The 70,266-nt window shown below is 40.1% G+C and overlaps 5 protein-coding genes and 1 long non-coding RNA gene across 17 annotated transcripts in view; 4 read left to right on the top strand and 2 right to left on the bottom strand.

Moving 5' to 3' along the window:
- Positions 1-5,251, top strand: part of Rgk2 (Rad, Gem/Kir family member 2) — a 14,433-nt gene extending 9,182 nt beyond the window's left edge. For all 3 annotated transcript variants that reach the window (XM_064681902.1, XM_064681903.1, XM_064681904.1), the window contains 3 exons: positions 1-64; positions 713-813; positions 1,134-5,251. The exon at positions 1-64 is cut by the window's left edge. In XM_064681902.1, the coding sequence (XP_064537972.1) occupies positions 1-64; positions 713-813; positions 1,134-1,292 (324 nt within the window). In that variant the 3' untranslated portion in view covers positions 1,293-5,251. The remainder of the gene's footprint in view (positions 65-712; positions 814-1,133) is intronic.
- Positions 5,252-19,080: 13,829 nt separating this feature from the next.
- Cep89 (Centrosomal protein 89kDa) lies at positions 19,081-20,889 on the top strand. The gene is made up of 2 exons (XM_064681901.1): positions 19,081-19,458; positions 19,529-20,889. Exons 1-2 carry the CDS (start codon positions 19,186-19,188, stop codon positions 20,798-20,800), a joined length of 1,545 nt encoding a protein of 514 aa, XP_064537971.1. The 5' UTR covers positions 19,081-19,185; the 3' UTR covers positions 20,801-20,889.
- Impbeta11 (importin beta11) lies at positions 20,834-24,469 on the bottom strand. The gene is made up of 3 exons (XM_064681900.1): positions 22,172-24,469; positions 21,918-22,106; positions 20,834-21,861 (listed from the first exon to the last, which is right to left on the bottom strand). Exons 1-3 carry the CDS (start codon positions 24,269-24,271, stop codon positions 20,971-20,973), a joined length of 3,180 nt encoding a protein of 1,059 aa, XP_064537970.1. The 5' UTR covers positions 24,272-24,469; the 3' UTR covers positions 20,834-20,970.
- Positions 24,470-24,976: 507 nt separating this feature from the next.
- Gmppa (GDP-mannose pyrophosphorylase A) lies at positions 24,977-27,899 on the top strand. 2 transcript variants are annotated; one of them, XM_064681899.1, is made up of 5 exons: positions 24,977-25,346; positions 25,872-26,568; positions 27,119-27,383; positions 27,454-27,600; positions 27,686-27,899. In XM_064681899.1, the coding sequence occupies exons 1-4, from the start codon at positions 25,099-25,101 to the stop codon at positions 27,552-27,554; spliced, it is 1,311 nt and encodes a 436-aa protein (XP_064537969.1). In that variant the 5' UTR covers positions 24,977-25,098; the 3' UTR covers positions 27,555-27,600; positions 27,686-27,899. The 2 variants fall into 2 exon arrangements, with proteins under 2 accessions (XP_064537969.1, XP_064537968.1); XM_064681898.1 differs by having other exon boundaries at positions 27,454-27,899.
- A 539-nt stretch (positions 27,900-28,438) lies between these two features.
- On the top strand, positions 28,439-57,937 carry fus (fusilli). Of its 5 annotated transcripts, XM_064681896.1 has the most exons (12): positions 29,466-30,158; positions 34,486-34,796; positions 42,764-43,099; positions 46,006-46,282; positions 46,347-46,436; positions 46,501-46,555; positions 48,624-48,734; positions 49,341-49,611; positions 50,100-50,657; positions 50,723-51,011; positions 56,304-56,569; positions 56,938-57,937. In XM_064681896.1, exons 2-12 carry the CDS (start codon positions 34,668-34,670, stop codon positions 57,382-57,384), a joined length of 2,829 nt encoding a protein of 942 aa, XP_064537966.1. In that variant the 5' UTR covers positions 29,466-30,158; positions 34,486-34,667; the 3' UTR covers positions 57,385-57,937. The 5 variants fall into 5 exon arrangements, with proteins under 5 accessions (XP_064537964.1, XP_064537965.1, XP_064537963.1 ...); XM_064681895.1 differs by lacking the exons at positions 56,304-56,569; positions 56,938-57,937 and having other exon boundaries at positions 29,460-30,158; positions 50,100-50,420; positions 50,511-50,657; positions 50,723-54,632; XM_064681894.1 differs by lacking the exons at positions 29,466-30,158; positions 56,304-56,569; positions 56,938-57,937 and adding an exon at positions 28,439-28,598 and having other exon boundaries at positions 50,723-54,632.
- Positions 57,938-59,226: 1,289 nt separating this feature from the next.
- On the bottom strand, positions 59,227-61,798 carry LOC135428121 (uncharacterized). Of its 5 annotated transcripts, none has more exons than XR_010436200.1 (4): positions 61,404-61,721; positions 60,895-60,987; positions 60,802-60,825; positions 59,227-59,836 (listed from the first exon to the last, which is right to left on the bottom strand). It is a non-coding gene; the product is annotated as an uncharacterized LOC135428121 (long non-coding RNA). The 5 variants fall into 5 exon arrangements; XR_010436197.1 differs by having other exon boundaries at positions 60,639-60,825; positions 61,404-61,719; XR_010436198.1 differs by lacking the exon at positions 59,227-59,836 and having other exon boundaries at positions 60,312-60,825; positions 61,404-61,523; positions 61,603-61,722.
- Positions 61,799-70,266: the final 8,468 nt, after the last annotated feature.

The raw sequence follows: 70,266 nt of genomic DNA, 5'->3' as shown, positions 1-70,266 counted from the left end.
AAGGCGGTCATACTTGTGGGCAACAAGGCAGACTTGGCTCGTGCGCGGCTTATCACGACACAGGGTGAGTTATTGGGTTTGGGCGCATTGTAAATGGAGATGGCACACGATACGATAAAACACGACACTTTGAAATGAAATGCAAGGAAAATATAAAATATACCTATACAAGCAAGTAAACTGATGGGTATTAATGAGTACTGACAAGTTTCTTCAATACTCATGAGTATTGAGAATATGTAAAAAGTATAGCATATATTTTAGGGTAAATATAAATAATGATGAATATCGTAAGTATAAATAGAGATGGCATATATTTAGAGTATGGATGAGTATTGAAAACTGTTCCATGGTTTATTTTGAGTAATGATGAATATTTTATTTTTGAGTACTAATGAGTATTGAAGTCTAATTAAGGTACTTGTGAGTATTAAAGAGTATTGAAGAGTATACTCAAATATATTGAAAAATATTTATACTGAGTATAAAGAGTATAAGCAGATTAAACAGGAAATGCAAATGTAAATATTTGGTAATATTTCGCTTAAGTTCAATTCGAGCTAAATATTGTATAACTCGAACAACTCCCACCAACACGCACCCATCTCTAGCAAGTAGGGTAAGCCTAGGTAGGGCTGTAACGGAAATCCCACGACTTAATTATGATTTCTCATTTCTCATTTCATATTTCATGTTTCACTTTTGGCCACAGAGGGCAAAACATTGGCCGCCTCACGCGATGCCAAATTTATTGAGACGTCCAGCGGCATACAGCACAATGTCGATGAGCTGCTCGTCGGTATACTGAAGCAGGTAAGCGCAGAGGGGGTTGGATTGGAGCTCAGTTCAGGGTTGGATCGGCTTTGCGGTTATTCCGGTTTAGGTGCGAAATACACGCAACTCATTGATGCATGCGAAAATTGTGCAGGAAATAACTTAAATGGATTTGTGGTGAGCGGCAGAGCGAATGGCGTTCGGGTGTTGGTTTAGTGGTTTAGTGGTACAGCCTTTCGCATCGGTTCACTAATTAATGAAAACTGAGTCGAGCCGGCTAGACAGACACGTTAATGTTATTAAAACTGGGCCATCGAGCGAGGGGCTACAACTTTTCGATACTCATATTACATTTGCAGATGCGGCTAAAGGAGACGCGCGAGAAGAAAGCTACCTCATCGAAGATGAAAACCTCACGCACTCACATTTCGCTGCATCTGGCAAAGGAAATCCTACAAAAAATTTGCCTTAGCGACATTTCCAAATCCAAAAGCTGTGAAAATCTTCATGTGCTGTAAAAAACTTGGAAAATTTGAAAGAGAAAATTCCCCCAACAAGCAGGCGCAACAAATCAATAGCCGAAAAAAGAAAATAATAATCATAAACAGAGCTAAACAAAAAATTATTTTGCTAGCATTTAAAAATATAAAAGTATACATAAAAATAAATATATGTATACAAGCTCCCTATAAAGCCCATATATACCATATAAACCATATATATATTCGTATTATATAGCCATTGCTCAGCTTGCATGTTTTGATGTTCTCTTTTTAAAGGCGTTTTTACGAGTATTATAAACATATACAAATTATTATGAATGTTGAGACAAGAAAAACAAAATATGTTACAGCCAATTTGTGTACGATATAGACCTATAGTATATGTATGTATATGTGCGGGTTGTGTGTTAAAGTTGAGAACAGGTGTTGAGCAGAAAATGTTATAAAACACGTTGCAGACAATTGGTAGTATTTGCCATAATATTTGGGCTCGTTTCTCATGTGCTTGTCAAAGTTGACAATTACTTGGGCATATTCTCAAAATAGATTCCGTTTTCTCAGCTTGCCGTTAATTGATTTGTGGGTTGGGATTAACAACAAGCATTAACGTTGGCAGGCAAATGAGAAAATTAATTCAGGTTAAGCCTAATTGAAATTCTGGGATAACTGCTAGTCAACTTAAGCTTTGAAGTAAACTGGGCTTACGCTGCTTTTATTTTTAAACAGCTTACATTGAATTGACAGAAACATGTGCAAAATGATGTAAAGCTTAAAAAAAAAACAAAAAGCATGAGAAAATTTGGGTAAATTTGTGGTAAGCTTTTGGTCAACTGACCTGAACTTTGACAGGATAATATATTAACGTATGTCAACTAAGCTCATTTTAGAAAATGAAGGTAACTAACATGGACTTTGTCATACGTTAAATTGACTGTTAATGAGCTGGTCTAAAACTCGCCAAGCTTCTGGTCAACTGACAAGAACTTAGGGGAAATTGCTCTAGATAAGCTTGGTTAAGAAAATGGAATAACTACTGATTAACAAAGGTGAACTTGGCAGGAGTCAGATAGGTATTAGATGAGTTGGCTTTAGCTTGTAGGTCATTTAGATAAACTTTGACATAGGCATATTAGAAGGGCACTAAACGACCCACGCTCTGAATCTAGAGTATATTCTAGTTAACTTATATTGACTTTTATTACTGTAAAGAAGGCGTAAGTAGAGCTGAATTAAAGCAGCGTAATCTATGGTCAAGTCACATGAATTTTGACAGGGACATGGCCTAAAAGGAAACTAGATTAGCTGACCTAAGGTTAGGTTTAAACAGATTGCAGTATAATTTCGATATTTTATACCTTTAAAAACTTATCACAGACGCGTTGTTCGTACAAGGCCCCAGTCAGTGGCATTTGGCTGGTGCGGTCAGGCCCCCGATTTGGCGATTGTAGCGTTTTGTTTATAGCGGATGTTTTGATTGGTTTGCCAGTTAGACCCAGACAGCAGCAGGCAGCAGTTATCGCCAGTTCGAGCGTCTGGCCTTGGCATAGCCCCGAGCGCACCTACTTTTTGGTGCCAGAGCTGATAACAGCCAGAAGCAGACGCGACGCGTGGCATTAAGAATTTTGCAAGATGGGTTCTGGTGGGGAGTATTGTTAGATCTCGCACACATATACATACAATATAATTAAATATAATTGTATATTTCTATGTGTTCCGATGCAAGACAAAAATCTTTAATTCAATAATGTGCTGTCAATTTTTTTTCTTAAAAAAAAAAACAAAAAACAAAAATATGCTTCAACTATAATCCTGCAGAAATATTTAAGTACTTATATGAATGTGTTTTAAGAAAATTTACATTGTTAGATGTGTGTTTAACTAAACTGTATATTTATGATTAAGGCTCCTTTGAGTACTTAGACGACAAGCTTAAGGCATATAATTATATATGTATATTTTCAAAAAGAGCGCCAACTTTATCAAAATTTACTTGAAACTTGGTAAGCTACCAAAAGACACACACACACACAAACACACACAAAATAAAATCTCTTCCAAGCAAACAAAATACAAATGCAAATGAAACTCATATCGGAATGACTGTTAAATGTTGACTGTTGTTTATTAACTAAGCCTAAAATGTTACTGAATTTAGTATAAAAAAAAATAATCAAATGGAAAAACTCTATATATATATATCTATATATACATACATATATTTATGTACCTCTCTTTTAGAATATCTAATGCGAAATGTTTAAGAAAAATATTTACACTGCGGCTGCCTGCTGTCTTTCTATCCTCTTAACTCATGCGCTTAAATATAAATATATATATATATATATACGTAAGTCAGAGTTCTATTTGTAAGTACTTTAACTAACACACATATAGACACACACACATTTAACTATTTTCGTATTCGCACATTGTATATGGAGCTAACGAGCAGCTGCTTGCCACAGGACTAGCCAGGACTTTGGCTTTGTTTAACCTTCACTCACAGCTTTCTCAAGTGCACTTTATCATTTGGCAGACAATCACACAAACACACACACAAATGCACTGGCTCAACTTTAATGTTGATTCGACTGCAGCTGAAAATGAAAATATGAAAATAAAAAGTTTCGCTTGGCCCAACTTTTAATTTGCAGCAGTTGGCAAAGTGCGCAACAAAAAGCAACGACAACAACCACAACACAAACACACACAAAAGCAGCGCTAAAACCTAAAAACTCAACGAAATAAAAAAAGAGCAAAAAAAAATACCATATAAATATATGAACAAACAAGGCGTATACGCAATCTGCATCGCGCATACGCTGCGTGTGACGTCCCAAGCGGCGGCTTTAAATTTGATTTACGCAAAAAGAAAAACTCTCTCGCTAAGCATAAATTCAAATCAAAGCTAACTAAATGCCCACCGAATTTATTGTGTACTCTTACAATATATGTACATATACATATATGTATTTGTGTAAAACTGAAAACAACCTTTGAACATTTATCTAAGCATTCAATTAATTAATCTAGTATATATCGCGCTATCGAAAGAGCCTCAAGGCTGAGGTCAGAGTGGAAGCGAGAAGCGTAGCGCTAAATGAAGAAGTAAAGAGAAGCAAAAGAGGGTGTCGAAGCGCAGTGAAAGGAACACTGAAGAAAGAAGAGAATAACCTAAGAAAAGGCGTTTGAAAAAGTTTTGCAAGGCACATGGAAAAAAAGTAACAGAAGGGAGAAGCGCGATAAGAAGTAAACTCTACTGTTCTGATTGAAGAACCATTAAACTTGCTGTGCTCAGCACATTTTAAAGACATTCAAATAAACAAGAAAAAGTTATATGCTACTTTAATTGCTTCCTTCAGTTCTAATCCTTTAATCAGCTTAGCGCAGGAGAACAAAGGCAGAAGCGTAGCAACAAGTACAATTTTTATCGCAATTGAAATTGATTTTAAGAGTACTTTTCCACCCAACGAAATCTTATGGCCCACATCTCAAATCACGCTGCGCAAATCTATTCGCTTCTCGCTGTCCATCCGAACTCAGCCAAAGGCATAACTGTATATACATATATATTTTTCCACTGCACACTATGCAACAAGTAAAACTTTTGACAACTTGCATAACTTAATCAAAATTATGCAATTACCAAAAACTCTGAAATACAATTTTTTTCGTAGCGCAGTTTACTGTCAATTTCCAAAGCGCTTAAGCTACATAACTTTCAACGAATTTGTTGCATAGTGTTTAATGAAATCAAAAATGAAATATGGCAGAACTAAAATAAATTGAAGGAAATGTGCTGATGTCACAAAGCTGAGTCTGCAGAAAGTTACAAAAATAAACTTTTCGAAGCGAACTTAACATGGAGATCAAATGCAATTTTTTACTGTTGTGATCTGTCTCTGTCTCTGTCTCTATATCTGTCTCTGTCAAACACAAACTATATAAGCATTATAAAGGACAAAGCCACAAAATTTTGTAACCCGGTGTTTTACTTTGGGTGGGGAGTTTAATGGATAATTTAATGAAATATATCGAAGTTATATAACACTTCGGTTTAAAAATAAAGAATCCCAGTTTCAATATAAAATCTTGGCACTAATAGCCACATAAAAGAAAGTTTCAAGCAACAACAGCTTAAATCATTAACAAACTTTGAATAATAAACTTGTCGACCTTTTAGCAAACTAAAACTGGTTGCGAATTGCAACGCGTCAAGCAATACAAATTAGCTCAGCTGGCTCACTTTCGCAACAGTTGGCAACACTGGTAGATACGATTTCACATTCACTGCCAACTCATGCGGCTGCTGCTCAGCTGTTGCGCACTTGCGGCTCATTAGCAGCGGCCGCAGGGCGCCCACACAACAAGTAGGCAGCGAAATGTGCTGATGGGGGCGTGTTAGCTGGAGCTGGTGTCTACTTTTGGGGGCGCAGAAAAATGCGTTAAGTGCCTGATGTCAATCACAGTCAGCCGTGGGGCAGCAACATGACCGGATTACACGCTCCAGTGCATAAGCAAGTGAATCTTTTTTCTGATTTCTTAGTGTCCTCTCCAATCTCTCTCTCATTCGTCGTCCCTCTCTCTCTGTCTCTCTCTCTCTCTCTCCGATTCGTTGGCAATGAGTGCGAGAATCAATCAAGCGAAAAACTTTCATAATTAACTTAAAGTTGACACTGCGCCAGCCTCAGGACTCAGTCCTTGGTCCAGGGCTGATTGATGAAGCAAATAGCCAGCCAAATGCCATGGCAACCTTTAACAGCAGGCAATCACAGCTAGAGATGGACGCGAGATTGAGCACGAGCCAAATTTTTGGATTTCGTAGGTTACGCTCAAAGGAGCAGAGGATGGAATTAAGAAAAAAGTAACTGAATACAGCAAAGAAGCTTCAACAATTAATAGGATGTGAGGAGTGAAAGAAAGTAGAAATTGTAGAAAAAAGTAGAGATATGAGATTGATCTTTATGATCAGAATCCGTAGACAGAGAAATTACTTAAGTGGATTAAGTATAATTTTTAATTGAAAATCTAGGAAATTGGTTAACCTCTTAGCCGAAAGCCAAGTATCAAATGTCATTTTCAAATTGAGTTTAAAACCTTCAAATGCAAAAGAGGCATCAGACGAAAATATATAAACTTTTAAGCCAAGAAAAATTGTACCTTCATAAGCAAAATTAAGACTCGGAGCAGGGTGGTTATTAAAAGCGTTCTCTTTTAAGGCAAGCTTAACAGAACAATAAAATGGTTATCATAAATCGCAATATACTTGGCAATAGGTCGTCTTGAGCAATTTTAAGTCGTGCTAAGCCAAAGTAAGTCGTTTTCATTTTTGTTTTTTCGCTTTTTGCATTTACGCACATCTCTAAATCGCAGCCTACGAGCTCGTGTATACCCTGTGATCTCTGCGCACCGCCACCTGCTCAGGGCTCATCATTTTAATGAGCTTATTTCATTATATTTAACGCGCTGGTTGCTATCATTTTGCAGGACTCATCGTTGGGGGCACAGGACTTATTATACAAATTGCAACGCCATTTTGTATCTTTTATTATTTTTCGTTGTGTGTGTTTTATATTTTGTGTGTTCTGTTTTTGTTTGCCTCTCATCTTATTTCGCTGTCATTTACAATTAAGTTTGTTGTTTGTTTTTGAGGGAAAGCGGGCGATGGCCAAATAAAACTAATTTAAAGTTCAATAAAGAAGCCCCAAATGTGTATATCCTGTTGCTGTAGCTGTACCCGTAGCTGTAGCTGTGGCTGTCCTTGCTATTCGTCCTTTCATCAACGGCCTCGCCATCATCATTGGCATCAACAACAACCGAAACAAATATTGACATACTTTAAATAATTTATGAAAATATCGCAACGTCATTGGGAATCGAGCGAGAAATTCAAGGTGCCCGTTCCCCTGACTCCGGCCCGCAGCCACCAACTGCTCTTTGCCCTTAGCGTTGCGGTGTCGTAAGCGTAATTGAGTCAAGTCCACTGGGGTGAAGGGGAGCAGTATGAGCGAGTTATAGCGTACTCAAGGCGCACCCTGTGTGCTCACAGCAGACACAAATCGATTAAGAACTTAACAAGGATTATGCCAGGATAACACGGCCCAGCTTAATATGCCTCCACACAAAAGGGAAGCGTCCAATTAAATCCGCAAATTTCTTTCGAATCACTACGAGACGAGACAATGACACGACGGTGTGAAGTTAAGCAGATGGCGCTGACTCGAGCTAGACATAAGTATAATAATGTCTCGACATGTCATCATTAAAAAAACCAACTATATGAACTACCGAATTAAAGGATTTTAAAGGGTGTTAATCAAAAGATCTTAGTTTATACTTTAGACTCACATGTAAATAGGGATAAAAATATGTATATTTTGGGTGGTCCAAACCCAAAAGACTTTATTATCTATCGAATATATCTTTTTAAAACCATTTTATCCCAAAGCGTAAGGAAAACTAAATAAAAACTTTTAGAAAAACATATTTCTTAATCTTTGTATGCTTAAAGCGCTCTAAACGCTTGTAAAATAATAAAATCAATTTAAAAATCCTCAGTTTTCCGTAATATGAGTTTCCCTTTTTCTTTACACACTTTACTTTATTTGAATTTTCAAATCTAAAATCATATTTCTGTATTTACTGTTAGATTAAACAGCTTTGAAGCTTTGTAACAAGGCAGATAACGGTATCAGCTGATATCCTGAACCCTTCTAACGGATTAGTTGCTCCTCAACGGCAGCCCTTGTCGGAAGGGGATTTGCAGGGCAGCGGAGAGGATCAAAAAGGATGCCAAAGCATACAACAATTTTATAGAACCCCAACTGCGCTTGTGTGTGTAGCTCTATGAGTGTGTGTGTGTGTGTGTATTAGTGTAGTCAAGAATATATATAGTACACAGGCAGGAATTCCAGCTGGCCAGCCAATCCGAGGCATAGATGCCGCTACACCTGCAGCCATACACACACACACATAGGCATACAAAGTATTATGAAGAAATATTCGCGCTTAAAGCCAGCACACGCGGGACTCATAACCAAATAAGCTGAAATTTGTTTTAAAGCATACTTTATATTACTCTGTGCAAATTGCCAAAGAAACCGCCAAACAACAATAACAATAACAAGAATAAAACTGGCAACTGGTATTTACAGAATGAAACTTTAAGCAATGTTAAAATATAAAAAAATTTAAATTTAAATAACGATTTATAGCCTTTGAAGTATGATTATTTGTACAGACGACGAGCCGCTACGCAGGCGGCAAATAAAACAACTGACGTCACAAAAGCGAAAGTTAAAACAAAAAAAATGGCGACTTGTGAATGCACTGAAGCATTTGCTTAGAAACGTAAAAATTAACAGTAAGCAAATACACAGTCCAAATTGACTTACCATTTTATAATTAGTTATAAGTTCATGCTGTATTGCTAAATTAGTCTCTTGCACTTTATGATCTTTACAATTGGTGCAACTGTCTAATGACTATTCCCAATCGGCAACAATGTCATTGCGCGACTACATATATCGATAAGGCATTCGCGTAACATTGTAATATCGTTTAATATGTGGTCAGTACACGGAACGATCTGCATATTCTGCAATAAACATATTGTAGCACAAAAAATACCGATAGCGCTATCGATTACTATTACCACGCGCACCTCACATAGGCAAGAGAACTGTCATTTTCAGCAAATTATGCGAACCTATTAATAAAAACCTTGTCAATTGATTACCAGCTGCTAAAACTTCTTACTTGGATATAATTAGTTTAACATTGCGCTACTTCAAAATAGATTTATGTCTTTTTTATTAAACGGACACAAGTAGCTTCGCTGCACGCACGCTTTACTAATTACAGATTGTGCTAATCGTTTTGTTTTACCGTTTATCCTTTACTCCTGCTTTCTACTAATAAGAGGAAGTCTTGCCACAATTGAGAGTGAGAACACGTTTTGCGAATACAAGCTTGACCACAGCTCAGTGTGAGAACAGCAAATAAAATTACGAGCTTAACCTTAGCTGAGAGTAAGAATGTAAGCAACAGAAATGAGTACGTACGCATTAATAGTATTAATAGCTGCAAGCTGCGTATGTATAATTTGTTTTTGTTTTATCACACTGAGTGGCTTGCATTAAATTGAAAATGAGGTTATGTAAGCAATGTGGCAAGCCGTTTTGCCTAGTTGATGTGCCCTAATGGCAAGTCTTTTTTCTTGATTATGGCTAGCACGGGCCAAATAAAGGCCAAATTTGTAATGCGTTCAAACAGACAAACAGGCGGCAGCGAAAGCTGTAGAAAGAGCTTGTGCAGCTGTGTGCTTGTGTGCGTGTGTGTGTCTGTAGTCAAAATCAAATACGGTTAGGAGAGGGACAGTGAATAGGCGGCCAATCAGAGCTGGGGCCAGCCTTGTTGCTGTCACTGTCGCTGTCGATGCGGCCTCCTGCTTAAAAGCAATGCCATGAAATTGCTTTTTGCAAAAGGTAACGTCTACAGCAACAAGTGAGCGCGTGCGTGTTTGTGTGTATGTGTGTGCGCGGCGCTCAAAGGAAATGAGAAAAGGTTGTTGCTGGCTTCCTTTTGCTGCTTTTGTTAAATTTGCGTACCGACGGCGCCGCATTGAGGAAACAGGAAGTTGCCAGAACATTGTTTCTACTTTGTTGTTGGTTGGCAGACCAAATACCAGCCGCAAAAGGAATACATAAGTCAAAAGCAACAAGCGTGCACCCTGGAACACCAGCCCCATAAATTACTAGTGGAATTTAGATTGGGTTACCTAGCACACTGGACGTCGCTCAAATGTCTGTTGCTCTTCCTTGTACCCCGACAAAATAAAAAAAAACAAAACTGTTTAAGAACGTTGACAAAATAATCTGTTAAATGTGAGCAAATATGCGAGGGTACGGGCGCGGGTGCGGGCGCCACGTGCGGGCGGAACAATAAGCAGACGCTAAATGGACGCCATATTTGTTGTTGCTTTTATTGTTTACCATGCAGCCATTGAAAATGGGTAAGAAAAAGGAAGTGTTGGTTTTGTGCAGACGTAGGTAACAGTTAAAAGGCGGCATCTTCGATTTGATTATATTAATGTATAAATTCTTTATGAACATGACGAGCAAAGTCAAGTCAGCCAGGTCCGTTCGATCTCAAATGTGCCGCAACGTGTATTTGTGTGTGTAATTTGTGTTTGTACATATGGAAGTTGCTGAGGGATTAAAGCTGGGTACACGGTATCTTCTAGTCGGGCACTCGCGACGAGAGCAGTCTTTCTAGTTGTTGTTTTACAGCTAAATGCCAAAATGCCATTTGCCCAAAGTTTTCGACGAAAGTAAACAGAAGAGGAAGAGGGCGAGGGCAAAGAAGGCGAAACCGAAGAATACGAAGACGAAGAAGGTGAAGCCGAAGAAGAAGCAGGCGCAAGCGAAGCCGACGATGGCATTGGCCACAGCAGAAAAGTTGAAGACAACGGAAGCAGCAAAAAGTCGGTTTTTGCTTTCAAGCGTTGCCAAAACTTATGTTTTATTGTTGTTGCTGTTATTGTTGTTGTTGTTGTTTGTGGTGCAGCTTTATCAACGCCCCTCGCCAGCGAACACACTTGTTGAGCATTAAGCAGATGATGGAGTAGCAAAAGAAAAGAAATAAGAGATGAGTAAGAATAGCAATAACAGTTACAGCAACAGCAACAACATGATGAAGAAGAAGAGGAGCGCAACAAAAGTGACAAAGAAATTGAAATTCTGTCAGTATGCGGGAGGGGAGGGATGGCGGGGGTTTGTGGGCAGGAGTAAGTGTGTATCTGAGTGTATACCCTGTAAAACTAAAAAATAATGATATGGTCGCTCACTTTGATTTCAGAGGTCATTTACATAATTTACTAAGTAAAAATAAAATTAAAACAAATTTATTTACTAACATATGTATGTATAATACATATTTACGCTTTTATTTCTTCTTTATTTCAAAAGTTTTTAATAATAACAAAATTTAATGAACAGTAAATAAGAATTTGCGACATGTTGAATGCAGTTGAAATTTCCTAAAAATTTTACTAGACCAAAGGGAAAAGCTCTTGTCAATTAAATATTATACAAGATACTAGAGAAATTGTTATTGTAGCGCAATTTTAAGCGTAGAAATATTTCGATTGCAAGGTATATCTACCAGTCATATACACCCCCAAGGTGATTTTGTTTATGCATGTGGCTCAGTGTGTGTCTGTGTGACCTTTATGGCAGTTGATTGTGTTAGAGGGCGGAGCGAATGACAAAACTTCGTTATCAAACGCAGACAAACACACACACACACACACACCTCCAGACACACACATACACTCTGGCACATCCATAATGCAGTCAGCGCACGGTCTGGCAAAATTTTCAGCTCGACCAAAAAGCAAAGCAAACACAAACGAGACTCCCGGCGATTACTTTCAGCAGGCGCCTGCAACCTTTTGGCCTTCAACAGACACCAAAATGCTGACAGCTGGGTGCACATCCGCCCGGGGTGCAAGCTATCAACTTGTCCATCCAATTGGAGGCAGCTTATCTGCAACTGCAACAAGCTGTTCACGGACAGCTTTGCAAAAAACTTTGGCCTACGTTAAATGTCTCCTTCAATGGGTTCTAAAAACTCACACATTTGCATCTATGACACACACGCACACATATACGACACACATGCAACATTGTTGCAAGCTTCAACCATGACGCGTGTCCCACTACCAATTTGTGCGCTTTTCATACCCTGCATGAATTGCAGATTCGTTAAAGAGGGTATATTGTTTTTAAGCAAATGTATATTGCAGTCTATGGAAATCATGTCGATCTTGATCGATCTTCTGTCTGAATAAAACGCGTCTATCTCAGCGAATACAAGGACAAAATTCGAATGTGGCAAAAGAATTCCTGTTTTTCATTTGCAGATCAAGCTTATTTCAAATAAGTTAGCATCCGGTTTTTCAGAAATCGATAAGTATCTATTTTTCCCACACAAAATTCGAAGGTATATAAAATTTTCTCTCTCGATAACTCATCCCGTTTCCCTAAACCCATATCTTGGAGTTTATGTCAAAGATTTATGTAAGAAGAAATTAAGAATATTATGCAGGGTATCTTTTATTCAATCACTTTAAATCGATTGTTCTGGCTCTGTTAGTTTTTCGGTTTCTGTTGATGTTTGCTTTTTGCTACGACAGGTGGCGCTTGGTTGGGTGTTAATAACTGTAAACGGTTTGCCTTGTCTGTGTGTGGGCATGTGGGTGTGGTTATGGGTGCGTGTGTGTGTGGTTGTGTGTGTTTGTGCAACCTGGCGCTGGTCATTTGCTCTTCAATTATGCAAATTTTACGTGAATTTTTCAATATGCGCCGCGTGCTCGGACATTGTTTTATGAATGCGTTGAATGACATAATGTATACATATACGCAAGTCTATCTGTGTGTGTGTGTGTGTGATTTCGGATTTAATTTTCCAGCATATTGCATTCTGAGCTGATTTAAATACCCTGTAAAACCATAAAACTGTTTAAAAGTCTCATTGAGTTAAAGTTGTGTGAATAGAAGATCTGAATTTAAGTGCTTACAATAGTTAGACTACTTTGATTCTTGAAAATTTAAAAATTTTAAATTCCCAACAAATTTTTGTTTTTCAACTATTCTTAAATTGTAATTAAGATTAGATCTTAATAATTTTTTTTGATAATCATAATAACTTTGTTTACTAAGTTTTAATTTTCAAAGATTTCTTATACTGAAAAAGAAAATACATATGTATATTATTTTGATAATACTTAGATATGATGTGATATGATATGATATGAATAATCCATTTTGAGCAGCATTTGTAAGAGTTCTTAAGTTAACTTCGGGTTTGATTTATTGCTAATCTTAAGTCAATTGTGTGTTTTCGGATTACTACTCCCATTATCGGAGGGTATTTCTTCTCGAATTATATGGAAATATGCAACTTTTTATTCATTACTTGAGCTTAGTTTACAGAGCATCTGCTAGTCTTGCACTCCCGTTCATGCGGACTTGTTTCTATGAATTCTCTTTAATGACTGCAACTCGAGAGGACATTTTCATTTGCATAATGAGCCAGTTTTTATTTTCAGTTTATTTTTTTTATTTTGCTTCACGTAAAATGATTTCTGACATCGAGTTGCTTGCAGAAATGAATGCGCAATTATGGAGTGCCAATGGGATTGGGTAGCAACTCCTTTAACAGCAAACGGAATTTAAAATTCATGCGGATCGATGGAAAATTGAATATTTACAAAATGAATTATTTATGACAGCTTCAAGTTCCTCGTCAACAGTTGTCAGTTGTGAAAATCAAGTCGAGTTCAAGTATTAAACGGATTTTCCTTTCATTACACAATGGTTTTTGGGGCATGCAACAAGTATAAATATATATTATAAGAGAGCCAACTTCGACTATATAGTGTTAATCTGTAAGATCTGTTAAGAGCAGCCGAAAAATCGATTGAATGATGAGGGCATGGGATTCTGGATTAGATTCCAGATGGAATAGGCTATATATCGTGCAGCTTATGGAAAATGTTATCAGGCTTGTTATGCAATTCGATTTTGCTTCCATTCTATAGCTCTCAGATATTGTTTATTTTTAAATGTTGGCCTCCTCTAAGTATGCTACTAAAAACTGGCATGGACACTTCATCGAAATGCGGAAGAAACTTGTTTCTGTTATTATGAAACCTGCATAGCTCCTGCCTGGCGTTATGGAATCCAAGTGTACGGGATTTGGATAGAGGCCTGCCCAGAGTCGGGGATATTATAAAAATGCAGGATGCAAGCGACTTTTCAAGCGTCTTCTAAAGAAACATAGAATTGTAGGAGTCCGAATGCGGAGCGTATAGAGGAGGTATCATCCAATCGAGCTCTCAGTTTGGTTCAAAAACACATGTTAAAGAATAAAAATATTATTATGCTATGTTCACAAAATCAAGAAGAGTATATTGGTTTCGTGCCAATTATTTTTTTTTTGTATTATTAAGATTAACTATAATACATTCATATTATAAATAATACTTTAATAATTTACAAAAAAAGAGCGCTAGCGTCCAGACCTTCAGCTCTGTCCCAATTATTATTATTAAGGCCAATTAGACTACTTTTTTTCTTAGCGTCTTGTTAATTTAATTAAGTTTTAATTTTTTCGTTTAATTTAATCTAGCTTAAAGGCATATACATATGTAGTATATAAGAGTATAATTGGAATTTAATTTAATCTTTTAATTTAATTAAAGCTAGCTTAAAGGCATATTTTTAATATATAGGAAAATATATAATTGCTTTAAATTGTGTTTCGTTAATTTAGTCATATAAGTAAAATATCAAATATCTTGCAGTTTAAACTCTTTAAATTGATAGGGATAATAGCGCGTTATATGATAGGTTGCTTTTAAAATCGAACTTCTCTATTATATATTTGCCATATCATCGTCAAACAGATATGAAAAGTACCACATATCTCTTTAATCCTTAATAAAATCGTTATAGTACAATTAGTGAGTGTTGAAAAATAAGTGAAATTTGGTTTCACAGCACTGAGTTGTAAATAATAATTTGACAACACTGAAATACACACAAACACTAATTCATACGAAAGTTACAGTTTTTGTTATTTGAATACTTTAGTCTTAATACTAAAATGCTTTAAGCGTTTAGTCTCATTCGTTGTGCAGCATCTGATTAAACAAGTTGACGCGCTTAATACTCCAACTAATAAATATCAAAACGAACATAAAAATAAAAGTAATTGTTATTATTTAATTGTGCTACAGTTCAAGTTTTCCAACAACCTTTTGGCCTTTTTGAAAACGTTTATATGTTTACAGTGACCCTGAAGAGGACAAATCTTCGCCGTGCATAAATAATTGAAAACAGCACACAAGAATTCTACGGGACAACGTTTTAAGATAATAAAAGAAGAAGAACAATGCAAAGGGATAGCAAATTCAAAAATATTTCCCCTTTTAATGGAAAGAAATATTCTAAATTCCGCATAATGGATCTTTTTGCTCAGAGAGATATTTTATATGTTATTGAAAAAGAGAAACCAGAAGAAATAGACGATAAATGGGCTAAGGCAGAGAGTAAAGCAAAAACGATCATAATTGGCTTTCTTAGCGATTCATTTCCGTCATTTGCCGATAATGATAATTCTGTAAAGCAAATTTTAGAAAACTTAGACTCAGTGTACGAGCGTAAAAGTTTAGCTTCGCAACTTTCCATACGGAAGCAGTTATCAACATTTAAATTATATGGCGACACTTCACTTATGAGTCATTTTTATAGATTTGACGAATTGATGAATGAGTTAATAGCATCAGGAGCCAAAATTGAGGAGGTGGATAAAGTGTCTCACTTCCTTTTAACTTTACCTTCCACTTATGATGGAGTGGTAACTGCCATTGAAACTTTGTCATTTGAAAACTTGAACCTGGCATTTGTCAAAAATCGCTTACTTTATCACGAGATCAAACTTAAAAATGATAGTAAGGATACGAGCAGTAAAATTGGTTTCTGGAGCCGAAAAGCGGACAAGGCGTTAAGGAAAGTATCAGTGTAACTAGTGTTGCATTAAAAACATTTGCAACTGTATCTAAAATAAGGTAAAAGCTTGTGGCATGAGAGATTGGGATACCTTAGCAAAGGGAAGCTTTAAGAAATTGTGCGAAATAATATGTTTAAAAATATAGAAATCTAAATGTGGTATATGAGGCTTGTTGTAAAGGCTGTAAATCTCTTCATTAATAATGAAAGAGATTATTTGTCTAATGACATGGTGAAAAAGCATGGGCTACAATTTAACAGTTCCCCATACACCACAACTAAATGGAGTATCCGAAGGCAATCCGAACTAGTTCGGCAAAATTGTGTAAATGTTTTTGGAGTGAAACTTTTTTAACAGCAACATATTTAATTAATAGAACTCCAAATAGTTCCTTCCGGGATAAGAAAACTCCATTTGAAAGGTATACTTGTTGGCTATGAACCAAATGGCTTTAAATTGTGGAATATGGATACTAAAGTTTTTGGTAGCAGGAGATGTGATGTTGTTGTTGATGGTTAATATGTTAAAATCTATGACTGTTGGACTCGAAGTTCCAGAATGAGAGTATGGAATGGGTAAGAAATATCAAGAATGATATTCTGGATAGTCTACAATGGATTTCGAACATAGATGCGAATGAAAGAGTCATATTTCCGGAATGAGAGTACGGAAGAGAAATCTGATAGTAAAATATCAGATAAACAGCCTAGTGATACATTTATTGAAATTGAAAATAAATTGCCTGGAATGAGATTAAATAAAGTGGAAACGGAAGTGAGTCTGATAGAAAAAGTACAACTGGATATAAGTATATTAAAAATGTTTGAGACATGTCTGATATGTTGGCTTAAATCGTTGATATCCAGTATAAAATTTGAATTAAGTGGGCCAATAAAGAAGATAATAAAGATTGCATTAGTATAGCCAATAATCCCACAAGCCACAAGAGATCAATACACATTGATATAAAGTACCATTTCTCAAGAAAATAAACTAATCACTCTTGAGAATATTTCCACAGAGCACCAAGTGGCCGATATCTTGCCTGCTGCCAGATTTGTTACCCTCAGAAACGAATTGGGTCTCACAAACTAATTTTTTTGCAATAGAATAATTTTGTTTTAACTTCGTATAATTATTCCAATATTGAGCATTATTATAGATTAAATTTGCACCAATTTTATACTATAATGTCTGAAATCCTAGAATCCTTAAATTCGCACCTGAAATTGCAATTTCCATTTTGTTCTTAAAGTCCGTGGCTAAAATTGAAATGCTCGTGTACATTTTTGAGTTGGATTAGGATATGCGTTCATGTTGCTTGATTGATTGTTGCCATTCCGAACTCGAGTACTTGTTGCCCGTGGCATTTGGCCAAGTCGAATTAGGCCACATGGCTCGTAACGATTCCCCCCCTCCCTCTCCATGCAGATGCAAAAATGCGCCACTTGCCAACAGCAATCAGCCAAATGCATAAAATGCACATGAAAATTATAAAAGGAAAGTGGAAAGTGGAAAAAAAGAAAACAAATACCAACTGCTGCACACGGCACTTCAGCTGGCGAGAAAGGACAACCCTTAAGCGTTGGCTAGGGCTGCCACCTGGCCGTTCAACTGGCGCACATTTATTGAGAAATGTGCCCCGAGGAGCATCGTCGAAGTTTGTAGTTTTCCGCCTGGACATTAGTCTTATGTGTGCTGCTCAAGGACCACGACACTGAAACCCAATCCAAGTGTGGGGGCAGCGTAACACCAAACCAAACCCCCCACCCCCACCCACACCCCCCAATCAGAGTGCTAAGCCTGCCCAAGAGCGCGCGAGAGCTTTTCGCGCTCTTCGCTTCTGCTTGGCTCTCTTCAGCTGCCATGGGAAAGCGCGCCCAGTGGCGGTTCGGCTCAAAGGGGTTGCTACCCCTAAGCAGCGGCTCACTTCATCTCACTATGGGTCCCAATTGGACTGTTTGTAATTACTTTGAATTTCGATTTGGAACCTTACCGGTGCGAACCAGAAATTCTTATTAAATATTTTCCACGTACCGAATCCTTGTACCGGATTAATTGGTTAAAGAACAGCTGAAAACAAATTTTAACTAAAAAATTATATTTTCCATACTTTAAATATAAAACAAAAAATTACAAATTTTAATAAATATAAATATCTACATAAAAGTGGAAAAAAGTCCAATGGTATACATAGACCAAGACTTTCTTGAAAATTGATTAAATAGGCTCAACTTAGTTAATAATATTGAAAGGATTTTGTAATTATTTTTTTCAAATGTGAAACTTGTTTGTTCAGAGTGAAGCTTATGATAACTTTCTTAGACTAAGATATTTTCGAAAATTATTCCATGTCAAACTCGTTCTTCGAACGATTTTTATTGAGCCAGCTAAAGGATAAAGTAATCCGTAGATTGAAAACTGAAAGATTAGTTTTCAAAAATCAGGACAAAACAGACATCTGCCAAAACTAAAATGTCTGAGAAATGGAATTCAAAGAAGCTTTAATTTCCGATTGTTCCTATTAAACCCATATATCTTTGTAGTGCGATTTGATACAGTTTTGCGGATATGTAAGGGGAATCGTAAAACTCCTAATTGCTGAAACGGGTAAAGATATCATGAGAAACAGACAGATTTTCCATAGAAAATCTTAGTAACCGACCGATGTTTTCTATATACGATATAGTTATAGATATAGTTATCCGAAGTAGATACGAATTTGTTAGCTGATGTTGATCAAATTAAAACCTTATGTAAAGAACATAGTGTGACTAAAATTTGCTACGTTTGGCCAAGATAACTTGAAGTACTTAAAACTTAAAAGAGTTTTTCATACCAGAACTTAGTTTTGGAACGTTCCAATGGCAGTTAAATGACATAGTGGTTCGACTCGCCCGACGCTGACTTTTGAAGATATATTTAATTCGTAAAAATAGTTAATAGTTAATATTCACATTTGATTATTTTTATAAGAGAACCCGACAGATGGATTCGGTTGTTGATTTTGATCAAGAATATATATCAAATATGATTTATCATTCATTTTCAGGCTGGAAATGTCTCTTTTAGTGTGTAACAAATTTCGTGAACGAATTATAATACCCTTGCCTAAGAAGGCCACATAGAGTAGCCCAATAAGCACCTCTTATTTCAATCTTTTTTATTTATGTCAAGGAAGTGGCTAACTTGCCCCACAGTGCAGCGTAACAGGGTCAAACATAGTCGCCGCTACCATGACAACAAGGAGTCCGAATTGGTCTGTTTTTGTTTACCCCAACAGCGCAGTCAGAGCAAAAACTGTCAAGTGAAACGACTGAAACGGACAGCCATGAGCACGCCTCGACGAGGAGTTATGATCACGGATCTGGATCAGAGCGAGCCGGAGCACGACAAGGAGAAGGAGCAGGTGAAGCAGCCGGCACGGCCAAGCAACGCCTCAGCCACGCAGCCAAAGCGGCAGCGCAAGGTGCTGCAGACGTTGACGGGCAATTTTAGTCGCAGATCGCGCAGCGTTGAGGTGGAGCAGCGCCTGGCGGATGGAGTCACGGGCAGTGGCAAGAAGAAGCAGCAGCAGCAGCAGGAGCGCACGCTCAACGGACTGGTAAGTGGCCAAGCCAATGTATGCCCGGAAAAAAAAACAATTAAAAGGACTTTTGAAAATCCCAAATCAGCTGCAAGCCAAGGAACAGCAGCTGGATCAGCTTCTCCAGCGCCTGACCACGCTGCACAAATACAACGAGCAGTTCGCGCGGGAGAACGAGCAGCTGCGCACGCAGAGCGAACAGCTGGAGCAGCGTCTGGGCCAGGCGGAGCAGCGACTGGCCAATTGCGAGCGCTGCCAGCAGCTGGAGCAGCAGCAGAACGCGCTGCTGCAGCAGAATCAGGAGCTGGCCAACGATGTGGATATGCTAAAGACTCTGGTCTTTCGGCTGAATGTGCAAATCGAAAGCTATCAGGATCAGCGACGCACGGCGGAGGACACAACAACAGCAGCAGCAGCAGCAGCGGCGGCGGCGCCGGCGCAGACTGCGTCCAGCTGCCACACGGTGCCCGCGTGGAGCAGCCAGCTGCCGACGCACACGCTGACGCCGCTGCTGCAGGCCTACGACGAGTCGATGCGGGACAAGGATGCACTGCTCGCCCAATACGCCGCCGACTTTGAGCTGTTCGCCAATGAGCTGAAGCGTGCACTGGAGGAGAATACGCGACTGCTGCAAGCGCAGGAGCAGCTGCGTCGCGATGTCGGCGGCTGGACGGAAGAGCGTGTGCGTCTGCAGGCGCAGCTGGGCGTCTGCCGCACCAAGGCCGAAACACAGACGCGCAAAACGGATCTGGTCAAGGAGAAGCTGGTGGAGGTCATGCATTTCTATGAGCAGCGTAATCAGTCCCTGCTGCTGGACATGAATCATCTGCAGGATGCCTATGCGCGCTGCAAGGCGGAGCTGGTTTCGCTAAAGAGCACAGCGATGCCCACAACGCCGCCAGCTGCTCCTCCTCCTGCTGCTCCGGCAGAGGTCACGCCCAGCGCCGTGGAAGCGGCGGCCGTGCAGCAATGCAAAACGCTGCTGGAGCAGCTAAAGCAGGAGCATGCCAGGGAGCGATCTGCGCTGGAGGAGCAGCTGCAGACGTGCAACACACGCGCCGGCTCACTGCAGCGCAGCTGCGAGAAGGCCAAGCACGCCCGAGATCGGCTGAAGGCGCGTCTGCGCATGACTTTGCAGTGGGCGCAAAAACTGGAGGCCGGCCAGGCTGAGCTGCGCGAGACATACGATGCTGTGCAGCAGCTATCGACGCTTCTCAAGCACAAGGAGTCACAGCTGCGCGGTATGCATGTGCGCAACACCGAGGAGCTGGACAAGCTGCGGCACAAGCTCCAGCAAAAAGACGAGACCATACGCAATCTGCTGCGCAGCAAAATGGAGCGACGTCCGGCCGTGGATTAGGAAGAGGAGGAGAAAGAGGTTCCACAATTTGGATTAACAATTAAAAATATATAATTTCAATACAAAATAAAATACATTAATAACTTAAAGACTGTTTTGAAAGCTTTTGAAGCACAGCTATGAACGGCGCCGGCCTGGTTGGTGGTGCGGCTGCTGCTGCAGTTGCTCCATCAGTCGAGCGCGGTGCGGGCGCTGGCACCACCATCGGGCAACGGTGGTTCGCTATCATCGCCGCTGCCCGCACAAACGCCGCACGCCTTGGGCACCGTCTGCTCTATGTACATGTTTATCTTTTCGAGCACCTCGGGGCAAACGGCGCGCATCAGCTGATCGTAGCGTGCGGCGCCCAGTTGGGTCTGGAGATGCTGCAGCTGCCATTTGAGGTATTCGGTTAGTGGTATCTTATAAACGGGATCCTTCAGCACCAGCTGGCGATGCCTGTCGTCGTGGTAGGTCTTTGAATGGAAGTCATCGTATAGCTGCGGCTGGAACTCCTCCAGCTCGTGCTCGTCGTGTATGACCAGCGAGTCGTAATAGCGTGGCGTCGCCTTGTCAGCGCCCTCATCTGATGCCGCATATTGTTTGTCCATGACCTCGCCGAGCGTCTCCTCCACCAGCTGCAGTATGTGCGGCAGGCGCGCCAGCAGCAGCTCATTATTACCAAATATGGAGGCAAAGGCGAGGCAAAAGAGTTTCCGTTTCTCGGCATGCGTGTCGGCGACCAATGGAAACATCTCAATCCATACATCCAATATGCGAGCCAGTGCATCCGTTTGTGGTAGCTCCTGCACCACAGACATGAACACCGACTGATCGATGAGCAAGGTGCGCGCCAACAGTGTCAGATACCAGCTCATGGTCATGGGATATTCCTGCTTGAGGCACACCTGCTGGAAGACGAACGGCAGAGCGGGTCGTACCAGGCGCAAGCCCATTGTAGCATCCGTCTTGAGGCATGTCTCGAAGATGCGCAGCATGGCTATGATACCTTCTGTGCGTATATCCTCAAAGGAGCGCACACAATACGCCACAAAGCCCTCGCCATAACGACTAAGATAGGCCTAAAATTATAATGCAAATTAGTTATAGCTAAAACAAATACATCTGATTGTTTTACATGGGCATCGAGGAGTATGTAGGCGTGTATCAGCTGCAGCACTGTGCGCAGATTCTCCGACGACATCTCAATTATGGGCAACAGGTGATCACAAAGCTGCAGCAGCTCCGGTGTCAACGCCGTCGAGTTGCCAATTACTGCCAGCCACAGCATGATTCCATCCTCGATGAGGTAAACGTGTGAGCGTTGCTGAAAGAGAGGGGAAGTGTAGGAGGTTCATTAATGGCGCCCATCTCGAACTATTGGATGCATACCTGCAGATCGGTGCTCAGCTCGATGACGCTATAGAGGAAGGGCTTCATGCTCTCGGGCACATCGCGAATGGTGCGCACAAGCTGCTCCAAGGTGCCAATGATGGCACAGCGCAGCATATTATACTCATGCTCTTCGCTCTCGCGCCACAGCAGAGGCAGATAGGCGATGAACTGCAAGGCCTGCGGCTCAATGAACTCGCTCATCTTCTCCACCAGCAGCGTCATGGTGCCCAGGACAACGATTTTGGTGTCGCAGGCGCCTGCCTCGCGGAGCAACAGGAACAGTGCCTCGAACAGGGCAGCAAAATAGGGATGAAACGCCTCCGGCATGAACTCAAAATCGTCGATAAGCAGATTCAGGGTGCGCGCTGCAGCCAGACGTATGGGCATATCCTCCTCGGGACGCAGCAGATGCAGGCACGCCTCATAGGCCAGCGGACGAAGCTCGCGTGGCAGCTGCACGCCGACCCAATGCCCGACCAGCCAAATGATGCGACGCCGGAGAATGCGAAAATTGGACGCCTCCATGCGCAGCTCGGCGAGCAGCTGTGAGGTCAGCCAGGAGCCAAAGTCCAGTTTGTTGAAGAAGTGAAAAGAGGCCTGGCCCACAGCATTATAGATGGCATCCTTCAGCAGTATGGCCTTCAGTTCGGAACTCTCCGTCAGCTGCAGCTGCTGGGCACGCCGCACGAACTTGAGCACCTCGTTGATCATGACATTCGAGTGTTGGGTAAAGCAGGTGAAATAGAGCGTCTCGACGCAGGGACGCAGCTCATATTTCCAGGCATCGCCGCCGCCATCATCCTGGCCATAGCTCTCCGGATCCTGTTGCCATTCCGCTAGCTCCTCGGCCGTCAACAGGAAGTAATGTGTTACAATTTTCTCGCACAAATACGTGACACGCTCAACGCTAAAGAATTTGCTCTGCGTTTGCGCCGCCGTCGCGAGCAGCTCATCCTCCAGCGTATTGGCCGACTGATCCTGTGCAATGCTATCGTTGCCGCTCATCATAATGCCCTTGAGCAGATTGATCGCCTGGATGACGAAGGTTCTGAAATTGATGCGCTCGCCGGCATCAAAGATCAGGGCGGTGCCCTCGTGGAACACATAGTGAAAACTAAACTCCAAGGCCATCGGCACGAAGCGTGCAAAGGACAACGAATGCCGCTCCATAAACTCATTCAGGGTCTTCATCATTTTCAGTATAAAACGCTCCAGATCGTCAATCAGCTGCTGTTGATTGCCACCCGCCTCCTGTGTGCGCATTCTCAGTTCGTAGCGCAGCTCAAGGCACTGGCGCAGCCGCTCGAATAGCTGCTCGATGAAATTCATGTGATCGCTCGACTTGTACGGCTTGCTACCACATCCGTAGACGAGCAGCTTGCGCAGCGAACGCATGGCTATATGGGCGCGCTGAAGGCAACTGTGCGCCGCCGGTTCAGTCTTCTGCAGCTGCAGAAAGCGTGCGGTGAGCGGCGCCCAAATGTTCCAGGCCATGTAGCTGAAGATTTGTGCGGCCAGCTCCTCGAAGGCACGCTTCTCGGCGAGCAGGCGGCGCGAGGCCAGCGCCTTGATGACATAGTGCAGCACGAGCAGCGTACGCTGCTGCTGTGCGGGCGCCTCACTGCCGGCAGCGCTGCACGACTGCAGCTGCTTCATCAATGTGGGCAACAGTTCCGGCCAGCAGTCGATGCGTGCGATTTTGCTCAGCAGCACCGCCACCTGCAGCGCCACTTGGGGCACATCCTCGGCACTGTAGTGCTGCAGCAGGATGTCGCGTATTTGCTGTTTTTGCTCCGGCGCCAGCTCCTGGCGGGAATTGTGGCGCCAATAGCGTTCGATGCCATTCTTCAGATAAACAGCCGCCATCCAGCGTATCTTGACGGCATCGCTAAGCGTGGCAGCAGCAGCTGCTGCGGCTGCGGCGGCGGCCGCATCGCCGTCGCCCTGCAGCTTCATGCAGAGACGTGCCAATATGGAAAAGAAGCCCGGCTGCTGCTCCCATTCGCTTAGCTGTGCTTCGGCTTTTTGCACAATTTCGTGATTGGGATTGGCGGCACCCTGTAAGGCGGCTGCAACGAGCTGTTCGGCTGAGGCCATCGCACACACACGCACGCAGGCTCAAGCACACGCACACACACGCACCGATCTCCAAGCAGTGGACAGACGAGTTGGAAGCCACCAAATTGGTGCACAAACTGTCTGATGCTGTTTGCAGCAAACTTGTGAAAATTATTGACGAAAAATTACATCGCCATTCCGGCTGAGGCGCTATTGAATTAGTGATGTTAAGTAAAATATATCGATATCAAAAAATGTATCGATAATCAGTCTGTCATAAATTGCCATGCTTGCTACGTACCAGTCCTAGCCGTAATAAGTAAATTTAAAGAGAGCATCTCATTTGCTTCTAATGATGAGTTTATTATAAATTCGTTTTGGCTTTCATTTACCGAACTAGAAGTGGAGAAAAATGGGTTCAGTATTTTGCCAACTCGTAATATATATGAACTATATCATGCTGATTGATGTTTGCGTCTGATGCGAAAGGAACTTATATTGTGCCAAAATGTAGTACTTAAATCTATTTATTTATTATATACATATTTATATATATATATATATACTAATACAATTTTATTTGACGTATGCATGTTATGTGTCTGCATGCATGCTCGTTAGCTGCGTACCATTTTGACCAATTTATCGCAATTAATTGATATGACAGCATGAAATGCAACTATCGCCAGCCATGCACAGAAGGTTGGCAACGCACGAGCACAACAGCTGATAGACTATCTTGGCAACGCGATATCGATACTTATTGTTGGCAACGTAAACAGAATTTGATATCAGTAAAATTAATAGATAACAGAAATATATGAAAAAAGTTTAGTCACAAGCTGCACAATTGCTTAACCTGAAATATGTTGAAGGCGGTTATTTTAATTGGCGGCCCGCAAAAGGGCACCCGCTTTCGGCCGCTGTCGCTGGATACGCCCAAGCCGCTGTTCCCAGTCGCCGGACGCCCGCTGATAGCTCATCACATCGAAGCCTGCGTCCAGCTGAAGGAGCTGCGGGAGATTCTCATCATTGGCTTTTATCCGCAGACTCAAATGGAGGGTTTTGTGGGCGACATGCAGGCGCTCTACAGCAGTAGCAATATAAACATCAGGTGAGGTTTCTTTGTATACCCTGTAGCCATTGAAAATGTATAATAAATGGGTATATTAGCTGCGGGTCTTTGCTTGTAACAGGCGACAGTTGGCTTTTTCAAGCCCACAAAGCATGCATATATATATTCCTGATTAGCATCAATAGTCGAGGTGATGGAGTCATGTTCGTCCGCCTGTCTATATTAATATGTATAAAAATAAATATATAAAATTATCGATAGCTTCCTTTGTTTTCTAAAACTGACAAAATTTAATTTCAAACTATAGAAAACTTCACGATTTCGATTAATATCGATTATTATTTGTATTTATTTTGTTTCCAGGATATTTATAGCTAAAGATGAGAAATGTTAAGCTACCGTTATTTGCTTAATTTCGATAAATATCGATTTTCAGTCAATTTATTTTCATTTATCTCGTAAATACGAATACTATAAATTTGGCAATCAGATTTTTGTAGAGCATATCCTGTTCCAAAGTATATTCATATTGAATTTTTATAGCTGACGTGTTCTTTTTTTAAGGTATCTGCAGGAGTTCACATCCCTGGGCACCGCCGGCGGCATGTACCACTTTCGCGATCAGATACGCGCCGGCAATCCGCGCGCCTTTTTTGTGCTCAACGGCGATGTTTGCGCCGATTTTCCGCTGGAGGAGCTCCACAAATTTCACATGGAGCGGCCGGCGAGCGCCTTGGTGACGATCATGAGCACGGAGGCGACACGGCAGCAATCGCTGCACTATGGCTGCCTCGTATTCGATCGCGCCAGTGGTGCTGTGTCGCATTATGTGGAGAAGCCGAGCTCCTATGTCTCCACCTACATCAATTGCGGCGTCTATGTGTGCTCCATGGATATATTCACGAAGCTGGCCCAAATATTCCATGCCAAGTGCGAGGAATACAGTTGCATCAGCTACAGCAATGGCAATGGCAACGGCAAGGAGCAGGGTCACATCAAGTGGGAGCAGGAGGTGCTCACACCTCTGGCGGGCACCGACAAGCTCTTTGCCATGCCGGTGCCCAATTGGTGGTCACAGCTGAAGACCGCCGGCTCGGCCATCTATGCCAATCGGCATTATCTGGCGCTCTACAAACGCACCCATCCCGAGCGTCTGGCCAATGTGGGCAACAAACGTGGCGAAGGCGATGGCAATCTGATATGCACCGTGTATCCGGATGTCTATGTGCATCCCAGTGCCACGGTGCATCACTCGGCGGTGGTGAGTATTTGAACAGCGGCTGTTTTTACCCTGTACGCAAAGCAAGTGGATAGAAAAGGGTGTATCCTTAAGAAGGAGGGCGCTCCAAGTAGGTATTTATTTGATTAACATCGACAGTCGGGTCGATCTGGCCATGCCAAGCTGTTTGTTTGAGCGTGTGGCCCATTGAGAATATACGCACATCAAGCCTAATTTAAATTATCGATCAATTTCCAAATTTTCTTGTGATCGATACATATCATATAAAAACCAGACTTAGGGTTTTTATTTTATTTTGAGGTTTTAAGACCTACAACAAGTTCGTAACATAAGCTCTCGCGTGCTTTACGTATATGAAGCTTATACTAAATTAATATCGATTTTCAGTTAAACTTCATTTTTGGCATATTTCGTTACTGATAAAAGCTAGATACACCAAATTAGGTATATGGGTCTTCCATAGTTTACAAAATTCTAGATTGTGCTTTCCTCTTATTATTTATATATAGATATCTATCATTTGAAGATATGGAGCTAGCATTAATCTCAAGTCCTTTCTTATTCCAAACAGCTCGGCCCCAACGTGGCCATTGGTCCTGGCGTTACGATTGGTCCTGGCGTTCGCATACGCGAGTCCATTGTCCTAGAGCAGGCACAGATCAAGGATCACACGCTTATACTGCACTCGATTGTGGGGCGTGGCTGCAGCATAGGGGCCTGGACGCGCGTCGAGGGCACGCCCAGTGATCCCGATCCAAATAAGCCCTTTGCCAAAATGGAAAATCCGCCGCTGTTCAACAACGAGGGCAAACTGAATCCATCCATAACCATATTGGGTTTGTTTGTTCAATTCAAATAACGAAATATTTATAATTAACATTATTTCCCTCTTTACTCATCCCAAAGGCTGTTTTGTGCAAATACCCGCGGAGAAGATTCTGCTCAACAGTATTGTCCTGCCGCACAAGGAGCTGAGTCGCAGTTTCAAGAATGAAATTATTTTGTGAAAAGCCGAACACAACGCCTTCGCGTGCCTATTTATATATTTAATCCGTATGCTAAAGATCCTTGTACTGTGCAATAATCCTTAAAATTGTCGCTAATGCCATTTAAATAATTATTTTTATTCGTTTTACAGCACTTTTACAAGATTTGCGCTTGTTTGCAGCGTGCATGTAACGAACTGCATGACATGCTGCATTGAAAATATTTGTATAGCCTGCTCACAAAGTGCAAGGGGAAGAGTTCAAGTTATAGGGACAGACAGCGCCCATTTTTTACAAATTTTTTAAAGAACAACAAATTTGTTTTTTTTTTTATTTAAGTCAAAAAAAAGTTCTGAAAAAAGTTAATGTTTCCTTTTTAATAATGAGCAATTTACAGAAATAAATAAAAATTGGAAATGATGATTTTGGAATTAGTTCCATATACTTTTTAAAAGGAGATTTTCTATAGCCGGCTTTCCATTCAACAGAGCTTTTATTGTTATCGACATCCTGCAATTAACAGTTCTTTCTAGATTTTTATTAATTTTGCAACACTTAAAATTGCAAGCCGTATTAAAGCCAGGCTGTATGACATGCTGCATGTGAATTGAAGATGATATTCGAGCTGTTGTTTAATTTATACACGTTCAGAGCTGCATGTCATGCAGCACAGTCGGGCTCCAATGCTGCATGTCATGCGCTGGCGCCCAAGTAGGCAGCTCACTCCAATACACACGTACACAGGTATTCTACGCTCTTTTGCGCTCGCTCTCCTTCTACTTGACACTCTCTCATATTGCCTTTCGACCAAAACGTGTCTACGTTCCGCGGTTTTGTCAGTCGGTTGCCGTCGCTTGTTGCTGTTAGAAGGAGAGAGAGAGAGCGAGAGAGCGAATTTCATCTCCATAAACGTTAAAATTCGATAAGCAAATACATTCGATAATTGTTTTCAGATTGTTAATATCAAATGTCAATTTGTGCCTTAATTTTATCGCGTTGCAAATACAAATATTGAAAAATGGCTGGCCTGGAATTGGAATTTTACCGCTTGAAAAATACAAACAGGTACGTGGGCAGTTCTGTTGGTAATTGAGCAAGCCGAAGAAGAAGAAGAAGCAGCAACAGCAACACACACGCACACACACAAAGAGAAATACACTCACGCAACGCTGCTGTACAGGTGTGTTGGCGCGGGGGCTGCGCGAGCGGCTTGGCGCAGGTAACTTCCAGAGCGCAACCAGTGAGAGAGTGAGCGCGAGAGCGTGTCATGGCTGAGCGAGCGTAACTGCTTTGTGTGTCATTGTGTGCGCAGCGTGGGAAACTGCAATAAGCCTAGTGGGGGCGACCCCTGCGCAAGCGGGCGCTGACTACGCCGCTGCTCGCTGAGAGTATGCATGTGCCTGTGTGAGCGGACTAACTGTTGTTGCTGCTCAAATTTATTTATTTATTTTTTTCTTTGATTGGAGCTGCATTTGTGGGCATGCAAACGCATTCATTCATTAATTGTCAGGTTAGAGTTTACTTTTTGCCTTTGCCTTTGCATACCACAAGGGTTCCGCCGCGTTGCCAACCACCTGTGCACCAGCCTATTGGCAAGCAGACAAATCTAGCCAACTTTGTATATAAATGCTTGTTATTACTCTCATTGTTGTTGCTGCTGTTGTTGTTGTTGTTGTGCGTTTGCGTGCTGGAATCTTGTTTGGCATCAGCCACCAGCTAAGTGGCCCATACACCTGAGCTATGCCAGCGAGCGCGCGTTCTCTCGTTGTCGCGCACTCTTTCTCACCAACACAACTCTCACAGCAAAGGTTTGCTTGCACATATACATATACACAGACACACACATGCACACCTGCAGGCAAGCGCAGCTCACTTACCTTCGTGGCTGCCTGTGGCCCACGAAGTCGATCAGTTGCTGTTTTAACCTGGAGACAGACGCACGCGGCCGTCGCAGAAGCAGCAAGAGAAATACATAAAAAACAAAATACACATACTCTCACACATGCACACAAACACACGCACACCTTTTAGTCCAAAACTAGAAAGAAAACAAAAACAACAGTTAAAAAAAAAAAAAATAAAATAAAGACACACACAAAGTGGTAGAAGAAGCAGCCGTAGCAAAGAAGGCGAAAAAAAGTGACTTGTTTTTTGTTTGCATGTATTGCGCCGACGTTGACGTCGGCGTCGCCGTCCGTTTTATACGTGTTGGTATTAAGATCGGCGGCGTCGTGTGGAAAGACACACATACACAAACAAAAACTAACTGCTAGTCAGTGTGACTAGCGAAAGAAGCAGCTGAAGTACACAGAAGCCCAGCAGGGCTTTACATATGTATGTACATATTGACAACAACAAAAACAGCAACTGCGTTTGTTTCTGTGTGCGCACGTACATAACTGTATGTACATATGTATTTTGTATGTATGTGTGAAAAAGAAAGTGCAATAAAAAAAAAATTGTGAAAAGCAGCCAACAGCAAAAACAACAACAAAGTGCAATGTGTTAAAAACAAAATAACAAAAACAAAAGAAACAGTTAAGCTTTGCGCGCCAAGGCAAGTCGAAGGATCAACCTGTTGCTGTAAAAAAAAGCTTTAAGCGCTGGCATTTCTCATTTGTTGCTGTAAGTTGTACAACTATTTGACAAATTTGTGACACACATGCATATGCCTATAAGTGAGTGTGTGTGTGTGTGCAGTGTGAATGAACGAGTGAATGAGCAACAACAAACACAACAACAACATCAAAAAAATGAGCAGCTCAAAGAAGGTACACGTTAAAGGCAGATGCGCAAACATAACAAAGTGAAAACATATTTACAGTTACACAGACAAGAAATAATAAAAGAGCGCGTACCAACAGCGCAGCAACGTCTCTGTCGACGCCAACACCAAACGTTACAAAGCTCCCAAAGTTAACTGCTGCTGCGCTTTGAGAGACTTGTTTTGTTGTTGTTATTGTTGTTTAGTTTTTGCTTCTGCTTCTGCCTTGAGCTCTTGTGATTTTTATGTTAGCTTTTGACAGGCGCATTTGCACAAAGAATCACAACAACGGCAACCACAACAATTGCTGCACTTGTTGCTGGCGCAACAGAGAGAGACAGAAAGAGATAGTGCGAGCGGGGGAGAAGGAGAGAAAGAGGAAAAGAAAAAGAGCGAGCGAGAGGGAGAGCGACAACGCAGCATAACTTTGGCAATTGGCATTTCACTTGTATGCAATTTTGTGCGCAATCATAAATTTCCTGTTGGCAAAAAAATGTAACGGCACACGCCAATTTCAATTCCGTTTCAAATTCCAATCTCCATTCCAGCCATTTTGACTCTTACAATGCGAACGCTTGCGTAATGCCTGCAATTAATAAAGAACAAGAAGAACAACAACAAAATCAGCAGCTTAAAAGAGACGAGTCAGAGTGCTCTAGGCGAAATAGCCCGACTAGGAGATACCCAATAACCATCTTCGGGCTGCCGTTAAATACACACAAGCCCACACAATAACTGTGATTCTTCTTTCCGCATCGCCATATTGTAGAAAATTCAATCTTGAGTAACTTCGGCGTTTATGGTGCGATCCTTATGCAATTTTTTCGATGTTGTTCTTTAGTGTTTTCATATCAATTCTTTGTAGTATTATTAATATTGGAACAGGTAGCCAAGAAAGTTAATTACAGCCAAAGTTCTCTTGTTTTTGTTCTGTTTTCCGCTTCAACGATTTATCTAAATGTCTGCTTTTAAAGATCTTCTATATTGGCTAAATAAATCGCGAATTGTTGATTTTTTTTAATTCATTTTAATATTAATTGCAATTACCATATTTTTAACGTATAAAAGTAGCTTTTCCAATCAATAGCATTTTTTTAAATGTTATAGTTTTATCTTTTGCATCCTATCAAAAGGATTAAAAGATAAGTCGGCCAACAAACTATTTCCTTTAGCTTTCTTTCTCATCCTTCTGTCTAATGTTTAACATATTTCAATAAGTACAGGGTATAAAAAAGATGAGACACTTCTTACTTATTTACCAACTTATTAATTGCATTTGTTGTTGTTTTCGCTGTTGTTGTTTTGCTGAATATATTTCTAATTTATACCAGAGGTATAATTTGGAACTCATTGAGTTTTGGAATAACCGTAACATTGCCGTTCAATTCTGTTGTTTCTTTTTAATGAAGATTTGCATGTTGTTGTTGTTCTGCTTGTTGTTGTTGTAGCTACTTTCTTCCCGTTCTAATTAGCTCGAAAAGAGGCCACAACAACGTGACGACCCGTTATTCATTAATGAGCAACTCGTCGGAAAATAAGATTTATTGTGTGTGTGTGTGTTTGTCTGGTTGTCACGCCGCGACGCGTCGTCACCTCGAAAACGCTTTTCCATACGTTAATATTTCAGTGAAAACTTCGCAACGCTCTTTACCACTGGACCTAGGCCTTGGCTTCGGTCAGGCCTCAGTGAGTTTTGAAGTGTGAAACGAAAGGGAAATTCATTTGGGCAACAGCAACAAGTTTATGAAGTGTTACGGCTAGCGGTTAGTTTCGGTTCCAAGCCCGATCTGTACCATAAAACCGACTAAATTAATTGGCTTACTCTAGCTTAATGTTGGCTTCCATGCTGTCATTATTTTTACATCAAAATCAAATCAAGTCATCATGTCTAAAATGATCATAAATATTTACTCGTGTTTTTCCAATAAGCCTGCAATTTATGAGCCATAAATTAAGTGAGAATCAACAATAGAGCATTTTTTTACAAGTGCGTCGAGTAGCTTTAAAAGAAATTTGCTTTAGATAATAGAGTTGTTGAAGTCTACTAGGTAATTTTTTTTTCAAAAATAAATGTAAAAGAACATCTTTACATGATCTGCAACTGTTACCGGCAGTAACCTCGTGCCATAGATTTCCTTCATATCATTCATAGGTATATTTCATGCAAATATAACTCAATGGAAAATATGTATTTTTTAATAAATATTTAAATTTCATGATAGCATATTCAAAATATATCCGATTGGCTTTACCCCAAAACTGGCTTAAAGCCGGGAAATATTTACTAGTTATGTGCATAATAAACAGTATGTGTACAAACCCATAATAAATATAATTTAGATTGTTCTATAATAAACATTTTAAAAGGAATATATTAAAATTTCCTGCAACTGATAGCAACAGTAACAGTAACAGCCTGCAACAGCTGTTAAGCTTAACATTCACATGTTATTTTTTAACATTTTAACTACTTTACAACTTTCTCTGCAGTCACAAACACATTTATCTGACTAAAGAATATATAAAATCATTATCAGAACTGCCAATACTTAACCTTTAATAACCATTTCTTAATAGAGCCCATTACATAAGCGCATTTCTAACATATTTCCGTGTTCGTTAGACCAAACATCAATCCAGCCTTGTTTTATTTCCCAGTTCAAGACATTAAAAACTGTTATTTTGATAGAACATTTTATTATAGAGTTCTTGAAGCGCCTGGGAATATAAAAATTCACACACTTTATGCACCTGCCACATAACGGTAAAAAGCTAAGAGATAAAGATAGGGATATATCGATAAAAAGAGAGAGCGAAAGCATAAAAAGCGCTCAACATAAATTGCACAAGTCTTCAAAGAGCACGAACACATACACTCATTAACATTACAGCACGTTGAGATGCTTAAAAAAATGGGGGGAAACAAAAAGATTGACCATTTCCCCAGCACACGAAGCGAAATCTGCAGCAAAATGAAGAGTGTTTTTATGTTTTGCTTAAACAATATGAGTTATTAGCGAAGTGCGGACCACTGCAAAGATTCAGAAACATGTAAAAAACACAAATTCAAAAAACAAAAAAATTAAAAAAAGAAAGAAACATTTCAGAGCTGAGAAACTGTCGCAAACTGTTTAAAATCGCTTTTGCTTGTCTTAATTACAAAAGCTTGGATGTTTTTTTTTTCTTTTTCTTTCGTTTGTGTTTTTTGTATTTTGTATTATTTAAAATTTTAATTACAACAAAAAGTCATCATAAATGCGATTGCAAAAGCCTGCGATGACACTCTGTTCGCCTGTGCGCCCCGATTAACCCATGCGCGCCGGCGACCTTTGCCTCTGCAGTTGGTTTAATGTCTGTCAGTCAGTCTGTCAGTCAGTCAGTCGAGCACTGCTTGATGCTGGTCTGTGTTTGGTTTTGCTGTTTTCATTAAAAGTAAAACTTTTCACATTAAAAATGCTCATAAAATTGCACTTTAATTTTTTCGTTGTCGCCAACGTTTCCACATTCGCCTTTTGCTTGACTTTGTCCATTTGTGCGGCTCTGGGCCCTGGTGACTGGCAATCGAGTTAGCTAGCGAGCGAGCAAAATTAAATTTCAAATCGTCGTGCAGGTTAATAATTTCAATTTGACCTCTTTGGACATGCTTTTGAGGCAATTTAAGAGTCTTTGTTCGTTAAATGTCGCTCAAGTCGTCTGATTAGCACATAAAATGGCGAACTGAAAATTGGCAACATCGCTTGACTCAGTTAAATGGCGCTCAAGTCGTCTGATTAGCACATAAAACTGAAGAATGGCAACGCTGCGTTTGTAGGAATCGAAAAGTGGCAACGCTGTTTTCGTAGTAACCAACAGCTTGCCACGTCTTTTAGCTTATATAAAAGCACTTAAATGCATATTTACTGAAAATTGACAACGTCGCACAGCAAAGTTGTCTCATTAGAAAATTGACAGCGCTCTATTTGCATACAACTGAAAATTGGCAACGTCGGTCCAACAAATTTCCAATTGGCAACGTCAAATGTTTGCGTTTGCTGCCAATTCGCAGTGCCTGACATTTTCTTTGAATGCATTCGTAATTAGATTTAAATTTTATTGAGCAAAGTTTCCAATATTGTATAAGTTCCGATCACCTTTAACCCCTTCTCTCGCTCTTCTCACCTCTCTTACTCTTCCATTTTTTTTTTGCAGGTATAACCAATGTGTGTCTAACCAGAGAATGCAGTGCCATCAGCTCCGCAACGACAACAACTGGAATTGATAGCAAATAGAAAGCAACTCGCCCGCTTTAAAGTTATTTAAGCAACGGTCTCTCGATCGATAGAGAAAATTGTTACTTTTTTTGAGAGATCAAAGACAAGAACCTCATCAACATGCAGGTGCCCGAGCACGTCGTCTCCCTATATATAGCCACCTGCGGCCAGAACGGGCCCGGTCTCGGCTCCGATGAGAAGGAAATCATTCTGCTGGTCTATGTTCTGCTGGAAGTGGCCACGGGACAGGTAAGCTATGGGCTCTTCTTCCGTAAATATAAAGCTGCTTAGCTGCCACCAAAGGTGACCACACACGCTTCACATAGAGGAGGGGAGGAGGGGGGCAGTGACAACTTAAGCGCCGCCTACTGAGCGACGCCATTTTGTGGAGAGCGCGCGCTGTCTGCGCTTAATTAATGAATTTACACACATAAATACGGCAGCACACACACAAACACACACACATACACTCGCACACAAATTGTTATTGTATAAGCTGCACTTTCAACTGTGCGCGTTGATTATGTTACAACAACAACAATGACAGCAGCTCGACTTTGATTCGTTTAAAAATAACAAGTACTTAGTGAGCTCAAGTGTGAAGCAATAGACTCAGAAATACCCTGTACTTATGCTTGCTGAAAAAAATCATCAAACAATTGACGCCTTCTACGGGGTGGCAGTGATAATCAAATTACAATATCATATATAATATATCCTCACATATTATTATATATATATATTGGTCGATATTTGATTTAAGATACTATATCATATACATATATTATATTATACTACAATATTATATATCATATATTATCTTATGTTACTTGCCAAAAGACTTCAAAGCTAAGCGTTCGTTTCTTCTTATTACTCTGTAAAAACCTTTGCAACGTTTACTTTAATAACATTCATGATTATTATGAAATTACTATGAAATTAGCTGCATGCCAAGATAAGATAGTTGAGTGCATGTGTACTAAGTCTCCCAACTATTAGGTATTTCCAATCAGATTTTTGTTTAGAATGTTGCTAAATTGAGCATAAAAAATTGAAAATAAAAATTCATATAAATTAGAAAATAAGTGAGGCCTTTAAAACATTGATAAAGTCGTAAGCCTCTGGATTAGCATTGAGCTAGAGGAAAAGGTGTTTCTTTATAAATCTGGCATTCGTATGATAAAAGATAAGCTACAATCTCTGAGATCAATAGGGTTACACAGATCCATGTATCGGAGGATAGGGAAATAAATTAGTTTTTAACTAACCTTCGCTACTCATCAAAAACTGTCTTACGCAAGGCTCTAGCTGCCCAGCTAACCCATTTAATAGCTAAAGGGTATCGAAATGATATACAATTTGAGCCTTTTGATTGCGGCCATTTGCCTGGGCTAGGGAGCATTCCATTGGTCTTTCAATATAATCAACTTTAGGCATATGTGTGAGGGGTGAGAGGTAAGGGGAGGGCGACGTTCACCCTATCCGGCGACTATATAAATAAAAGTATTGGCCAGACTCGTATTTGCATATTTTGAGTTTGCCAAGCGATTGACACTAATTGTTTGAAAATGGCTAAAACGTCGCCAAACTTATGTATATGTTAGTGCGAAATCCCTACAAATAACGTCGCATATATACTATATAGACTTGCATTATGACTCTAGCATTCCACGCGTTTATTTACTTTCCTAAAAGCACAAATTTTCCAAGTAATACTCAATTTTAAGCTCAGTTCTATGTGTGTTAACGGGTAGATTTTTTTTTGCGAAAATACTCGAAAGCTGAGATTTGTTGGGTCAATATAACTATATATAGAATATATATGTATATACTATAGGGTATTATTCCCATCCAGGCACTGTAATTTAAAATGTCATTAAAAGATAAAGATAGATAAGTCTATATATAGAAGCATGTGTGTATTACATTACAACGGATTTTTATGGGAAATTATTTTATTTCATTATATCCCTCTTAAGGATTGAGAAATCTTCTGTAAACAGAAGGAAATACAAAGATATTTTTCCAGCAGTATGTAGTTCGGGAATCGGAAAACGGCTTTGAATCGATTTATTCCATTTGGCATTTTATTTATTTTATATTTACACCTTTAAAGGTTGTATAGGTAAACCTTTTGCATTATTATAAAGAAAAAACTCTAAGAAAAGCTTTTATAATAATTATTTTTCAAGATGCATCCTTTTCATAATAATTTTCCATTATTTTTTTCGAGAGCATAAAAAAGTTGTCATAAATTCATGGAGTTTTTTATTCAAACCCCTCTCATTTTATTTTCCTTACCTACGCCAAGCTGTGCTGTTTAAAAAAAAGAAAATATTTTCGAAAATCAATTTGTTTTTTTTTATTTTTTGGTAGTTTAAACTTTGGCATTTCCATTATACTATTTGATTTTGATTTTCCATTTCAGAGTTTCCATAGCTTTTTTTTCTTCTCAAATATATTTTTTATTTGCTTGCAAAACAAAAACAAACCCCGAGTCTTGGGCAGCGTCTGGTCAATAATTTCAATATACGCAATATTATTTGCAAAATGCTTGACAACGGGCGCATACAAAGTTGTTGCCCGAACGTTACGTAGATACCCTCACCCACCCAACCCCTGGCCCCCTAGTTAGGGAGTGTATTAAAGTGAGCTGCGTGTTTGGCTCATCGTGACGTTCATCCCGCGTGCCATGTCTTATATGCCTCATATGACTTTTCGACTCTATATATGCAACCGAAAACGTTTTTTTTCCAGACAAAGAAAATTACTTGACGTTATATATATATCTATGTATATATATACTTGTAGTGTGTATATATGAATACAGAGAAGCGTGTTTCTATAGCTTTAGCTGTATTTACAAGCATTTAGCTGATGTTTGCCTGCCTCGCAATAGGCTTTACTTCCAGATTAGCCAGTCAAAAAATTTTGTTTTTGCTTGAAACACGCAAGATTTTTGTGTGAGTGCATCTCCATTTCGATGTAGATGACATTAAGTGCTTTTTAATGGCATTGCCTCTCAGATTTTTAAACATCGCCGATTATCTATAGCCGAGCACAGACAGGGTCTAGAGCCAGGGTCTTTTGGGTTTACATTATTGGCCACGCTTTTGGCCAAATTATGATTAATTTTCTAAATGGTCGCTGGCAAAGCGAATTCAAATTGAAATTTATTTCGACTATATTTTTAGACTTTCGCAAATCACATGGTTTTCGATTTGGTCTCTGGCCGTTATTATGGTAATCTCTGCGGTGAGTCCCCGGCCAAAAGTTGGGAAAGCAGCCAGCAAAGTTCATTAGATTTCATTAAAATGTGTGTGTGTGTGTGTGTTTTTTGTCGACCATAGTTCGCTAGGTCAAACACGTTTGTAGTCGTCTTTGGCTGGCTTTCGAAATTTATCATCTTTAAGCCTTGCAGGTGTTTCGCATCCCATCGCAAACGGAACAACTCAACCCCATTGTATAAGACTTGCGAAATTATTAAACATATATTTTATTTGTTATATATTATTGTTTTTTATTTATTTATCTATTTTGCAAAAATATCGAAAAATTTATGCGAACTTTTATCGATTTGTGTAGCACAAGTTTCGGGTCAATTGAAATTTATTGTTGATAAGCAGATGAAAGTTGGCTGCTCCTCAATGCCGCCAGAAACCGTTCGAAATTAAGGCAAAAAAATAAAAAAAAACTTTCCATAGGCATCATAAAAAATCGTTCCAGACTTCTTTAATGATTATTTGTCTGGGTTAATGTACGAAAATTGAATAATAGGTATATATATTGTATATAGATATATGTATATATATATTTATGGGCTGGACGCATTTGTCGACTGAACGCCCAGATGTCATCCGTTTGATTTGTAGGCTTTTAACAGCAAACGAAAACTGTTAAAATCTCTGAGCAAAACACACTTAAAACGAGTTAAAATTTGTCGGTAAGTGCGCTCGACTAGCAGATACTCGGGACTGCCAAATGGGTTTATAGCGTTCCCAAATTTTTCGAATAATTCGAATATTTGGTATGCAAATGCTTTGATAGTTACAAAATTAATAGACTATAAACGCGAGATGTGCGTATAACAAATTTTTGGAAAAAATATCTTTCAAATTGGGCTGGTTTTTAGGCTCTATAGAAGTTTTGAGTTTCACTCAAGAAATAAGAAGATTATTAACATAATTATAGGTATGCATGCTATATTGCTAAGTGACTAGCCGTATACAAAATTTGGCACATCTGCTGCTAATAGTTGCTGAGCTGCATGAGCGCATCTGGCCTATATACATATAGAAAAACACAAAAACTTCCTTTGCATATTATATGCTGCATAATACCCCTTTCAAATCATTTAATAAGCACAGGGTATTCTTATACTAAACTAAACGCACTCGGCCGCAACGGCATCGCCATCAAACAGCTCTTAACTGCCCACAGAGGGTTTTAGCTTTAGTCTTAATGGCTTATGAAATAGCTATAAAGAGTATAGAACTGCCGACCATAACCAAAAAATAATAACAATTCAAATTGCTGCAACATACGCTTGTTTATCGGCTGGAAAAAGAGCTGTCAGTGTTGGGCAGCTGACGCATAGTCAATGCCCAAATAGTATGAAAATATAATAATTGGCGGCCCGCTCTGTCTGTGTGTCTGGCATTGACATGACTATTTTTTAATATTATTTCTTGATTTCGATATGCAATTAACCTGCCAAATAGAGCGCAGGTTCCACAATTTTGGCTGGGCATATTGTGTTGATTAGAATTCAAATTCGATGAAAGTCATGTTTGCACTCGTTATAAATCAGCTGGTAACTTCCTTATCGCTGGGCTTACAATGTGACAATCGAGTGATATGATGAGTTTGCGTGAGATTGCAGAAACCAAAGTTTCTTAATTGCCGTAAAATTGGCTGCATTGCTGACATGTGAGCTTAAGAGTCTTCTAATTTAATTGTAGTTGACTTATGATCATTTTAATTTAATTTTTGATTTCCTATTAACTGCCCTTTCAGTTTTTTCATGTTTTGTGGTCCATTTAGATTATTTCTTTAAGCCTAAAAGTCCTCTCCAAAGCTCTGTGAATATTATAAAATATCTAATATCTTGTAGCAAATAGATATAAAATCTGTAAAGTTTAGCAAATGCTTATGGTTTATATATCTTAATGCCTAGTCGGTATATTTTGTTCTGTCGATCTGTCTATTTCTAACAAATTAGCTTTTGAGTCCGTCCTTTTGCAGGCATCACAAATATTAGGTTGGATTTGACTCACCTTTTTAATAGATTTTTAACTTTGCTAGCTGATCAATTTTTCCCTTTATTAGCTTTATTCAACATCTCAGCTAGCTTTCATAAATATTGAAACACTGCATTTGCAAATATAAAAAATCTGTCATACAAAGTTTGCTGACGTCATATCTATTGCATGCCCGAAAAATATTTTTGTACCCTGAACCCATTAAAAGCAGAGAAAAAGTGCATACAAGTTTTGTGTTAATGTGTGTAACAGGCAGAAGGAAGCATTTCCGACCCCATAAAGTATCTATAATCTTGATCAGCATCAATAGTTGAGCGGATCTAGCCATGTCCTTTTGTCTGTCCGTATGTATAAACGCGTCGATCTTCAAACTACATCTCCAATTAGAGCTAGCGAATTGAAACGAGGTTCCACCTAGTTCCCACGCAGTATGAACTTTTGATGATCGATGACTTTCCCCGATTCCATAAACGATAAAAATCGATATCGAAACACTGTTCTCTGCTCATCTATCTTAGGTTTTAAAAGCTAGAATCACCGAAGGCTACTTGTAACCTCTAGTAAGTTATATATATATTATATAAATGTTTTTTCGTGATACCCCCATCCCCCTTCTTAAGCTTGAGTAGAAGAATGTTCTGGTAATCCCATAGTAGGGCGCTCTTAGTTGTTTTTCTTAACTTTTAGTTTTACCCGAGTGTGAACTCCTTCTCAATTCGTCAAGCTTTTCAGTTGACCTATTCGAGTCTACTAATCTTCTCTGCTCCTCCAAATATTTCGTTATACTTCCAAGCGTTTTTTTTCCATAACGATATTTTACCTCAGATGAGATCAGCGCCTGTTAGCTCATCTTGAGCTTAAGCTGCCATTAGTTAAATTTGCTTAAATTGTTGTTGAGTTTATTGAACCCGTTCGGACAGCCAATTGACAGCGCCAAATTGTTGGCTTTCTAAAAAAGAAAAATCTGTCAAGAGTTTCCTTCCGCGCGAAAACTTCCTCTCGTGCAAATGCAGTGAACTCTCTCTCTCTCCCTCTCCCCCTCTCTATCTTTCTCTCTCTCTTTTTAGCCAGTTTATATGCCAAGTGTTATAGATTTCTTGCAACAGCAAAATTGCGTTGAATTGACAGATACACAACATACACGCACACACACCAAACACACACTGCAATAGTAATTGGCATGTTAATTACAGGCTAGTTATGACTCGAATGGCAACAATTAAAGTTAATTAACATTTGTATGTATCTCTGTTAGAGGGGAAAACACAAAGAGTGCAACTCGCATTGGCTTTGATTTTTCCCCCCTTTTTTTTGTGCCTTTAGCCAAAGCCTGGTCTAAATCGTCAGCCTGATGCCTTATCCAAGTTTCAGCTATAAGAAAATAAAAACAACTTCAAGGCCGGGCCAAGACTTCTTTCTACATTGACATTCTGTTAATTTCATTGAGTTTTCACTCGGAGCGCGGCACGGGGCACGCGACACAGAACTGGCTCAGTTGGCACGTTTTCATTGATCTAGAAACCGCGGCTCTGTTTATAAGACGTTTAGTCTATTAGCCGCAGATATTCCGGTTTTTATTATCATACATATATATATATCTATTTTTTTTTCAATGGGTCAATACGTTGTGTTCTAAATTTTCCACAATTGTAAATGTTTAATATATGACAAAATGATCCACCTTTCTCTCTTTTCTCGCTCTCTCTCTGTCTCTGTCTCTCTGCCCCTCTCTCTGGCTCGTTGCGCATAATTAGCATCGGGCCTAACCCCAGTTGTAACCCCCTTGGTGACGAGAGTGTGAGGAAATCTTTTTCCTCGCTTTCATTCCATGTGTTGTTGTTTTTTCTTGTTGAATTTAACATCAGGCAAACTCATAAATATTTCATACAGCATTTGCGTGCGGAATCCTACGTAGTGTTTCAAAAATAAAGTGTATATACATACATATATATGCCCAGCGGTCTGTATGTAGCCCCCATGCATCGTTATATATTCAAAAGCTATGCAAATCGATGGCATCAGAAGTCAGAAATCAGTAATCCGAAAAAATTCCAAAAACAGTTTACTACATGTTTAGTTTTCGCTGTTTATTTTGCATACTCGACCAGCTACCTGCAGTCACAGTCACAGGCACAGTCACAGTCGATTCTCCATTTCTAATTTCCAATGCCCGATTTCCAATTCCCAATTCCCAATTCCGATTCCGATTCCGATCATACATATCCGCTGACACAAGCGCCGGACTGTAGGCCCTCTGTCAATGTGGTGCGTCCTTCTCTTTCTTCGTTTTTCTTTTGTAATATGTTAAACAGTTTTTTCTGGCTCTGCTCTTGCACCTTGATTATAATGCCAGGCAACGACTGGGTGAATCACTGAGGGACGCAATGCCCCAAGGTGCTCGAATACCAAGTCGGATAGTGCCAGGTGCACTATCTAGCGATAACGTTTAATACTGATATTCATGTTACAGATTGTTGGCACGGTTCGGAGGGGGCTAATCAAATTATAGTTAGTTTTTATATTTGAATACGCCAGCTTATCAGGTGTAAGTTGGTAGCAAAGTGCTGATTTTTAACACTGTTGCGTTGGGTATTGTATTTTTGTCGCGGATTGTGTAATACATTGAATTAGATATGTCTGGCTCCAGATAATATCATATTGTTTAGAAAAATTAAATGGGTCGATTGTTTCTAAATTTTAATAGGTTTGTTTATTTGCTATTTGAAAGCTGTTATTGGAAAAATCGTTGTAGTAGTAAGTTCTAGAATGAAAAACTTTATTGCTCTTGATTTAAACTTGATTAAACTTACCCGAGCAGGAGTTGGGTTTTTTTTTTCATTTCTTTACTTATAAAGAACTTCGTTCTTTTTAAAGATTATCCCCATTGTAATTGTCTATTATTGCTATTTTTTTATCTGTATTTTCTAACTCTTTCCTTTTCTTCATCTTTCTCAGATCATTGGCACCAAACAAATACTCGTACGCCCTGATGGCTACTTCATTAAGGATCGCACCATATCTAGCTCATCGGACAACTCGAATGCTACAAACAACACAGCCTGCTCGCCGCCTCTAGCCATTGGCTATACCGGCGATAATAGCTCAAATATTAACAACAATAATAATAATAACAACAACATTACAACGAATAACATCACAAATGCTAGCGGAAGTAGCGGGAACAGCACAAACGGCATCTGTCTCAGCACCTTGGAGAACAGCAGCGAACTCATATTGCCCATCGCCGAGGCTCAAGCTGCTGGCAAGCCGCTCACCGAGGCCATCGAAGAGGTAGGTGGAAGATGAAGGCGAAAAAGGAGAGAGGGAAAGGAGTGAAGAAAGAAGAAGAAAGGGTGGAAAGAGTCAGAAAAGAGACAAAAAGTGGGTGAAAGAGGGCGAAAATTGCAAAAAAGGAAGAGGAAAGAAGTGAAAGAGGGGAGATAAGGGTAAGGCATGCAGAACGGTTACGAAGAGGGAGAGAAGAGTGAGATAAAGAAGAGAGAAAATTAGGAGGATGATGTAGCGAATGTGTAAAGGGGGAAAGAATGAATAAGCAAGCGGAGAAAAGAAAGAGAGATGAGCGCTTGGAGCAGACAAGTAGGAGATAAGGAGAAGAGAAACAGGACAAAATGCTTGATAAGCTAGAAGAAAAAGTGCAAAGAAATAGGAGAAAAGTAGAAGATAAGGTGCAGGGAATTAAGATAATTAAAAAGGGATAATGGGAAGAATGTAAGAAGATTGATAGAGGAAAAGATATAAAGAGAAGGCAAGAAAAGAAGAGTGAAACTCATAGCGGTGGAAAGTTTAAGAATTGAGCGAAGATACTGAAAAGTAAATGCAGAGGTAAGTTATTGGAGAGGAATGGAAAATATGTGGGCCTGAGTGGGATAAGAAAAGTGGGGAGCACGTTACCATCCGCTTATCGCGCGTGGGAGTCTCTTCAGATAAGATTAGTCCAAAAGAGATAGAGAGTGAGAAAGAAAGAGAGTGAGAGAGATAGAGGGGGAGAGAGAGAGAATGAAAGAGAGTAAGACAGCCGGAGAGCTCTATATTTAGTCCAAGTGATAATTCCAACTGAGCTGCGGTTCAGCTCGTAACTTGGGCACCCTTTGGCTCAAGACGGTTTAATTGAACCATCAATAGATAAGCGCACAAAATTAATTTGTCAATAATTCATGCTGACTGGAATAGTTTGGATGATTCTTCTTGTCGAGTCATTGGGGATTGCATTTTCCCATATAGCATATAGCAATTTAGCCCTGGCCAGCGCCACTGATTGGGAGCTGTGCTGGAGCGTTCGACCTGGAATCTTATCACAGTCTCTGATAAGCAACAGTGCGCTACTTGAGCATTTTGACAAGCCCCTGGCACCCGGCCAGCCCTTTTACGTTGTCATTACGGAAATGTAAGCGCTTTTGGGGTAAATACTTATGTAGAACCAAGTAGATGTTTCAGATAAAGGTTCTCGCAGTTTGAGAACGAGTTCTGTAAACTTGGGTGCAGGCTGTGTTATAGTTTTGTATAAATATGTCACGTAAATGTGTAATGCATTTAAAAGGAAATTAGGTGTATATAATATCTATATTATCTAAAATGAAAACAACTAGATATATATGCCTCTCTTCTTGTATTCTAAAAGCTAAGATTTGAATCTATGCTGATTAAATTTGGTGCAGAGACTGCATTTTGGAATCTTAAAAATCAAAATCTCTAACGTTATGAATTGGTTCTACATATTTAAAAGACAAAAATGTGGAGCTACTCGCTGTAAGGTCAGACAACATCAATTTAGTTAAGATATAAGTATATACTAGGATATATACAATACAAGGTTGTTAAGTGTTCAGAAACTCGTGGGGCATGTTCCTGCCCTTGTGACAGCTGCGAGAACGAGGCAAACATTATATCCGATACTATACCAATTGAATAAAGTAGATGGCGTGACCTCCGAATAGAAGTCTTAATGAACTCAGTAACTGTAATCTGTGGAGTGTGTGCCTAACTAACCGGGATCATTAAGGTTTTGTTGTACTCTGCACCTGGGTATCATTAATCTACTTTATATAGTGTGTAGACGGCTATGAGCTATGCCAATTAGATGTCATAGCATTCTATTATATAGAAGTGCATCTTTGGCAACTCAAATGCGGCATCAGATCCGTAAGCAACACGTGATGCAATGCCAGCTCAGAGAATAAGCGAGAGACAGACCGAGACAGACAGATAGAGAGAGAGAGCGAGTGAGAGAGAGAGAGAGAGAGGGAGGAATAAGGGCGAGAGAAGTTATGGCTATTGTGTGTGTCTGCCTTGGCTGGCATACTAATTTGCTTGGTCAATACACAGATGGCTAATAAATGGCCAGAATGTTGCTAAGGCAAATATTTGCCCAGGGGGCAAACCTTTGTGGCCTCTACAAAGGGTTTAGCCAGCTGAGATATGCTAGCTCCATTCAGAGATACGTCAGAGATGCGACTAATGCGACATAAAGCTGCTTGTTATATTTACTCACGATGACATGGCTAAAACTGTAGCTAAACAATTTGTTATTGTTGCTGTTGTTGTTGTTGTTGTTTTTTCCATTTAATTGACAATAATTGCAGCAAGAAAAGCAACAAAAACAGATACTAAACGGGTTTAAACAAACTGCATTTGTAACCTAGAAACGTATGCAAAAAGAATTTACATAAAGCCGAATAATCCCCATAAAACCTTTCGTCAGAGTGAACCATTGAACTTTACTCTCTGACTGTGGATTATTTTCAGCGACATTTCAAATATCAGATGATATCTATAGAAATGTTATTTTTATGAGGTTTTTTTGGAGCGTGTTCTCAACAAAGCATTTCTTTAAAGTTTATATTTCTTTTCGAAAAGAGTAGAACATTTGTGGATTACTGTTGAGCAGTTTTAAGGTCATATTCAAGGATTTTCCTGAGTCCTTCAACCGTCTTGGGTGGAAAATGGAGAAAACTTATATGGGCGAAGGTTCCCTTTTCATTTAAAACGTGTTTCTGAGATTTTGGAAACTCCAAACTTCAGGCAGAAATGGGGCAAAAAGATTTTTAATATAATAAAAAAATACCCAGACCAAGAAAATGTCGGGTAATACCTGTAAGTATAATATAGTATGTTGTTTCGGGTTAGTTTAAGTGTCATGTATAAAATGTACCCCTCTTATACACATGTGTTCTCTACAGTTCGATGCCTATTTACGCTCTCTATCGCTGCACGATACGGAGATCAAACTGATCACCGATGGGCAGCTGCCGTTGCGCCAGTGCCTGCATCGGGAGGCCAGCGCCAAGGACGTTGAGCTGCCTGCCTATTACAACAGATTCAGCGATCTGCGCAAGGAGTTTCAGCGCTACAAGTCGGGCGATCTGTCGCGTGCCCTGGTGCCCCTGAAGGACATCAAGAAGATGCTGCAGTCACCCGTTTTGCCCATGCCGCAGTCCATTGGTGAAATGCTTAAAGGTGAGTCTGCCTTGCTGCTCCTTTCCCCCCTCTTCGATAACAGTTCCATATATTTTCTTTGTAGAGCTCAATGCAACGTCGTTGGAAGATAATGATTTCTATATACGCGAATCTCGCGATATGGTCACTGTGATTCAAACATTGCTCCAGGCGGGTGAGTCTTGTTATGCGAAGATTTTCAAGAGTTGAAATACTAAAGAGCAAACCTTTTTCTGTAGGTCATAAATTTGATACAAATGAGCTCGTTAATCTAATACTGGAACCTGGCATTTGGTAAGTGCTGAGAACGAAAAGCGGAGCTTTTAGGTTAAAGACGGTTAAACTTAGCCTTGGGTGATTCGGGATGAAATAAGGATGTTTTTGTGAATAGAAGTAAATTAATATTGGGCTAATATGAAGCTTAGAATATTGTCTGAGCTGTAATATAGCCTGATATAAATTGATTCATTTAAGTCATTCACGTGTGATTGGTATCTTCACATCTTTTTGCTCTCAAGATTTCGAGTACATTTCATTCTTGAATATTTTTTTAAAAGATACGAATCATTCCTGAATTTTAAATTGACAAAATACTTCTTACATGAATTTGAATACATGAAATAAGTGTAAATTGGACTCAATTGAAATTCTTCTTACAATAATTCTTAGTACCGCATTCGACAACACGGGATTTCGATAACCTCTCACTTGATTTGAATACAAAACCTTTGAACATTTCTCTGAATAACTTTATCAAGATACATTGATTTTAAGATTTCGGTGGCAAGATTTTGATTCTATGGTGTTTCAAGGAAATAGACTTTAGATTTTTGATAAGAAGGCTAAGGATACAATGAATATTTGAAGTCCTACAAATTAGAATAATTTTAAAAAATTTTAATAAACTTGAAAATATTGCCAAAGTGAAAATTGTGATGCAAGGAGTTAAGTTAGGAGAAGTAGCAATATTTTTTACTATCTATAGATAATTATTTGCTCAAAAACTGTAGAAAATATCTCAAATTAAATAGAATTTGTAAAGGCAGCATTCACAGAATTTGTTTTCTAAATTGCAAAAGCAATTTATGCGACTGGCTAAAGCCAGAAATGCTGATAGAATCGAAGAAGAAATAGTACTTACTAAAGGTATCATCAAGAAGAAAGATATTACTCATTGATACCAGATACAATAGACAATGAGTATTACCTAAAGAAAAGGACAGTCAAATATATTGATAAGCCGCACACTACTTAGGGTCTGAGACTTTTGTTCTTTATTACCTGCCCTCGCTTCGATTCACGACACTCAAACACTCACTCACTCGAGCAATATGACTAACACTCAAACTCAGTTCGAGTCTCAGTTTCAACCTGAGAGTCTTTCAAGCTGTGAGTAAATTCGGCGCCTTGGCTGCACTCCACCAAATTTGTGTTAAGGTCTGCACTATTTCGAGTCCCAACTCAAAATCCACTCAAATGTACAAAAAAACGAAAGAATATTTAAAAAAAAAAAAACAATAAAAAAATGTTACTCAGAACTCAGAACTGTGAGCGATGCGTCGCGACAAAATCGCGGAATGGATCGTGGCTAGAGCGACAAGCGGCTCAGTCAGCGATTGGATCGGTGCGCGATAAGAACTCGTAGACGGGGAACGGACGATCTTTCAAGTATTGAGAATAGGAAACGCATCGAATTGTGAATCGCCGATGAATTGTGACTATTGTTATCGCCAAAGAAGAGAGAAGGAAAACAAACCTTTGCCTTTGGCTACAATCATAAGTGTGCCACATCCAGAGTGGAAGTTTGCATAGAAAACTGTGCCCAGACATAGCCAAAAGCAAAAAAAAACCTATTAAAAATAATTGCAATTAGTCGCCAGGTAAAGCAAATCAGTGCAAAACATTCAGACTGTAAATTTTGATTATTTTTTTTTTACATTTTGTACTTTTTGTGCAGTCGCTGCTTCTTTTGATTATTCATGTTTTTATTTGTTTTTGTTCTGACGGACTCTGTCTGTGCGAATGTCTGTGTGCTTATGTGTGTGTGTGTGTGTGTGTGTGTGTGTGTGTGTGAAAAGTCAGCAAATAAATGTTTATGTTCTTGAAAAACGAAACGTGACTTGAGACAAGAAACTTAAACGAAAAACAACAAAAAAAAAAGAACTAAATAACAAGTCCAAAGACGCCCAAGTCTAGCCCCGTTGCATAACTAAGGCGCAGCTTTAGGGTCTAAGCAGGGTCTGGTAAATAGAGCTCTCGGCTCCCCTTACTATTCTACGAAATCGAATGCAATTGTAAACTGAAATCAAATTTTTTTCCTGGAATTTTTCTCTTTTTCGCTTTGTCTTACCTCTTTTTACAGCTCAATTGACGACGAGGTGGACGGCAATTGCATTGTGCGTGCCCGTGGTTTGCCCTGGCAGAGCAGCGATCAGGATATTGCCAAGTTCTTTCGCGGACTCAACGTAGCCAAGTAAGTAGAAAACGAAAAAAGGGGGTAGAGCGAAGCGCTAGCCGAATATTACATACCCTCACAGACATGTGATAGCAAGACTTTATTAATAAAAGAACTCAACTATCAAGTAATCGACCCCATGGCAGCTATATGCTATGGAAGTCTGATAGTTTTTAAAATTAATACTCAACTGTTTGAACTTAGGCTCTGATAATTGTCTAGATATATGTTATCTCTAGATCTCTAGAACTTAATTACTGTCCATTCTTGCCAAGGGTCCAATATCACAAAGTTCACCAACTTCTCATAAAAATAATAAATATCCTTTTTAATGCGTTACATGTTTCGTGATAAATTCGTCAGACCCGCTGGGAGGGTATTTGAAATAGATCGACGTAACCCATTGATAAGCTGTGCGCTGGCCCCGCCGCTTATCAAAGTTCAGCGGGTCGGCGGCAGATTATCTGACGCCAGATGAAATTCTTTGCTACATGCCAGATTTTTCTTTATCATATGCTTCTCAACTGCTTGAAATTCTTCTCACTCGACATCTCTCTATCTATTGCACTCTCTCTCTCTCTCTCTCTCTCTCTCTCTCTCTTTGTCTCTTTCTCTCTCCTGCAGAGGCGGCGTTGCTCTGTGTCTATCGCCGCTGGGCCGGCGCAACGGTGAGGCATTGATACGCTTTGTTTCCCAGGAGCATCGCGACATGGCGCTGAAACGCCACAAACATCACATTGGCTCCCGCTATATTGAGGTGTATCGCGCCTCGGGCGAGGACTTTCTGGCCATAGCCGGCGGCGCATCCAATGAGGCGCAGGCGTTCCTCTCCAAGGGCGCCCAGGTGATAATACGCATGCGCGGTCTGCCCTACGATTGTACGCCCAAGCAAGTGGTAAGTGCGGCCGAGCTCTCGAATGCTATGCTCCGAGCAGAAAAGCCGGTTCAAATTCCTCGTATATAGGGTTAAATTTCAGGTAGATTTCAGATTAGATTTCAAGCTGGCGATTAATCCTAAATTAAGTATAAGCTATGCTATGTCAAATGTAAATTGTTTGCTATAACTATAAAATTAAGTAAAATTTGCTTGAAGGAAGTATAACATAACATTATCACGAATTTGCATGCTAGAAATAAGTGAAAATTACTTTTCATTTTGCATTTTATGAGAATTTGCATGCTTGCAAAAGTGCTCTTAATTTGAGTACAACATTTCTTAGATTGAGAGCAATATCAAGATTTAGAATTTATGAAAATTTGGATTTAAAAAAGTCTTAAAATAGAAATTGAACTGATTAATCCGAGTGTACTTATCTTTATCTCTCTCTCTCTCTCTCTCTTACACTTTCCCTCTTGCGCTCTCTGCCTCTCTGTCATTTGCAGCTGGACTTCTTTACCACTGGCGAGGCGCCGTGTCATGTGCTCGATGGCAATGAAGGCGTTCTGTTTGTAAAGAAACCCGATGGTCGCGCCACGGGCGATGCCTTTGTGCTGTTCGCCAATGAGAGTGATTCGTCGAAGGCGCTGGGACGGCATCGGGAGTCCATTGGCCAACGGTATATTGAGCTGTTTCGGTCGACGACCGCGGAGGTGCAGCAGGTGCTCAATCGATCGATGGACCCGAAGACCTATGAGTCGAACAACCATGGCCAGCCGCCGTTGATAGCACAGTTGCCCACCATGCAGTTGCCGTTGCTGCCGCAGGTGGGTGCCGCCGCTGGCCACGCCCTCAACCCGCTGACAGCTAACGCTAGCCACGCTAACCTGTGCCCCCAACTTACCCATGCCCCACAGCATCTCATCACCTCGGGCACCACCAAGAACTGCATACGGCTGCGCGGCCTGCCCTACGAGGCCATGGTGGAGCATATCTTGCACTTTCTGGACGACTTTGCCAAGCACATCATCTACCAGGGCGTGCATATGGTCATCAATGCCCAGGTGAGCACGAATCCCACCAAATATACCTTCTGCCTTTCACTTAAATCCGTTTCGCTTTCTTTTAGGGCCAGCCCAGCGGAGAGGCCTTCATCCAAATGGACTCCGAGGATTCGGCCCGGCTGTGCGCCCAGCGCAAGCACAATCAGTTCATGGTCTTTGGCAAGAAGTTTCGCTATATTGAGGTCTTTCAGTGCTCCGGCGATGATATGAATCATGTGCTCAATGGCGGGCTCGGCTCGCCAGTGGCACCGCCGCCGCATCCGGGTCATGCGCATTTGGCCGCTGCCGCCGCTGCTGCTGCTGCTGCTGCTGCCGCCGCCGCTGCGGGCAAACAGCCATCGCTGCTCTCTCCGGGTATGTTAGCTCAACCGCCGCCGCCACCCACCGGCGCTCAGGGCATCGGCTCACACTCCCATACACACGCACACTCACATTCACACACGCATGCGCACGCACACACACATGCCGCTGCCGCGGCCGCAGCTGCTGCAGCTGCCCATCATGCATTGCAAACATCGCCGGTGGCCGCTGCCGCCGCTGCTGCCTCCATGCTGGGCGCCACCTCACATGCACCGCTCACCGCTGGCACGGCCAGCGGTCTAGCCGGCTTTATGAGCGCCTCGCCCACGGCCACTATATCCAGTCACTCCTCCCTGGGCTCACTGTCCAGCAGTGGCCTGGCCCAAGGTGGCCTTTCCGCGGCACACGCCGGCTATGCCTTTAATCTCTCGCTGCCGCCCCTTGCTGGCGGTCATTCGGCAGCCGCCGCGTCCAATCCGGCGCTGCTCGCCCAGCAGCAGGCACAGTTTATAGCGCAGCAGAGTCTGCTCGCTCGCCAACAGGCGGCCGCTGTGGCCGCGGAGCAGCAGCATCATCAGCTCTATGCAAATGCCGCAATGCTGCAGCAGCATCAGCTCTATATGCAGCACCCGGGCGCCGCCGCCGCCGCTGCCGCTGCCATGGGCGGCCAGCCGCAATTTGTGCTCATGCAGCGACCCTATCTGCAGCCCTTTCAGCTGGGCTACATGCCCACCGCGGGGGGCTATCAGTTCGCCGGCGCCAGCTCTGCCGCGCCGAGTGCCAGTGCAGCTGGAGCCGGCAATGCCGCTAACAATGCCGCCTTGGCGCTTCAATCACATTCCATGAAGCGCTCCTATGAGAATGCCTTTCAGCAGGATCCGACTGGAGCAGCGGCAGCAGCGAGTGCTGCCAAGCGGGCTTTGACCCGAGCGCAAAACAGCGTTTACTCCTACTATAATCCGGGCATTTAGTGGGGCTCAATCGTGATTGATGGCTTGGATTGACTTCAAGCTAATTTCGACTTTCTCTGTCTGTTATCAATCATGGGTGATTGTTGAAACTTCAGCTTTTCAAGCATATTCCATTTGGGCACTTAGCGTTTTCTGTTTGCTCTTTATCAATCACAATTGAGCGATGTAAGATGTACTGTCAATGAAACTCCAACACTTCAAGCACATTCCAAGTCATTTGGATTTGTTATCAAACAAAAGCATATTTTATTTATATTTTATCAATCATGATTGATTGGTAAATTTTCCCATAAATGAAACTCCGACACTTCAATCACATTCCAAGGCCTTGCATATATTTTTTGTTCGTTATCAATCAAGATTGATTGACTGACGCTTATCAAATTGAACCTCGGCTTTTATCAGGCGACAATGTTTGCAATGCATCTTGAGTGGCAAAACATGCAATCCATATAAATACCATAGCTCATCTTGGCGAAACACAAACACACACACACACACACATACACATACCAGATATTTTGTTAGCGCTTAAATTTGTTTTTTTTATTGTAAATTTTTGTAGTAAAATTTCGTAGTCGTAAGTCTTTTAAAAATTCAAGCGACAAGTAAACGGAAATACTTTTAAGCATTTTGTCTAAGGTCTAAGCATTGCACACAAACACGCACACATACTGCACACACACACACACACACACACACATACACTACTCACACCCACCACCCACCACACAAACCCGGGCAAGCTAACAAAAATGTGCAACAAAAAATTGTTTTCGTTTTATCTTGGACTATTCCAAATTGTTTGTAAACTAAAAATTAATGCAGCTGATTCGTAAGTTTATGAATCTAATCTATATAATACTTAACACTGCTATGTGTATTGTGTATGTGCTTGTGTGTGTGTGTGTGTGGGTGCGTGGAGGGGTGTGTGGGTGTGTCTGTGTAATGTACTGTAGTGTGTGTGTGTGTGCGAAACGCTACTTCAACAACAGAGGCTAATGTCCTTCAAGCAGAGAGCGTTGGCTGTTTAAGTCTGTGTGTGTGTGTGAGTGAGTGTGCGCCACGCCCATCAAGTGCAATTTATAAATTAATATTTAAGCATAGGCACACGCCCGATACACACACACAGACACACACGCTCACTGCCTGAAGGGCGTCAGGTGTTGGCTCATGCGTAAAAAAAAAATTTAATCAAATTAAAAGCTAAATCGAAATGTGAAACAACAACAAATCGAAACCCCTGCCCCGAAAAGTTTAAAGTTTAGACTAGATTAAAACATATATACCATATATATATACCATAAAATAATAATAATAATGGAAAACAATATCCTAGCTTTTAAGACGTACAACTTGTAAAATTGGTTGGTTACACAAAACATTTTTGATTAATATTTGAATTAAGCACTAGAAAACTTTTCCTGTGTCCACAGCTGCTGCCACAGACGGGGCATTGCGATCTATACGAAAGTGAAAAAGACATTCAAACATCTATCTGTGTACTATCCCAAATGTAATCCCGATCTACTATATATCCACATATGCTCATAATGGGTTAACATACATAGATCGCAATGTCCGCTGTTGCCGGCTTCTAACACTCAAAACTCATTTATAAATGGAATTTGAATTTGATTTTGGAAACTTTTTTAATGAATGAATATATATATATATATAAATATATATATATATATATATTATATATAAGCGTATATATATATATATATATAGCTTATCGTAAATCGTTATATGTATACCATTAGCCGATAAGTGTGCGTAACTGGTGTTAGTCGCAAATTGGAATTCTTATCGATATATATCAGCTCTGAATTTTCTTTGTGTGTTCTCTGTCATCACTAATTTTAGTTTAAAGTCAAAACTCTGAAAACTCTCTCCCCCCTTTTTCTATCTATCCCTCTCTGTCTCTGGCTCTATATACTCACTCGTATATACGTCTATATATATACATAAATATCTCTGGATATCAAGAGGGGATAAGTCCAAATTGCTTTTTATCATTTGTACGTTTCTTAGCGCTTTAGTGTCTACATTTGATCTGATAAAATACATATATGGTTATGGATATTTTTTGGGTTTATGCTCTAAGTATATATCTACAAAATACGATTATATAGTATGTCTGTCATTGTCTTTGGGTTGTGTGTGTTTTGCGGTCACTTAATTACATATTCAATGTGTGTAGAACGCGCTATAATAATCCAAAATCGGTCCGAGCAGAGAGTCGACAAAAAAACTTTTACCGATCCTAACTCCTCTTCTGCGTCTAACAAACAGTTTTGCGCTGCTTCTTGCATTTCTATATATAAAATAAAATGGATACAAATTGAAAGCATGGGAAAGATTTTCATAGCTTAGCATCTAGTTTAAATGTTAGTTAACTTTTAGTTCATACGACAATCGAGTGGTTTCCCATGGGTTTTTGCAATACATACATTTACGATCTATGGCTTCCATACAAAAAAAACTCATAAGCAGCCACTTAAAAAACAATTTTATTAATAACAATTATAATACAAAATACATTTTGATTAACTTAATTAGTTTTTAGCGCACAAAAACAAAAAAACAAAAAACAAACAACAAATTTTGATATTTCATAATTTTTTTAATGCTTAGTCTAAAGACAATCGAAACTTTTATTACAAAAATTTTTATACTTCAATAAATATACATATCGCTACATTCTTATCTATAAACAATGCTCGCAATACACATTCTCTCTTTTTCGCCCTCTCTCTGCGATTCTCATGCAACATAACCTCAATCTAAAGTTCTCTGTCTCTCTCTCTCTATGTGTGTACTAAATTTTCGGCCATATTTTCTAGAATATACGCCATAATGTAGACAAATTTGTAATCTATTTTTAATCGATACATTTAGCTGACAGCCGAAATTGTGCTATTGTTTGCCCTGTCTAGCTGTTCTTTAAGTTCTCCTCCCTCACTTTGTCTTTTCCTTTCACACACTATTTCCCACTCATCCCTCTCAGCTGAGATATACACATGTATTTGTAACTCTTGGGTTTGGGCTTGGGTCTAGCTTTATACGTATTTTCAGGCACATCCTCTCAGGGCTCTGGTCTCTGTGGCCGCAGCGGGTGCTTAATTTTTTTGGACGGCGTTACGAGTTGCCACTTGTTAAAATTTTGACTGATTTTTGCAATTGGAAATTCATGGTTTATATTATGTCTCTCTTAATAATATTTTAGTGTGTGTGTGAGGGCAACTGCGTAACGTCTTAAGTGAAATGTCGAGTCATAAAACGTAAAATGTAAAACGTAATCCGTAATACCACCTAGCGCTATTTTATAGAGACACGCATCTTGTATGTAACAAAACAAAAAAAAGAAAAAGTACAAAAAATGAAGAGCCACGTCGAGCTATCGGCTAATAAACTATCAAGCCATCGATAAGCTATCGACTTGCCATCAATAAGCTGTCAATAGATATATTATCGACAAGCAATTGATCGGTAATCGATTAACGATCGATTAGCATATAAATAATAATCGATAATTTATCGATAACAATAATGGGTCCTCTGCTGCTTTTGTGTAACTCGTTGAGGAACTGGTTGTGCTCTTCTAGACCTAACTGTAATTGCATATATATGTTACGATAACGATAACTCGATTCTCTACTCATACGCCGTCGTTCTTGTCAATGGTCCAGCTGTGTGTGTTGTTGGTTTCTTTTTAATTTTTTTTACATTTTTGAAGGCTGGTTGGTGCTTGGATTAAACAAAAACAAAAAAAAAAACTGATCGGGATATAAACATGTTCTTAAGTTTACTATGTGCGCAAAATGTATTCATGGTCTCTGGGTAAAGTGGTAAATATATATATATATATATATACATAAATATATCTATATATGTGCATATATACTGATATTACATACATATCTTCAAAATCAAATTACAATTACTTTATACTACATGTCTACTCTACCATATTTTGCAAATGTCTAAACGGTGAGTGTTTTTGAATACGATTATACTTAACTTGAATTAAAAGTCGAAAAACAAAATAATATTAAACAAAAACTAACATCGAACTAACCCTAACAGCAACTACAACAATATTTACTAATCCCAAAAAAAAAAACTCAAGTCAGTTGCATTCGCAACGCGTCTATTTTCTACCTACCTTTTTGTGTTTGCTTCCTTTTTTTGGAGTCTGCATTTACTTTGGCTTTCTTCACACTAACAATCTATTCTAGTTCAAAAAAAAAAAATATAGTATACCCAGCCATACTCACAACACTGACTTTCAGATATTTGTTGTTGTACTTTAAGTTTAATTTTTAGCATTTATTTCCAATTATTAATTTATTTGCTTCTCCTTCTGTAGGTACCACTGTGCTCGGTGCTCATTTTGGTGCACATTTTCCGGCTTATGGCGCGCCGCCGCCGCCGCCGCATACCCCGCTGCTGGCCACGCCGCGAGCTCATCACGCTCACGCCCACGCCCATGCCCATCATCATCATCATCATCATCATGCGTCGGCGTTTTATCCGCCGCCGCTGGTCTACTGGCCGTATCCCAGTCCGCCCGTTTCGCCCACCACCTACTACAGCCAACCGGGCGCCCATTCGCCTTCACAGCATCAGGCAATGGTGAGTAGGCGACAGCTGTATTTATGCATATCTTTGTTCTAACTTATTGATCTGCTGACTGATTGACTGATTTGAGATTTATTTATAGAACAAATTGTTAGAACTAGAAAGCGTTCCTATATTTACCTTATTTAATTAATGTAAGTGCACGCACAATTCCACCCGTAAAACTGGACAATAAGTGAAAACCTATTCGGTTAAATGGTTTTTGCTGTCGTCTGATCGAGCTTGAATCAATAATTTTTTGTATTTCTTGAAATTACGTTTGAGAAGTGTTTCGCCATATATTTTTATATATTTTTCGACCCTTGAAATTCCCAATTATTTTATACTATATATGAAACTTTCATTTATAATGTATTTCACAGTATCCGGTGGACTTCTTTCCACCCTCGCCGCTGTCACCACCAAACGCCGGTCTCATACTCACGCCCAGCAAGAATGCCGTGCCCTTTGTGCCACCAAAGCCCACTGTTAGCAGCAACAACAACAGCAGCAGCAGCAGCAGCAGCAACAACAGCACCAACAATAGCAGCAGCAGTAAACTAACAGCCACGACGACTATTACGGCCACCACTGTAGCGGTGCCGCCGCCGTCGCAGTCGCCATCTACGCCCGCGCCTATTGTGAATGGCGTTGCAGCTGCTGCGCCTGCTCAGCCTGTGAGGGCGACGTCGCCGCCAATGCTTAGCGTGGACACAAACCACACGGCAAGTGGGACAGCAACGCATGCCTTGAAAACTGGCAACCCGAGCGCTGCGGCAAATGCCACGCCCATTGTGAGCAACTCCTGTGTGGAGCTATATATAACGTAGATACGTTTGCTGGCCCATACCCTCTCTCTTTATTTCTTTCTCACTCTCTCTTACTCTCGCTATTTATTGAGAAAGAATTTGTCTTGCCAATCGAAGAAACTTGTTAGTAGTCTAGTTAAGAACCAACTATAGATAAGTCGCTAGCTCAGACGCAAACCACTAGCAAACGCTGCGCGGCGAATTGCGGCTGCCGCACTTAACGACACGAATCTCGCCGCAAACGCCTCTCCCCCTCCCGAAACACTTCTAACAAAAATGTTAAGAGAGAATTTCATGAATTTTTTATAGAATCGGTTTTAATTAATGCTTTAAGTAGACGCCCAGTGCAAATTGCAAAATCTATTTATTATTGAAATGCTGCATAAAATATATATAACACACACATACATACATATATATATATATATTCCAAATATAAACATTAGCAAATTAGCAAAAGAATACAACTACAAATTTATCCCTAGTCAATAGTCAAATTATTTATGCAATTATCTAATTTTAACTGCATGTTAAATGTTATGTCGAAAAACAAAACAAAAAAAAAAAAAACAAATATATTGTGCAATTGTCAATGCAGGCAAATGCATTGCCAAAATCAGTCAAAATATGAATAAATGAAAATATTAATTGAGTATGCGTCAAATGTTAATATAATGTTGCTGATGCTGATGATTTAACCACGTTTTGTTTAGGCTAAGCCATCAAATCTTTGTTATTTTACGTACTCGTCAATGTGAAACCAAGAAACCAATTGTCTATTTAAACAAAAAAATAAATCTGTTTTTTTATTTGTTAAGTTTCAGTTCGATAAACAAAAATACGATATTATCAATTGTTTTCAAGTATGCAATTATTAAAATAAATCAATAAACAAAACAAAACTTAAATAAAACACATTCTCTATGCTTTGAGCATTATGTTCCAAATCCTTTTTTGAAAATTTCCATTGCCGACCTTTTATGTTCCAACTGGATTTAATGCTGGTTGTGGTATTTCCTAATGAAATACCAGGCGCACAGCGTCTGCAGCTGACAGCTCTGATCTTGTTGTTCCATTTATTTTCTGTAGGATGCTCGCGCTTAGAAGAGAGCGGGAAGAATAAAAGAGCAAAAAAAAAGCAGGCGAACAAGTGAGCATAGCAGAATTATGTTATGAGCGCTCAGCTGCGCTTTAAGCTTTTTGTACGCACACATCCTAAGTGAAAGCATAGTTATCATGCACAGTAAAGTAAGCTGCTTCCGTTGCTGTGCGCCTGGTATTTCGTCTCGATAAATGCGACAGCAAAACAGCATTGAACAGCTAATTAAATTTGGTATTTTCATGCCACTTTTGCCTGCGGTCAAATTATTTCCAATTTAATGCCAAAGTTGTTGATTTTCTACGCGCTGTACCAGGCGAACATAATGAGCAGCAGATGGCTTAAGGTCGCTTGTTACGAAGGGCGCAAGCAAACACGCACACATTGGAAGAACGTTTAGAAAGAACAAAAACAAGCACAACGCAAGCGAATGCGCGAGCATAACAGAACTTGTGGTGAGCAGCGTTCAGCTCAGCTTTCAGCTCAGTTCTGGTCGCGAATTCACCACATCGCTCAGCGCTGCTTTCACCTCAGCTCTCGGTGCTGCGCTGTCAGCTTTCTGGTTTGCGAGCACAGGTAACATGAAAATAATATCAACTAGCTGTCGTTGGTGTTCGCCTGGTTTTGTGTCTGAAATAATAACGAAATTTCTGACGAAATTTTTTCTGTCCTTGGCGCAAATACAATATTCCGCCTGCTCACCTCAGCTCTGGCTTGACAATTTAAGCCAATCAAATCCCAGCCGAAAGAGAAACATGAACAAGTTGCTTGATTTATTTGCTTTATTTAAACAACAATTAAAAACGCATTCACAATTTATTTCTATTAATATCTAATTAATGAGCCGACAATTGGACGACATTAAAAATAACAGTTGCAGCGATAAGTGGGCCGTCGCTAGGGCCGTAAATAAACACGTTTGATATATGCAATCTGATTTGATAAATCGTTGAAAAATGGCGTTACAAACGGACGAAAGTCCCACCGACCAGTTAAAAGTATGCACGGTCGCTGTGAACCATCATCCGGTCGCACCGTACCATAAACCACATTTAAAATAGATTAAAAATTTACGCCGCGAGGGGGGGAGAAAGACTTTTAGTTTCTTTGTTATATTTATTTTTATGCAGCATCATTTGCTGCACCTGATGACGGGTCCAACGCTCCCCCTCCAGGCTGATGTCCACATGATAATTTATCAATGGCTGCTGTTTTGGACATGCTGCTAACTGATGCTGATACTGCTGCTGCTGCTGCTGCTGCTGCTTTTCTTCTACCCGTCCTCCTCTCCCCTGCTGCTGCTTGTGGCGCCTATCAAAAGTGCATTAGGCGTGGTCCTGCGGCGCACCATTTGCGTTGACAAGTTTGTCCTGGCTAAACGAAAAGCGCAAAGAAAACAGTTGGTTAATGCGACAAAAATGCATTGCGAATGTGTGTGTGTGTGTGTGTGTGTAAGTGTTTGTGTGTGTGACTGTGTGTGGAGGCAGTGGCTAAAGGGTTGTGGTTTAGTGGTTCGAGATTCGAACTTCGCGGGGCTGTTTGGCATTTTTATGGCCGCACACTCGAGTTGGCAGTGCACTTCCGCTAATGCAGCCGGAAATGGCAAATAAATCTCATTTGTAATCGTAAAATATATATTTTAAGAACTTTGAACCAGCAGCGGCCACACACACACACACACACACACACACACACACAACAATAAAGATGCGCCGCCAAAAGTTGTGAAATAGTTGGAAAAACTTTTTCCGTTGCCACTCGAAAGTAAGTCAATAAAAATGCCTCAACAAGCGATGCAACGCGTCCAAAAAGCAAACAAGAAAACCAAAAAAAAAAGGATATCGGCATATTTTGTAAAGCTTAGCGACTTAGCGACTGTCGCCAACTGCCATCGAGAGGCGCACAAGGACACTTTCCGGCTGGTTTTAAGCCCTGGAAACTTTTATTGATTTAGCGGCATTATTTCATCTTTTATTTTGCTCGCAATAATATTCACTTAAGTGAATACCCATGAATACCATGAATCATTGCATAAATAAATTAGGTTTTTGCTGAAAGTTTGTTACAGGATTTCGGTTAACTGCAGCCTGAGAGTGAGCATACATATAGGTAAGTCAGCAGGTGCTTTGGGTTAGGGGCAGCAACAACTTAAATAGATTGGAATTTGGACAAATACCTTACAATGGGCTTGGGATTTAATGCCGGGTCCCCTTTTTTGTAGCTGACTGCGGTTCTTAAGATGAATTGGAATTGGAATAAGGATCAGGGTGAATGGATATGTAGTAGATAAGGGAAGATAGTAATAATAAAGGAAGTGGTTGGAAGCCAAGAGAGCGTACGTTAAGCTGGAGGAAAGTCAGCTCCTGCAAAGAAGAAAGTTGAATTCTAGTAAGATATAGGAGTTGTTTTGTATGATCTATTTGCATCCTTACTCATACTTCAATGATGGGGATTCTGGCATTTGATTAAGTCTTCAGTCTCAGCAAACTATGAAACAGATGTGTTTGTTGCTGATAATTTTATGTCTGAAATGAAAAATAAGAGAAAGGAAGAAGGTTGAATTCTAGTAAGACATAAAATTCTGGCATTTAACTCAGTCTTTAGTCTCAGCAATAGATAAAAAAGATTCATTTGTTGCTGATGAGCTTGTGTCTGGAATGAAAAAAGCTAAATAGCATTTAATGAATATAACAAAATCTCAAAGCCAAGAGTCTTGCTAGCCATTGTTGCTTAAAACTAAGTTGTCTTATTGTCCAATTATTTATATTGTTATAAACAAAAAAAGAAAACAAAGCAAACCAAAAAGCAACACAGCTATCTTTTAGGTCTCTCTTTAAATTTCCCATTTTATTTTTAAAATGCCCAACAATTTTTCTGCTGTGTCGGAGAAAAAGTTCAAACAGCATTTCGACACCTTCACGAATTTTGACCAAATATTTACCCTCAGGATATGCACTCCGGCGACGTGTGTGTGTGTGTGTGTGTGTGCTCGGAGGAGCTGCCGCACGCCCCCCTCCCGCTTCCGTCGTGCACATTTCCTCTGCGCCTGATGCCTGGTTGTCTGGCAAAAAGAAAATCAATTTCAGGCACATTACGAGAACACAACCCGAACGGAATTTCAAGTTGATTTTATTATTTACTTGTACTTTGGATTTGTACTTCGTACTCTTGTATTTGTATTTGTATTTTGTGTTTGTATTTGCTGTTTGACAGATTTAGCTGAACGCTCAGACAACACACACACACACAGACACACACATCAGACTTTAAAATTGCCCAAGGCTGCGCAAAGGCAGAAGGAGGAACAAAATGACTGCATTGCGTCCTTTTGAGACACATTATAAGCACTGGCTAAGCTGAGGCATTCGCTTCGCTTCCCTCTCTGCAAGTCAAATAAATCGAAATATTAAGAGTGCGGCAGCCAAGTGGGAACTGAAGATTGAGTCCTTAAATAGAGCGGTGTGCGTGTCGTGTTCATTTGGCGTGACACGAACTCAAGGGACTCGCAGGTCTCTTATAGTTGGACTTTATGCGTCTAAATAAAACGGAATAATTGAGTTTATTATAATAATATTCGAATTTTCTGGCAAGCTTAAACGATCTTATTTCGATTATTCTCATTAAATCGATTCATCGAGGTTTTTCATAGACGAAAGAATTACTTCTGTAAAACGATTTATATAACGATATCTTAAGCTTGCTTTATTAAAAATACTAGCGGGTATAACCCGGCCTTGCCCGTGGCATGTATGTTATAAAATCAATGTTTTCAAAAAGCTTTGAAAATGATTTCGAAACTGATCGGACGGGAATCAAACAAACTTAAAATTCACCAAAAAAAACTTTGAAATGCATTTTCCACCGAATAAGTTTAGATTTTGCGAAAAATTTGAAACACGTCTCAAATGATTTTTCTTATAGATCTTTGGAAATAAATTTGAACACAAAACGTCATCCACCAAATCTTCGACCCCCATTTGCAATAAGGAGGGATGGATTTTTCAAAAAGTGTGAAACGCCCCTCAAATGAATTTGAACAAAGACCATTGAAAATAAACAAAAATGTTACATACAAACGTTTTTCGCAATTTTTCCACAATTGCGGGTGGAATTTCCCGAAACCCCGCCTTAACGTGCACCTACATCACATAAGGTAACTACAGTGAAAATTTCAGCTGATCACCAATCAGTCAGTCAGTCAGTCAGTCAGTCAGTCAGGACAAACAGTTTTATATATAGAGATAAGTATCGATAAATTATCGATATATTGTAAGATTTATCGCTAGTCTGCCGTAGTAACCAAAGTATTAAGTATTTGGTATTTTCGATAATACCAAAATTATCGATAATTTTGCTGTCCTATCATAACAGATTGGAATATTGGAATAATCCATATTTGTTTACAACTCAGTCAGGACAAACAGTTTTATATATAGAGATAAGTATCGATAAATTATCGATATATTGTAAGATTCATCGCTAGTCTGCCGTAGTAACCAAAGTATTTAGTATTTGGTATTTTCGATAATACCAAAATTATCGATAATTTTGTTGTCCTATCATAACAGATTGGAATATTGGAATAATCCATATTTTTTTACAACTCTATTCGAGATTTTCAAAAATTAGATGTTAGTAACTTATGTTCATCCCAAACAACAATCGATAAATATATCGATGAAGCTGCTACCTATCAAGTGATAGATATTTCATCTATTTATATCTTTAAACCATTTGAGGCCATATGTGTATCGTTTATAAGGGACACGCGCTCATCTTTAGGAGAGTCTGTAAATAGTTCCTGGGGGCTTCTCATTAGGGTGGACCACAGTTGCGATAGCAAAACTCAAATTTGGAAAGTTTTTTTGTTTTTTTTGTTGCTTTTATCTGATTTAAACTAAACTACTTTGGGCAATTGATTGTCAAGTATGTGTGTGTGTGTGTGCAGAGTGTTTTTTCTCTCCATCTCGCCACCTCCTCTGATGCCCTCTCGCTCTTTTAGCTGGCGGCGTCTGAGCTGGCGCTTTTTGATGTCTGTCTTCAGTTTTCGAGCCATTTTTTCACTTTTTTTTTGCAGCTCTTGTGCGATTTCATTTACTTTGTGTAAAACACACACACAAAGCCTAAGTAATAGGTGTGTGTGCGTCTCGTGAGGCAATGAAGTGCATTTGGAGCACACTTGATGCACGTACAGCGCGCAGCGCCTTTTTAGATGTATTGTAAATGACTGCAGTGGGCGGCATCGCACTTGGGCACACAGCAAGGGGGCGTGGCGCTGGGTTTGTCGACGCGGTTCGTTAGTTTTGACACACAGACAGGAAGAGGAAGTGGGCGTGCGTGTGTGTGTGAGTGAGTGTGTGGCGTCTGTTTGATAAGTGGCAGCAATTTTTATGCTGCCATCTGCTGCTTCTAGCACTCCTTTCAGCTCAGCATTTTTTTGCGTGTGTGTGTGTGTGTGTGTGTATTGTTCCTTAGCCTGAGACTACGACAAGCGGGTATCTCGGCTGATCCTTTGGCAAGAAAAAATAAAATAGAAGAAGCAGAAAACTGTGGCCCCACTAATGAAATTGTTAATTTTTGTTAGCAAAGTCACGTACACGATGTGTTGATGACGCTCGAGTGTGCCACACGCCCCCTCCCCACACCCCTACTCACACCTCTGGCAATTGGCAAGGCGCCGCAAAGCCTGGCCGAGGCAGTGCATCGGAAGATAAGGTTGAAGGTTCGGTGGGTGCTGTGCCTCATGAGCTGCAGCAATTTGGTAGACAATTTGCGAGCGAAACTTAATTTATGTGCAACAGTTTTTCTCATATACATTTTTCTTTTTTGCTGCCGCTAAATCGAAAAGTTTTTGGAGTGCGCGCTGTGATTTTCGCGTGATTTGTGCTGCAATATTTGAGTACAAAAAACAGTTATTTAGTTTACGGCCAACACACACACACAAACTCACACACACAGGCACACCGCACGTGCATGCAACGACTTGCTCCAAAGTCAAAGCGAAAAAGTCGCATTGCAGCAATTTTTGTGTTACGCTTGCCAACTGCTGCCCGCAGAGGGGTGGGTGCCGACGGGGGGAAGGGGGCGTGGGGTGGTTGTTGGGTGCCTAGCCATTAATACCATTTACCTACATCTTGGCCTGTGCTGGCATGCAGCCCAAGCACCCTGCCCCCTGCCCCCTGCCCCCATTGCTATCTCTCACCCTCTCGCTCCTGCCCAAAATTTATATTACGTATACGCCAAAGTGGCTGACTGACTGCTTACTCTCTTCCCCTGCCGCTTTTCGCTTGCCGCCTGCTGCCTACCCTGCCATTTTGCGCCTCGTCGCTTCTTGTGTTTTGTTGCTCTTTGTTGCCATTTGCAAGTTTTGCATTGCATTTTATTCTACTTTATTCACGTTTCTTTTTGCCTTTCTTCGTTTCTTCGGTGTATGTGTGTGTTTTTTTCCTTTGGCCATTGTATTTATGCACAAGTGCAGAACGTGGCAGCAACAAAATGTCTGCGTTGCATGCAACATTTACTTTTTTTTATGGTTTTAATTTTTTTTTTGCTCTGCAGGTTTATAACTGCTTTGTTCGGCTCTCGTATAGAATTTGCCATTGTTGCGGTTACATAAAATTCAAATGCAATGAAAATTCATTAGAAAACAAAACACATTTTGCCATTGCATACTTTTTGGGGCTGGACAAAGCGATGAACAGGGGGGCGATGTTCAAAATCCTGAAGAGATTTCTGTAAAGAAACAGATCTTCATAAGCTGCGCTATTAATAAAGTGTTAAGCTGATTACTTTAATGCTGTAAATCAGTTGTTGAGTCAGGGTGGGCTGAAAATTGGATGATAAGTCGAGTGAAGAATTCATTCCGGCAATAGCCCTAGGTTTACTGGGAAACATTATATGCACAACAATTTTTCATTTATTCTAATATAATCCCTGTCAACTTATTACTCCCTTGTCGAGGGTATTTTCATTTTGTTATGATATGTGGAACGTATATGTGGAACAAGACCCCAAAAAGTATATATATTCTTGGTCTGTCTGTTACTTTGCTTCAAAGTTGTCCTACTTCTTGTAGCAGTTTAGTCAGATCGGTTTACAACTATCATATAGTTGCCAGTTTGCTCGAAAATTTAATTCTTTTATGAAAGTTTTTGGTTTTAAAATATCTAGACTAACTTTGGCATTTAAGAGTTTTATTAAGCTCCTTACGTATGAACAAAATTTTATCCACATCGGATTACTATATCATAGAGCTCTACAGGAAAAATCGGTCGAAAATTAATTTGGTAAACAGCAAGTTATTGTAATTCTCTTATTTTTCAACATTTTCCTAACAAAGGAGCGTGCGTGCCTTCATATTTATTTGGATTAATGTATCATAAGGTCGTAAATAAAGGGAATTTAATCTTCGGCGTCCGAATATAGCCCAATCATTATTATTTTCATTATAATAATATTATTATTTTTTTATTATTATTATTATTACTATTTTTAAAAAGTATTATTGCATAAGCTTGCGTTCAAAAAATGTTATTTAGTTTTGAAGAAAATCTTTAAGCAAAACTAAATTTCGCAAAGAATAACAACTGTCTTATCTAATGTTATGTCTGGATAAACTATGGCTATTAAATGTAACAGCTTCTGAGCGCAGCTCGATTTGCCCTGCTTGCAGCTGCTGGCTACTTGAAAACATCTGCCAAAGATTACACAACATTTTCTCACCTGTTTCACAATCAATTTGCGACCGTCATCAGCCGTAATCTTGGCCAAAAAGATGTGGGTGCGCCACATGGCCAATACGCACACACACACACGCACATGCGGCGTACACGTAATCTGTTTAAACACACAATAAATAATGAAAAACTGCGCATATGCGAATAAAGCTAAAAGCGGAATTTGCATATAAAAAGAGCTAAGCGAGAGGAAGAAGCGGGAGCGGAGCAAGAAAACACAACAGCGAAAAGCCGTAAGCGTAACATATAATGGCCAACAGTGGCCTAGTGGGCTGACGGAGAGGGGGGGGGGGGGTGGTTGACGGGAGGGGGGAGGGGGGTCGCTGTTAGCTGCGACTAGCTGGTCACGTTCATTTTAAGGGCTCGAGTGCAGGGGGCGGGTAGGTGTGGCAATCATGAACATGCCATAATGCTTGTGACCGCGACTATTAAATCAACACACGCGCTACCAAATACACACACACACACAGACACGCACGCACACACACACAAATAGGAGCAGAGCGTGAACGGGGGCTTGGGAGTTAAAGAGCGCGCGTGCATATTTCCTATGATTTATTATTATTTCGTGCGGTTTTTCGCTATTATTTAAATTTTAAATAGCTGTAAAGTGCACACACAAGCACACAAGCATGCAAACACACACACAAACAAACACATACACACGCCCACTAGAAATTGTATTTGCTGGCTGCCTGATTTTATTGTAGTCCTTGCCAGCGCTTGGCTTTTAAAATCCTGGTTGCCAGTTGTTGTTGTTGTTCCTGTTGTTGTTGGTATCATTATTATTATCGTTGGCATTGTTTGTTGGCATGTTGTAGCATGCCCCGTGGCTGCAGTTACAGCTGTTGTTATTGTTATTGTTGTTGTCGATTTCGCAGCGCAGCCATTTTGTGGTAAATAGAGTCGTTTAAATGCATACAAATAGTGCCCCGCTCTATGTGTGTGTGTGGAACAGTATGTTGTGCTTTGTGTGTGCTTGTGGCAAGATTTTATAATAACATTCCATAATGCAACGTTCGCATGTCACTCTGCAACATTAACAAGCCACGAAATTGTTATTTAATTTTTTCGTTGCCTACTTTTTGGGGCAGCCGGAATTACTATAGTCGACAAAATGGTCACCCTAATGGATATGCCAAAAAAAAACAGGCCGAACATTTACAATGGCCGTAAAACAGAGCCAAAATCTATTTATTAATAGAAGCGAGCGTAGGTTTTTGACCCAAATGTGAGCTTTGCGGTTTAAGAAAGAAGCGAATAACTGTTTTCTTTCACTAGTATCTAACTTTGCTTATACCTTCGCTTCTTCGTGCATTTAAAAGCTGCGTTACTTAGTCTACTATAAGTAAAAAGGGTTCTCTCTTTACTTTGTTTTTACTTTACTTCTTAGCACTCACAGGTTTGCTTTCCGCATCATTCTTTCTTCGCTTCTCTCTGCGCTTTGCTGTTTTGCTCCACTACGCATAGTTTTTCTATCTGTTATGCTTCTCGCTTCAATGACTTCTCGCATGACACTAGCCTTCGCTGCTCTTCCGTATTCACTTCTCTCTTTGCTAGCAATTGCTACGCTTCTCGCTTCTTATCCAGTTCACTTTGCTTCTCGCTGCTGGGTAATATTTATATAGCAATGCGAGAAGCCGTTTGGTGGTCCTAAAAGCCATACAAGAGGAATAAAATTGAAATATTGCCGCAACACCCAAAGCTGTTGGGTCTCACACGAGAGCTGAATGGAGCTCGGAGGGCGGCTCATTACATGTCACGAGTTGTCTGGGGCGCTTAGCGGATTTTGTGACAGGCGAGTGGCAGCAACAGCGCGCTGCCTCGGCCGCCCCTTTGCCCTCTGCGCTCATGTCAAACCAATCACTTGTAATGCGGCTCATGTCGCAAGCTGTGAGCTGTGAGCTGCGGGCTGTGAATCTAACTCGAGCGACATCGATTTTTTTTAGGGCACAAAGACAAAAGTTATTAGCAGCAAGTGACATTAAGTGACAGCAGGAGCAGCGGCAGCAGCAACAGCAGCTGGCGATGCATGCTTCCGAAATCGTAAGTCGAGGCAGCTGCCACAAGGTGTGGTATAAATGTAATAGTGCCACGCGAAATGAAAGCGCTTTTCATTACGTTTTATATGGACAGAATAATTTATTTTAGATAAGCGCAGCAAATAGCAGACTGGTGTGAGAATAACGAAAAACATATGACTTAAAAAGGAAGTAAAGAAGAAAGCACTGCAAAAAGTTTAGTAAGAAGCAAACAGAGAAGTAAGCTAAAAAGTGTCCAAGAAATAAGTGACAGATATGGGCTAAAGTATAACTGGCAGAGAGCAAAGTATTAGAAGCAAAGCGTTAAGCAAAAAGAGTAGTTAAGCGAAAAGTACATACACTTAAAAATTATGAAGGCAATTCAGAAGTAATAATCATTGAAAAGAGAAGGGGAAGCAAGCATGGGCCGGACGAAGCGTATCCATCAAGAGAAGTACATAAGACACATGAGAGAAGCAAGGCCAAAAGAAAAATAAGTTATGTACAAAGTTAAGTGAGAAGAGTAGCAAGGTCTAAAACGAAAAGCTTTGCGGTAAGCAAAAACAAAGTACGCAGAGAAGTAATGAGCGTCGACAATTAAGCGAGAAGCATATCGAATAAAAAAACTCATTTATGAAGACTAAGGAGCGAAAAGCATAGCGAAGAGAATAACTTAGGCTTGAAGCTCTCTATTTGAAGTTAACTTATCATAATATAAACAAGGTTTCTTGCTGCCCAGCCAAGTACATTACAAAACATTACCATCACGTTTTACGCTTTGCCTCTCTTTACAGCTCACTGGGCTGCGATTAGATTGATTCAGTTTTAGAGAAGTTTCGTGCAGCTGCCCAATAAATGTTACTAAATGTCAACAATGAAATACGCCCCAATGTTGCGTTGTGCTTCGCTGCGCTCTGCTGCGCCATACTTGGCGTATACTTAATAATATTATAATAAATGCGCGGCAGTTGCAGCCCAGCGTTTGGGTCGGCTGCATAAACTGACGTTTTATTTGGCACACAACATTTTAGCTTATTTTCCTCTATATGTGTGTGTGTTTGTATGTTTGTGTGCGTGTGTGTGTGCAACTGTGCAGCACCATAACTGGTAACATAACTGGCATTGTGCGCTGTGGCTGCGGCTGCGGCTCGGTGCCACTCGGTGCAGAACAGCAAATGAAACTGGCTAAAAATGAAAACAAATAGAAATTTATTGCCTGGAATTTATGACAATTTACATTTGGCCCTTTATGCATCGTCCTCTTTTGGTTTAAGGAACACAAAAAAAAATGCCGAATCGCCCGAGCAAATCTTCAATGGGTTTTTGTATTTTTAGCTATGCATTAAAAAGCGCTCAAAGTGGCTGTTAGATGGAGAATATTATGCAGTTTTAAGCTTTAAGTGAGCTTAATTGTATGCGTGGAGCATATTAAAGCTTATAGCTTGAGGCTTAATGCGCTTTCAAAGCTGTTAGCTGGGAATAATATTATGCGAGCGTGCATTAGCTGAAGTTGACATTTGGGGCTGTAATATAATTGAAGCTTTAAATATGCTTATTAATATTAAAACTCATATTTCTTAATCTACTTTTACAGAGCAGTTTTTTTGGGCTAATGAGTTAGCTGTGAGCTCAGGTTAAGACTTTAATATTTGAAGACCTCATCTTTTTCAAAAATGCATACAAATTTCACATTTTTATTCCTTTATTCCTTATGATCTACAACTACTGTTTAGAGCATGTCTGACAAGTTTTGAAGCGCTTTTTCTATCGAAAGCTTCAACTACAGTTATTAGTATTATCTAAAAAGCTTGACATTTGGTTGCTGCACAAGACTGTTTTAGTTCCCCGTTAAAGTTGAGTTTTTAAAACAGTAATTTAGCTCAATTGTTTGCCTTTGAAGTCTGACCAATGCTTTTACTGTTTATTTCTGCATCCAATTAAAGCTCTCTTTGTGAATTTAGTTTGATAAACTTTTTAAACGTTTGCTTAAATTTTGTAGCAAAAAAAAAAGTTTTGGCCAAGCGCAAACTGCAACCAAGAACAAAAA

Source organism: Drosophila montana, unplaced genomic scaffold (assembly GCF_035044405.1).
Source record: "Drosophila montana isolate Dmon_TW-CO22-7 unplaced genomic scaffold, ASM3504440v1 contig_2438_1, whole genome shotgun sequence".
Classification (NCBI taxonomy): Eukaryota; Metazoa; Arthropoda; class Insecta; order Diptera; family Drosophilidae; genus Drosophila; species Drosophila montana.
This window is presented reverse-complemented; position numbering and strand designations above follow the sequence as displayed.

What these genes read in the sequence shown, in the direction of transcription:
- Cep89 (XM_064681901.1), top strand. Translation starts at nt 19,186, where the DNA reads ATGAGCACGCCTCGACGAGGAGTTATGATCACGGATCTGGATCAGAGC. An exon ending in AGCGCACGCTCAACGGACTG is followed by an intron (nt 19,459 to 19,528) that starts GTAAGTGGCCAA and finishes ATCCCAAATCAG; the next exon opens with CTGCAAGCCAAGGAACAGCA.
- Impbeta11 (XM_064681900.1), bottom strand. Translation starts at nt 24,271, where the DNA reads ATGGCCTCAGCCGAACAGCTCGTTGCAGCCGCCTTACAGGGTGCCGCC. An exon ending in AGCTGAGCACCGATCTGCAG is followed by an intron (nt 22,107 to 22,171) that starts GTATGCATCCAA and finishes CCTCTCTTTCAG; the next exon opens with CAACGCTCACACGTTTACCT. An exon ending in ACATACTCCTCGATGCCCAT is followed by an intron (nt 21,862 to 21,917) that starts GTAAAACAATCA and finishes TTATAATTTTAG; the next exon opens with GCCTATCTTAGTCGTTATGG.
- Gmppa (XM_064681899.1), top strand. Translation starts at nt 25,099, where the DNA reads ATGTTGAAGGCGGTTATTTTAATTGGCGGCCCGCAAAAGGGCACCCGC. An exon ending in CGGTGCATCACTCGGCGGTG is followed by an intron (nt 26,569 to 27,118) that starts GTGAGTATTTGA and finishes TATTCCAAACAG; the next exon opens with CTCGGCCCCAACGTGGCCAT. An exon ending in TCCATCCATAACCATATTGG is followed by an intron (nt 27,384 to 27,453) that starts GTTTGTTTGTTC and finishes CTCATCCCAAAG; the next exon opens with GCTGTTTTGTGCAAATACCC.
- fus (XM_064681894.1), top strand. Translation starts at nt 34,668, where the DNA reads ATGCAGGTGCCCGAGCACGTCGTCTCCCTATATATAGCCACCTGCGGC. An exon ending in TGGAAGTGGCCACGGGACAG is followed by an intron (nt 34,797 to 42,763) that starts GTAAGCTATGGG and finishes CATCTTTCTCAG; the next exon opens with ATCATTGGCACCAAACAAAT. An exon ending in ATTGTACGCCCAAGCAAGTG is followed by an intron (nt 49,612 to 50,099) that starts GTAAGTGCGGCC and finishes TGTCATTTGCAG; the next exon opens with CTGGACTTCTTTACCACTGG.